Consider the following 72,089-nt stretch of genomic DNA (forward strand, 5'->3'; position numbering starts at 1 on the left):
GCAAGCAAGCAAGCAAGCAAGCAAGCAAGCAAGCGTCTGAGTCTCCATTGTCGACACTTGTAGCATGCTGCTTAAGCACATAGGCGTAACAACTGTGACAGTTGTTAGTTCACGCTTGCCCTGTGCATGCCTGTGCGTTAATTTAGGGCGTCCTTCTTTGTGCTTCAGCGGCACCCTGCAAATATCGAGCTGCTTCTGTTTCTTCGTGTGACATTTCGATTTCATACTACCGCATTCATTGCTTCGCCCTTGCGGCGAAACTGTGACTGGCGTTCGAGTATGTGGTTTCAAGACGTGGCGGCCAAAGCGTGCTTCCAGCTATCGAAAAGGATTGAGAACGTGCATTACACATAGACTGAACTTTAATTAAATGAATGGCTCACTTGCCTAATCAGGGACAAGGGTCAATGGTGGAGAAGGTAAGATAAATTTATAGAAAAAACTACACGTTTATAGACTTCCAATCAAGTAGGTCTCGCGCACAAAAACAAAAGAAAAACCCTTTGGGTAAGTCGCTGGGGCTCAGGAAAAACTCTTGCATGGGGCTTAGTTGTGCAGGCCCCCTATTGCTGAATTCGTCTATAAGCCGTATAATTAAAAGGGAACAGGACAATCGAAAACGGTCCGCACCTAGGGCGCTCTGCACTGATTTACATTAAAAATCGCATATCCGACGAACTGCTTCTTGTTTCTTGGTATTAGGTATGAACTGCGACACAGAAATTTTGACTGGTCGGACTTGGTCATCACGGCAGAAATTATTGCGAAATTAAGTACAGCTTATGCTTCAATCCAAGCGGCCGCGATCATTGAGCACACCCATGCCGTGTTCTTTATTGTCGTTATCTAGCCCTTTCAAGAAAAGTCATGCGAGGTGCGTGAAGAGAATGTCATTTTTTCAACATCACAAGAGACGTTGCCATTTCGCACGAAATGATTTCGAAAGTGAAAAATATATGCTTTAATCTCAGCAATTTGGATACTGAATGGCTTGTGCTCTGCTTATTTACCTTTCCACCGAAAGGCTTTTGCATTTAGTAGCTAAAATTAAAACCTCGAAGTTGTTTGCAAACACGCGCTGCTACTTTTGGCTACTTTTGCTATTCATGGCTCAGGTTGGCTACTTTTTGGCTACTTTTTCCAATTTTGTGGATATTTTTCGTGTTTTTGACATGCAACCCTGGGTGTAGTCTTTACTAATTCGTAACGACATTGCGAGAAGATCGACACTGTGAAGGCTGAGATGACATCGCTGGTAAAACAACAGGCCGATGACAGCAAACTATTGATCGCCAATTTAGAGGTACGTTTCGAGCGTGAAATGAACGCTTACAAGAGAGAGTGTGAGGCTTTCAGGGTTGCACTCAAGGAGAAGAGGGAGGAAAAGGAGGGGAGCACCACAGAGTGCGAAGCGCTAAAGCGGGCGCTACACGAGGAACAAAAGCAGTGCGAAATCCTACGAGATGAGATCGCCGCTTTAAGACTGGCTTTTGAGGAGATGACTGCATGCCGATCGGCGGCGGTCCCCTCCGGTAAATCGGTGGCGCCTCAGGGAGACGGCACGGCCTTATACGAGGATGGAGCAGCGAATGTGTCGAGTTCAGGTGGGACTGTAAAGGCGGCAGGGGAACCTGAGAAAACCCCACCCACACACCGGGGTGGGACGGGCAATGTGCAGATCAAAACAAAGACGAGAGCGAAACGCCGCCCAGGAGCAAACGGCGCGCGGGCTCAGACTGCGAAGTCCGACGTAGTTCGTGGGGGACATGTGGGAACCTCTCTCCAGGGCGGGGAAGAACAAGGCCTGGCAGGACCTAAGGATCAGGTAACGCCCGAGGCTGTTCCCAAGCGACACCTGGAGAAGCTAGGCGCCTCGGCACAACAGAATAGACGTGCCTTCGTATATGGGGACGGGAACGCCGCCAGGCTAAAACGGGCAGCGCTTAAAGCTGTAGGCTGGAACAAAAGGGTGATATTCCGTGTGAAGGAATAAGGTGCCACTCTGCAAGAGCTGTGCTCAGCGGTGGACCTGGCAGAGGACATATGGCGAACCCCAGCAGTCGCAGTAGTGCTCCACGCTGGCTCTTTGGAAATATCAAGTGGCAGTTGAACCCCAGACAGCTCAACATCTCAGCTCCGAGCCCTATTGACCAAGTGGCTGCAGAAGGCCCAGGGGCATCGGTTTGTGGTGTGTACGCTAACGAGGAGGGCATCTGGCAGCGAGACCCATAGTACTCATTGTAGGGAGTAGAATGTGGCTGTGCGGAAAATGTGCGAGAAACTGGGGCAGCGAGTAGAATTCGTGGGCGCTAGTTGGCGACTAGGGCATGGGCAGCAGGACCCGTCCTACCGGGCTGACACAGCAGATGAGCTGGGACAGCGCCTGGGAAGGACGTTGTGCGCTTTTTTTAGGCCTACGAATGCCCACCAGGCACTGGGGGCCACCCAGCCAATCGCACCAATCGCACCCAGTCGCGCGAACGTTGGTGACAGCTCTGGGACAGGCCATCATACAGATGGCGGAGGGATAGCACCCCCACGAGAACGGGCGGAGGCGCTCCCAGGGGGGCCCCCAGAGGTGGTAGATATAGGGAGCCCCTCTGGGCGGGCCTGCCACAAGGGGCATACCCGCAAGAGGAGGCGCTGCAGGCGTTAGTGGAAACAGGATATGGGTTTCTACCTTGACCTGCAAGGAGGGCGAAAGGGGGCGAAGTGGGATGAATTATTCCTCCTACTACAGAAAGAGGATGTTACGGTGGCCTGCCTGGCTGAAACTCACCTACGGGACGAGGAGACACCTCCTCCAAACAGACAGTTTGTGTACTCAGGCCTAAACCACACTAAGGGAGAAAGAAAGGGGGGGGCCTTGGTTTTCTCACCCAGGGGCGATAGACACCCAATGGGACAGAGTCCAAAGAGACTGTGAGCAGCACATGTGGCTCACAGGAGAGATTGGGGGAGTTGAGATTGCCCTGGGGCTGGTGTGTTAAGGGTGTAATGGATTGTCACCAGATGGTGCTACGTACCCGCAAGTTCCCCGCTGCCGTTATTTTTTTACCTCTCTGACGTAATAAAGAAATGGCGTTTGTCAGCGTTGTGTTGCGTCCGTGATCGTGAGTGAAAAAATCCACTCAATCAGCGTTTTTATGAGTTCGGTCGCGCTGCGTTTGCAACAAAAACCAAGAAGTTATGGGCCAAGGACGACGCATGGACCGTTATTTTGAAGAAACGTGAGTGGATTGCGTGGAAGAGACGCGACTACGTTGAAGGATAAAGTGTGAAGCTGCACCGTCATCGCCACGATATGACCATATCTTCGGAAGGTTAGACCGGCGTATAAGTACTGCTAAACTGTCAGGAAGAAGTGACTGACAAGTGTTGTACGTCTGTGACGAAAGTGAGAGGTGCGTTTCGTCTTTTTCATCGCCAAGAAGATGCGCCAAGAACGCGTCGGGCGTGTGTGCGGCAAAACTTTCGGGAAGAAGTGACTGAAATCTGTGCTAGAAGTGGTGTGTTCGCCGTTAGAAGCGCGAGACATAGTACATCTGCGATTGTCGGAAAGAAGTGACTGGAAAATTGTTTCTCGTGTCAACGCTGCTCGTGCGTTCTAGTGACAGAAGTGTTGTGAAGAAGTGCGACTGACGTACCGGTCTCGGTGGACGTTAGCGACGAACTCGTCAGGTGAGATGTGACTGACAAATTTTTGTGTGTGCGCGCTAGTTGAAAAGCAGCTGGGAGTGCGTTCGAGCATGTCGGCGTCAGACGAGTTCAGACTGCCCAAGTTGTCGTCCGACAATTACCACACATGGTCGATAAGGACAAGAGCAGCTCTCGTACAGAAAGGATGCTGGGAGGCCATCGACCCTGGTTTCTCGGTGGGAGCTGTGAAGGAGCGAGAGAAGGCGATCGACAACAAGGCACCGACTTTTCTTTTCCTTGTCGTGGAAGACAACTACTTGGACGACATCGGGACATGTACGACTGCCAGAGACGCTTGGAATACGCTACAGGACATGCACACCAACTTTGGACTCTTGCATATACTCCAGCTGATGCGTGATTTTTTCAACGTGAAAATGAAGAGAGACGAGTCAATGCAAGATTACCTCGGAAGATTGATTGATCTACACGGCAAGTTGTCAAGTGCAGGCTATGCATTTACAGACAGAGAAGTTGCCTTAGTGATGTTGATTGGACTTCCTGAGACGTACGAGCAACTCATTCTGAATTTAGAGCAAGATGAAGAAACGCTCACGACCAGAACAGTGAAGACAAGATTGCTGATCGAGGAGAAGAGAAGGCTGCAGAGTAGCGAAGAGTGTACGAGCGATGAAGAAAGTCGGACAATGGCCCTAATCTCAAAAGCTCGGTCAAAGATTGAGAGTAAGCAGCACAACGAGAAAGTGCATCCACCCAACGTCAAAAAGGATGAGAAGAAAAATCGTCAGTGTACTTGAAGTACACAGAAGAAGAAAGTACGGCAAAATTGGTCATATAGCGAAAGACTGTGACCAATTTTCAGACGAAGGGGATGATCGATTGAAGAGAAACCCGCCACAGGCAAGAATTGCTACTCAGGTAGCTTTGTGTGCCAAAAATTTTGCAACAGCACATCCTTACGTGTGGAATCTGGATAGCGGTGCGGCAGGCCACATGACGTCGCACAGGACAGAAGTCGAAGACTTCAAGCCATGTGAGTCAGCAGTGGAGACTGCAAACAGAGAATCGACGAGTGTGATGGGGACAGGAAAAGCTGAAATTCAGTTGTCTGAAGAGTGCGGTGGAAGATACGTCACACTTGAAGATGTCCTTTATGTGCCCGATTTGAATGGAAACCTACTGTCAGTTCGAAGAATTGAAGAGCGGGGGTTCAATGTGAAGTTCGCTGAGGGCAAAGCCGAAGTCACAAAGGACACTAGTGAGCTGATCCTTGCCGCAACTCGAGAAGGACGACTGTATTCTGTAAAAAAAGCAACAAAGTCGACGCTGATGGCACAGACCAAAAACACAGCCTTATGGCACAGACGACTGGGACACCTTCACTATGATGCTGTTCGTCGCCTCTGTGGAGCCAGTAAAAATCTTATGAAGGACAAGTGTGACACATGTTGTCTAGGAAAGTTAAGACAACACAGTTTCCCGAAGGGTGAGGCAACACGGGCCAAGGTTCCACTGGAGATTGTCCATTCAGATGTTGTTGGAGAAATCACACCAACATCCAGAGGGGGCTCCTGTTACTTTGTAACCTTTATAGATGACTACTCAAGATACACAGCGGTGTATCCCATGAAGGCTAAAAATGAAGTGCTTCAGAACTTTGACAAGTACAGAGGCATGGTGGAAAACATCCACAACACGAAGGCGAATACGTTGCGTAGTGACAATGGAGGCAAGTACACAAGCAAAGAGTTCAACAATTACCTGGCTAACCACGGCATAAAACACCAGCAAACCATTGCTGGTACACGTGAACAAAATGGAGTTGCTGAAAGAATGAACCAAACACTGCTAGACATGACGAGGTGCCTCCTCATCGAATCTGGTGTCACCAAGCAACTTTGGGCTGATGCCATTGTCATTGCAAGCTATATTAGAAACAAGTGCCCGTCAAAGGCAGTAGGAGGAGAGTCGCCAGAAGCTCTGTGGACAGGGGGAGAAGTGAAACTGGACCACTTAAGAGTGTTCGGGTGCATTGCATGGAGCGTGCGAAACAGACTGCGCAAGGGAGACAAGCTAGACCCGAAAGCGGAGGAATGCATATTGGTTGGCTACCCAGATGGAGTAAAGGGGTACAAGTTGTGGAACCGAAAAGAAGATCGCTTTTTTGCGAGTCGGGATGTCGTTTTTGAAGACGACTCCTTTCCATGCAAACTTGCAAAATCTGCAAGTGGAAATATTGAAGCAGATAACAACATTAGTAGCACAATCTTGTTTCAAGTTGAAGACAGCTTGAGCTGGCCACATGATGTTTTCGATTCAAATCATGATGATACTGAGAACAACAATCCTGAAAGAGGTTGGCTCATCTGCTGCTGAAGATGAGACAGCGACACAGGATGAAAGAGCTGTACAACACCTGTCCAGCGCTCCAGACCAAGGCGCACATGCATTAAGGCGGTCAGAATGACTGACAAATAAGAGACGACCTCAAGGTCGTCTCTTAGCTATACAGCAGCCTAGGCTGCTGCATAGCTAAGCAAACCAACCAGGCTGACCCAGAGACGCTTCATGAAGCTTTATCTGCACCAGACAAGGAGGAATGGAACGCAGCTATACAGAGTGAACTGGATAGCCTCGAAGCTTCTAACACGTGGGAATTGGTGCCACGACCAAAGGACAGAAATGTCATTAAATGCAAGTGGGTGTTCCGCAAGAAGTACGACGAAAATTGTCACCTACAGCGTTAGAAGGCTCGGCTGGTTGCATGCGGGTACTCTCAAGTGGAAGGTACCGACTACGAAGAAACTTTCTCTCCTGTGGTGCAATTAAAATCTATCAGAACACTTTAGCCATAGCGGTTGAGAGAAATTGGAAGATTCACCAGGTTGACATCACGGCAGCGTACTTAAACGGTACGCTTAAAGAGACTATATACATAGAACAACCGTCACCTTTCGGTGACTATAAGAAGAAGGAAGTTTGCCTTCTGAAAAGGAGCCTCTATGGGCTACGGCAGTCTGGGAGAGAGTGGAACTTCACTTTAGACAAACTGCTGAAGTCGGAGGGGATGACAAGATCAAAAGCAGACCCCTGCGTTTATATCAGTAAGAAGAAGCTCATTGTAGGCATCTACGTGGATGACTTGATGATCATCGCAGAAGATGAAAAGGAGATTGCCAATTTCAAGAGCCGCTTGGGTGAAAAGTTTGATGCAAAGGACTTAGGTGAAGCCAGACACATACTTTCTATACGACTGAAAAAGGACAGAGACGGAAGGCTGACGCTTGACCAGACAGCCTATGCTGGGCATATACTGGAGACATTTGGCATGGCAGACGCAAAAACAGCGTCATCTCCTTTAGATCCTGGACACAAGTACCAGATGTGCAACGATGATAATCCAACAAGAGAGGACCTCCCAAGGAATTACAGAAAGGCAATCGGCGCATTGCTTTACCTCGTTGGAGCTACAAGGCCCGACTTGGCCTTTGCACTACCTACATGAGCCAGTTCAATGAGCACCCCACAGAACAACATTGGAGTGGCGTGAAGCATATTCTCTGCTATGTAAAGCAGACGAAGAGTTACGCACTCACTTACAAAAGAACCGGGAAGTGTGTGCAGGCATATTGTGACGAAGACTGGGCCAGTGACAAAAATGACAGCAAGTCATTCAGCGGGTACGTATTCACACTGGCTGGTGCGGCGATTTCTTGGGGCAGCAAGAAGCAGCAAAGTACCGCATTCTCGACTGTCGAAGCAGAGTATATAGCCATGTGCCACGCTGCTAAAGAAGCACTGTGGCTCCAAAATTTCATGAAAGAGCTGCACGCGCAGGAATTTATGCACGAGCCACAGGTCTTGCTGGTGGACAACCAGGGTGCCGTTGCGCTAGCGAAAAATCAGATCACATCTGACAGAAGCAAGCACACTGATCTCAAACATAATTTCCTTCGAGAGAACGTTGAAGAGGCAAAGCTGCAATTTCGGTATGTTGAGTCGTCAAGCAACTCCGCCGACCTCTTCACCAAGCCCTTGAGTGGAAAAATGACTTTGAAGCACTGGGAGAGCGTGTTAAATGTCGACAAAATGGCAGTTCATTAAGGGGGAGTGTTAAGGGTGTAATGGATTGTCACCAGATGGTGGTATATACCCGGAAGTTCTCCGCTGCAGTTCTTTTCTTTTATCTCTCTCTGATGTAATAAAGAAATGGCGCTTCTCAGCGTTGGGTCGCGTCCGTGATCGTGAGTGGAAAAATCCACTCAATCAGCGTTTTTATGAGTTCGGTCCGGTCGCGCTGCGTTTGCGACAAAAACCAACACACCTCTAGACGGACACAGAAGTGCACCAAAAGAACAAAGAGACCCTGGCCTGTCTGGAGAATGACGTTGCACATATAAACAGGCCAGTGGTAGTAGTGGGGGACTTCAATGGCCACATAGAAGCATTGGATGGTACCACCGACAGGGCGGGCAGGCTGCTGCTTGAATGGACTGAGCGGCTGGGCCTAACCTTGGTCAACTCAACTGAAAAAGTGTACGGGAAGGATAACATGGGCGGTACGCGGCATGTCCTCCTGCATTTACACCTGCTTCCTGTCCCCTATCCTTCTCCCAAAGCTAGCATCGATAGCACTGGTGAACGAAGCCTGGTGAGTGACCACCACGGCATCTTTCTGTGTTTTGGGACTAACTCCGTAGAAACGAAACGCGATGCCCATGCAAGTAGCCGGAGGCCTCTGTCTGACGAGGCCTTGGAAAATGTGGTGGATCAACTCGAGGAAGATGCACCTCGTATGTAAGGGCAGGGATACGAGGAGCTGCAACAGTTGATTAAGCGGACAATACAAGATGAAGCGGGGGCCGGACGAGTGACGAAGGGGTGGAACCAACGGAAGGCCTGGTGGGACAGAGATGTTGCGGAGGCTCTGGCTCACCGCAAATAATGCTGCAGACGACACCGGCATGCTTTGGGGCGTGGAGCAGATGAAGCCGAACGTTCTGCGCTGTGGTCGTTACACCTAGAAGCAAAGAATGAAATGGCTTCGATGGTACAACGTAAAATGAGCACGGTAAACAAGAAGCTGCTGCGTACCATAAAGGAAGAGGGAAGTGACTCAAGCAGAAAGTTGTGGCAGCACGTAAAGGCCCAACAGACGAACTCCGATCTCCCTAGCCATCAGCTGAGGGGTCCGGAATCAGGGAGGGTAATGGAGGACAAGGAGTGCCTGCACCTGATACGAAGGGGCATGGCCTCCAAGCTTCAATCTACGGTGGGGCGCCGGGAGGACGACGAGCTGGCATCGGCACCGCCCCGTTGCGACAGCATCACCCAGCGGGAGCTGGACAGAGCAATGGGTCGACTGGCTTGCAGTTCGGGGGCTGGCCCAGACGGGATTCCCCCTGGGCTGCTAAAGCGCACCCAAAGGCAGACTCGGGAGGTCCTTTTGGAAGCACTGAATGGAGCACTAACATTAGGAAAAAACCGCAGGCCTGGAGATGTATGCGGTAACGCTTGATATGAAAGCGGGGAACAGATAGGGCGCTGCTAGACAAGTACAGGAGCATCACCATGACATCAGCTATGTATAGGCCGTTTCGACACGTTATCAAGGCGAGACTACAGCGGTGGGCGGAGGAGCATGGCCTAGGGGAACTGCAAAATGGGTTCAGGCCTGGCCGTTGCCTGGAAGACAACTTCTGTTTTGTGACCCAGGTGACGAAAATTGCAGTAAAGGAAGAGCGCTCCCTCCTGTTTGCTTTCCTCGACATATCTCAGGCTTACGACGGCATTGAGCAGGACAGGCTATGGCAAATCTTGTTATATACCAGAGGAGTGGCGCAACCTGCTGCAGCGCCTTTATGCAGACGCCAAGGCAGTGGTTCAGTGGGGTAACTTGACCACTTCCCGGATTCAGGTGTCTAGGGGACTCAGGCAGGGCTGTCCGATGTCACCACTGCCCTTTATGCTGTACGTAGCCGGAATGGAGAGGAAGCTTTCAGAGTCTGGGCTGAGGTTCAATTTCAACTACCTAGAGGAGGGTTTTCAGAGGGTACGAAGGCTGCCTGCCCTCTTCTACGCAGATGACATTGTCCTGCTGGCGGACAATGCTGCCGAGATGCAGGCTCTGCTTGACATCTGTGCACAGACAGAGATGGGTGGAGCCGGGATGAGCGATGAGGGCCCTGGCCTTGTATCAGGAAGGAAATATGGATATTGCTAAGGAGGCTTTTCATGACAACTCCAGGGGCAGCGGGCTACTGTGCGAGGCGCGAAGAGGTGTACTTGGGACACACTCGCTGCGCGCCAGGTACACTGCCGAGCTTGACACGATGTGCCCCTTGTGCCAGGACGCAGAAGAGACAATCCGGCACATTGTGCAAGAGTGTGCTGGCCTAAGGCCTGCGATACATGATACGCAGAACTCTGGCACCTCGGAACAAAACGCGATGGGCGCGACAAACGACAACAGCGCGTTGTCAACGGCTCTCGATTTTCGCTCATCCGGCGAGCCACCAAGCTGGGAAGCGGTGGAGGCTACGAAGCGACGGCTCGCATACTGGTGAAAAAAACAGGTCGAGCAAACGCGCGCGGCGCGGCGTTAGCGCCGGCTATGATGCGCCGAGGGTGCATCGGACTTGACCAATCTTTTTCTTTCCCTTTCTGCTTGCGCTTTTTTAAATTTCTTCTAAATTTAACCTTCGCTGTGTTTTTTCCTTTTCCTTTTGCCCGATCCGGCTTAGCCCGTTGGTCTTCCGCTCCAAAGGGAAGATGCAGCAGACATCATCATCATCATCCGTCCTCCTCTAGGAACTTGTCGAGGATTCTGACTGTGTGTATGACCTGGGTAACAATCCATTCGCGGTGGTGTTAGAGATATCGGGAAAGCTTTCTTTTTTGCACCGATTGTGGGTCGGTATAGCAGCAGCAACACGAATACAGACAGCGTAAGCGGGACCGTGAAAAGAAGAGAACGCGTCGAAAGGTCGTGATTCCAAGGAAGAACTCCGCCGTCAGGAGTCGCTCACGCCGGAGAAACGAGCGGAAAGGCGTGTATAGCAGCAACACAAGTACACCTTCACTTGTAAGCCTTCCCCATATGTGTGTTGCGGGCTCACGAATTTTTCGCTACCTTATTTATGTTATTTTTGACGTAAAGGAAATCGCTAGGCGTTTTGCGGCGACTGCTTTTCTGCATACAGTGTTAAAAGAGCCCTGCAGCCAACATTACGCGCGTTTATTGTCAGTTTGCTTACACCCTTTCTACTTTAGATTAAGGACTCGCCACGATATACAACCAACAACATGCGCCGTTATGCTGATGACTGTCGCCGAAGCATTAGAAAAAAGAACTAATAATACTAAAAAATCGGCAGATCCCACGTACCGTGGGAATCAATGTTATGCGAAGCATGCGCGGGAAAGTGACTGTGGTGTATTTTTTCAAATTTTTTGCCTCAATCTATGCACCAATGAAAACACGCGTACAGCTGCACTCACATCTTGCATTAGGGAGTATCGTAATCGTCGGAAATTTTTTTAAGAATCAAAACATCCATATCATCGGGGCCTGCAATGTCGAAACTCCGTTATCATTGAAAAAAAAAAAAAACATGTCGCAGTTTCGTAGCAAGAATGAAGCAATGAATGCAAAAGCGACAAACTCGAATTTTATATGAAGTGGGACTAGCAAGTAGATCTTTTAGATCCAACCGCGCGTAACCCTGCAAAAGGCAGGGGTAAGGGAATATGGCCGCTAACGAAGCGGTTTTCGTGCTGTCTGTCGTCTCAACGCAAAGCGAACGGTGAGGGCACAGCACGTTATAAGGGTATGCGAGCTGTCTACTGATGTCTGTCGATATAGCGCTCGGGGCTGCGTCCTTCTGATAAAAGTAGGATACTCTACTGCCACGCAGCGGGCCCAGATTGAAATCCCATTCGATCTTAGAATTTTTTTATCATAATTGCGCGATAGCTGTTACGTACTTTGGCGGCGGCGGAAAACTACGGCGCCAAAAACGGTTGTCGTTCGTGATCTCATAACAGCTTTCACTGTAAAAACTTGAGGGCCCATGACAGGCCCGTAGCCAGGAATCTTTTTCGGGGGGGCACTTGCTCAGTACCTTGACAATTTGAGACAAACACCTATATTTATTATTTCTTTTTGGTAAAAACACATACTTAACAGAAATTTGGGGGGGGGGGGGGGAGGGCTGGCTACACTCTTAATCAAGTCCTGGCTAACGCATGCCCTCTAGGCGGGACGCTTCAAACTCAGGAAAACTCCCGGCTATAGTAGGGATTCGAAAAGGAGTTAGCCGTGACAAGTGTATATAAAAAACGTGCACCCTTCACCGCCGCCTTATAGACGGCCTGCAGTATTAGTGGGCGCGTCGGTGTTGGCCGCGTAAGTGAGAATCCTGGCTACAGCTCATCGTATGCTCCGCGTGTTATACTTGTCGGCGCAAGCGTCGGTGTAACGCATGCGCCGACCAGCGTCAGCCGCAAGGCGAGCTATGCTGCGAGGAGGTATATACGCATGGAGCTAACTACGCACCCTCTCTTGCGTGCGTGAGAGAGAATAGGGCTGCTACGCTCTCCGTTGCACACTCCGCTTCTGCTGTTTTTGCGGGAAGGAGGTAAAAACGAGAGTTCGCAGATATTGTGCGATGGGAAGGGGTTGCGTTTTTGGCGCGAGTGGTTAGTTTTAGCCAGAGCCGTAGTTTTAGCGCATTCTACGAAAGCGGCGGATGTTTGATAGGTTGGTGTGGTTCGTTGAGCGTGCCGCGTGAGCCGGTACTCGGCCGTCATGGAAAAATTCTCTTATCTCAACATTAAGGGGGTGTTGCGAGGACATAGCGACATCCCTTGCACGTGAAATGGCTACACGCAAGCAGTTGCAGGATTACACGACGCTTTCCTCGCGCCATTTCTGTCTCGCTGGTGCGCTCACTGCGGACACAGCCCGGCGCATCGTACCCGCCTGGGTGAGTACTGTTCTTTCACACATATGCTCGTGCTGTTAGCGTTCACATTGTTGCATGCTTGCGCTGATATATATGAATGACGGTATGAGCTGCCACAATATTCTTTTGATGGCTTTTGAAATAACTATACGAGTATGCGTACGAGTAACTATACGAGTATACGAGTACTTATCTTTGTTGTAATCGTCATCCGTCTCTATAGTCACGCACGTGGTGTCGTGCTGGTCGCATTTATTGTGAACTCTCATTACAGTCAGAGGGCTTTCGTCGCTCTTGACAGGTGTCACTGAGAAAATCACTTCGTGTTGCTTAACAAGCTGTGTAATTTTAGCTCTCGCATGACCTTCTTATTATTCGGCTAGCAACTGTCCTCTGCATTTATGGTTAATGATACAATGCGGCAATCAAAGGAAGCATATTTTTTGCTAGCAGTTGAATGATGTTAGGACATCCTTTCATGGTAGGCCGTTATACTTCGCATTTACATTTCTTTGATTACCTTTGGGAAGCGGAAAAGTTTTTCCGCAATCAAAAAGTAATAAAACTGCACTTACGAGCACCGAAGATGTTAGTACCGTTTCATTGGATCAGGCGCTCATAGATACTAGCGGCATCTCTTGTTTTTAGCAGGAAAAATCAGCAATTTGGCTTTCTGAATAGCGACGGTCTTTAAAACGCATTTTGCTGCCTAATTCCTAAAAAGTTTTAAAGCCAGCCTCATTCATGCTCGTGAATACACTTGCGCATTTATTGTGCCCCTTCAATGACTTCTGTGGTTTCGGGTCACATTTGCCCATTGGTCTTATGCAGTGCCAAGTCAACTGTGGACAAGTACATCAGTGCATCATGCACCAGCTGTGGTGCCTGTGAAAACTGATGATCTCGATGAAGGTAAAGTAATGCGTCGTATGTAATTAGACGTTAGCTAGTTGATGGCATTTTCGTTCTCTCATCCATCATTTCATGCAATGCAACAGCGATATATAACCGTGGTTGTATAAAAGTACTGTTGCTTTTGTTGGCAGCTTATTATTTATGTTGGATTGCTCATTGTTAATGTTACTACAGAGAAGTGAAGTGCATACAGCAGTCGTAGTAAGGGATATAATTATTGTTCATCCTCGTGATAGTACACAGAGAATTTGAATACCTTTGCAGGTGACAAAACCTTCTGACACAAGAGCCAGGCGCAATTTTATCGAGCAACTGGCAAGGAGCGCACACCTTGCAGGTTTTCCAGCAGTAGCAGCAGCAACACCGGCCGTGGCGTTGTTTACAATGCCGTAACTGAGCATACGATCTTTCTTTTTGTGTTTTTTATTCAATTTCTTTTTTTTTTTGCTTTTCACTCCCATCTAAATATCGCTGCCGAGCACTGACCTGCAGCAGCGAATTAATTTTTAATCATGCATTGGCTGCTACCATTCAAATATTCGCCGTGACTGTCATTCACCTGGTATGGAAGAAAATTCGTTTGCGATATTGTGCTGTTGCAATATTGTGCAACCAAATTTTAAGCCAAGTTTGCCTGCCACTTTATTTAATTAACGAATGAATCGTGAGTCTGTTGTAAAACTGTTTTCCTTGTACGTGATTCTCATCAAATTGCGACTGTGCTGTAGTTTTTACTTGCAGCCGGCATTCGAAACAGAGCTTCACTTTTAAGAAAAACTGGAAGTTTCATGGAGAAGTGCAACGAGGTCAAAGTCATACTCGGTCAGATGTGCAATGCCCGCATGTATTTCGTGGAGATCGATGAGTATTTCTGAGGAAATCATGCTAAGCTTTTTCTCATAACTGTAGTAAGTTTATGGTAAAAACACTATTAGAAAGCTTCATTAGCAACTTCTGAAAACACTTTCATATTTGTAACTTCTGTGACGCTGTCTACACAAAATTCGTCAAGGTGTATAACAGATTGAAAACGTCCGTGTTACAGTTTTTGTGTGATGGGCAAAACACCAGGTGATCTAAGAACACAACGTCGCATGTATCCTCTGCTTTTCTTTTTTTTTTCGTCAGGATGATATGACATCAGCCCGCCCATCGCCTGACCGCAGAATTTGGAGGGAGTACTACAAACAAGGCGTTCCTACTGCGATCAAGTGCAAGGGAATGTGAAACTTTCGGCTGGCACACTTCTAGAGAAAGCCCTTATTGGTGCTTGACGATGTACTATATTAAGGACCTCACATATCCAACTGTGTATTCTCAATACTTCGTCTTGTCCTGAGTATAATGAACCCAGTTATTTCCCAGGTGTTTTAACGGCAGGAAGCTGCTGAAGACATTGACAAGATCAAAGGTATTCGTTAAGCACCAGAATATATTTGTCCGAAAAAAACATCGGATGGCACGTTTGTCGTTTCCTTCAGCGCTGAGCATTGCTTTAGCGCTGTTTGTATTTTTTTACAATAAATACTTATTTTACACGTGAGCAGTACCTGTTTTCTCGCATGCTTATGCACGCTAGACACAGCAGGTACTGTTGAACTGTGAAGCTTGTATGGTCCGTCAAGTGATTCTCAAATGATTCCGCTGAACGGTACATTTATGGGGAACGCAGTGCGCCCATGCTTTAACCACCGCTACTAAAAAAAAATGATGCGAATTTTTATACGCATGTCTAAACACACTGCATGCTTATAGTTTCCAAGCTGACTGTTAATGGTCAATCTAGGTACCTATCAAGGGGTAAATGAGCGCAAAAACGCTCCTATGTGATGTAATCGGTTCACGTTAAAAAATCCACGTGGTTAAAATTAGGCAGTATTAGCATACGCTACCCAGAGCTTCGTGTGCACAGTTTCTTGTGTTTGTTGCCACTGCATATCTGTCAAAGACTAGACGCTTGTGTACGCACGTTACTTTCCGAATACAGTATAGCGTACGTGCCCAGCCATCGCAACGTCTGCGCACACAATTCTAAAACTCTGTTAGCCAACAATCAACCACTACACGGCGTGCCACTTGACGTCAAGGGAGTACGCATTACGGATACCGCAACCTCTGCTTTCTTCGTTCTTGTGCATGCCACAAACACACAAAAAATAATAATGAATACGCTGGATAGGATCAATGGGGGATTAGTGAAGAGACCTTCGTACTCATTTGACATAAAACAGGCTGGTAATGATGAAAAACAAAATGTTTCCTTGGACAAATGCTCGAATCGTTTGCCGTGAAATGTATATATCTAATTTATTGCTCTATTATTAGTAACCGCATACTGTCGAAATCAAATGCAGGCAGTAGAGCTTCCACGAGGTGTTCTAGATTTCGCAATACCATTCACTCTTTTCTCCTAAATCCGCGGTAGGCAATGTCTAAGTCTGGAAAACAATATTTGCATAATTAAATTACCATCCTCTGGAACGTACATATGTGCCAGCGCGAAGTGCGCACGCCTGTGGGTGTACCTCGTAATAACACCGCCGCATTGGCTAAAAAAGTTCAGAATTCGTTAAACACCCTCATGTTCGACAAATGGCCACTCTACGTTAACTTTCTTACGATAATATGTCATAATTTAGCAGTTTCAGTTCCTCGCAACGACTGCCACACTGAGGTGCAACCGCTTTCTATGTGCGCAATAAAAAAATCCGCGCAAACTCTGCAACACTAGAACCTATTACTCGATGGTGTCAAATTTATTTCCCATTAATGCACCACTCTACTATGTTCTGGATTTCTGCTGTACGCAACGCCTCTCAGTAATCCGCACATAAAAATTAAGTGCGTGTATACGTAAAACACTCCAAAAGGCTATCCCATGCAGTCTAGCACAACAAACTAACATTCCCCAGGCGCGTGCGCTTGCAAATGCAGCTGTGTGGATGTAGCTCGTAAATGTTTGCGTGTTCAGCCGTATTAATCACGGCGAGATTTGTCAAACATTGCTCAAAAGGTCAGACTTGTACACAGTTAGGCACTGCATGCCCATGAAAGTGCCGGTCGCCCCAATACTATACTTAGTACATTGCATGGACTCGGGCTTCCAGAAAATGTTTCAGTCAATTATGTGAAAAATATAGCATCATCCAGTGTCATTTTAGCGCGATCTCAGCTTTGAGACGAGTATGAGGTGATTTAAATAGCGCGGCGGGACCGCTATATCAGCGTGAATCTAGAAGTTCTCAAAAATATAGCCACTGATGGAGACGTAACAGAACGCCACAAATATTTCTGCGATAAGTGCTGCCGCATATAAGATCCAGTCCATGTTAGCATCATATTCCTGCCTGCGCACTGCCAACACCACCTACACTGTTGGCACTGCGCGCCTGAGAACGGCAAACGGCGAGCCGCGTCTCCAGCGTGCAAAGCACAATTCACCAGTTACGTACGTCGCGCGAGTGGCGTCCAAAATAAACGGCATTTCCTCCGGGGCGCAGTCCGCCGAGCGACCGCGTAGCTGCATGCATTCAGCGCCAGCTCCTCGCTTCCATGGTCGACGCAAGTGTCGGCCACATTATTCATTGAAGCTAAAATAATGTCTACTGGAATAGTGTCATTCATTTGAGGGGAAGCGACGTGCACTATCCAACGTTTAGAGCCAAGAGGAGTTCCTTTGCAAGTGAAGTTCATCTGCAGTGCGTGCACGGCGCACCGCACCTGCTCGGGCGTGTTCGAATACTGTATATATTGCCACGCCCGCTTCTGCTTTTATTTTGATGTGTTCGAGTTTGACCAGCAAGGACTGTTATCAACGCTCGACGCTGGCCCCGAAGCAGTGTTCGAGAAGCTTCACGATTCTAGTAGATCGTTTTGTTAAGATTGCGCGCCGCACGCGAATGTTCCAGCGTTGTCGAGAGATAACGCCGCCACCAGCGATATTGCTGGAAAGTTCCACAGCACCTGTATAAAAGCCGACGCGCTTGACCGCTTGTCAGTTGATCGACGGACGACGCCCTGTTCGCCGCTATCATTGTACAGCGTGTATTGCTGTAGTTCTATTCTGATTTTCCGGCCACAAGTTCGGCCAAATAAACAGTTTCATCCTGCAAACGCCGACTGCTGTCTTCGTCGACGTTACGACCACGTGACATCTGGTGGAGGTGCTGCTTCATGATCCGGACGCCACCGCGGAGCGCTGACCCAAGCCCAAGCCGCGACGAGGACGACGGCAAGGAAATCCCGGATCGTCGAACAAGCCGCAGGCAGAAGGGACTGCAGCCAGAGCACGGGCTCCTTCCCGAAAAACCCAGGCAGCCGCAGATCTCAACATCGACCACAGCGACGATGACCGACCACGTGCAGCCTGCGCCAATCCTTTTTCGCCAGCCCAAGGAGCCACCCACCTTCCGCGGATCGTCGTTCGAAGACCCGGAAAGCTGGCTGGAAGCCTACGACCGAGTCGCCCTTTTCAATTCCTGGACCAATGAAGACAAGCTACAGCATGTCTTCTTCGCCTTGGAAGGACGCAGCTAGAACATGGTTCGAGAACCAAGAGCGAACCCTGACAACATGGGACATTTTTCGCAGCAGGTTCCTGGCAACATTCACCAGCGTTGTCCGCAAGGAGAGGGCCGAGGCTCTGCTCGAAACCCGCGTGCAGCTGCCAAACGAAAACGTGGCACTCTTCACAGAAGAAATGACGAGACTGTTCCGCCACGCAGACCCTGAGATGCCCGAGGAGAAGAAAGTTCGCTTCCTCATGCGAGGAATCAAGCAGGAGCTGTTCGCGGGACTAATCAGAAACCCACCCAAGACCATCCAAGAATTCCTCGCGGAGGCAACAACAATCGAGAAGACGCTCGAGATGCGCACTCGACAATACAATCGCCGCGCATTCCAAGACAGCGCAGCAGTTCACGCCCTCGGCTCCGACGACTTGCGCGAAACGATACGAGCCATCGTGCGAGAGGAGCTGCGAAAGCTCGCACCTTTTACACAGCCCGAAGTGACGTCGATTGCGGACGTTGTACGCGAGGAAATCCAACAATCACTGGGTGTTCCTCAACCGGCACCGCCGCAGCTGCAAGCAATGAGCTATGCTGCTGCAGCCCGACGCAACGCCCCCCCTCCTCGCCCACGTCAAGACGCCGCGCCGCCCCAGCAGTTCCGCCGCCAGGCGCCACCGCCGCCACCACCGACGTCATACCGCCCGCCAGCCGGTCAGCGATACGCGCCGAGGAAGACCGACGTTTGGCGCGCCCCCGACCATCGTCCACTCTGCTACCACTGCGGAGAAGCCGGCCACACCTACCGCCGCTGCCATTATCGACAGATGGGACTGCGTGGGTTCGCCGTCGACGCGCCGCGTCCACAGCAGGGGGAACGACCACGTGACATCGCCGACTACCTGGCAGGAGCGCAGGGGACCCCCCGAGGACCTTCCCGATCGCCGTCGCCAGGCCGCTACGCCTCTCCCCAACGCCGACCATACACTGGCCCAACCCGGGGCCGGTCACCTAGCCCGCATCCGGAAAACTAAGGGCAGCAACCGATGGAGGTGCGGTTGCTGTACGACGAAATACCGAAGACCCTCCGCCGCCGACGCCGCCGCCACGACGAAGGCTTCAGGACACGACGCGAAGCCCTGACGACGAAACCTCGCGGACCGAAGTAGACCTGACGACGCAACGTGGAAGCAGCGGAACAAACCGACGTAGCCGTGACCCGACGCCACGACCTAACTGCAACGCAAGACGACGAACTAGCGACCTCGACGTTCTTATCGACGGCCACAGCATCACAGCCCTCGTCGACACCGGAGCCGACTATTCTGTCATCAGTGGACCGTTCGCCACGAAGCTGAAGAAAGTTAGGACAGCCTGGGAAGGCCCCGAAATCCGGACAGCTGGAGGTCACCTCGTAACCCCGGAGGGAATCTGCACAGCGAGACTCACCATTAACAACCGGATTTATCCCGCGAACTTCGTAATCCTGCCGCTTTGCTCGAGAGATGTCATCCTTGGTATGGACTTCTTAGGCCTTCATGGTGCAATCATCGACCTGAGGTCTAAGTCAATAACACTGTCCACGGAAAAGGCACTGCCGCCGCACACCCCGACAAGAAAGCACGCCTTGAATGTGCTGGAAGACCAGGTCACCATTCCCCCTCGCTCCAGCGTCATCATTTCCGTCGGCACTCAGAAAGCAGCAGACCTGGAAGGCGTTGTTGAAGGCGACCAGCACCACTTGATTAACCGCAAGATTTGCGTCGCAAGAGGAGTAGCAGAGCTGCGGGCAGGGAAAGCAACAGTTATGCTCACGAATTTCAGCAACGAGTACAAGCACGTGAGCAAAGGCACGACGGTCGCCTACATCGAAGAAATCGTAGAAGCCAGCAATGCTTTCGGCCTCACCGATTCTCCCGAGCCTACTCCGACGAATAAAGCACCGCAACCAGCTTTCGACATCAATCCCAGCCTTCAGAAGCACAAACAAGAACAGCTCAAAACCCTGCTCTTGCAATACAAGGACTGCTTTTCGTCGTCGTCAAGAATTCGGCAGACTCCCGTGGCAAAACATCGCATCATAATAGAGGAAAGCGCCAGACCACTCCGTCAGAGCCCGTACAGAGTTTCGACGCGAGAACGCGAGGCCGTGAAGAAACAGGTCGACGAAATGCTACGCGACGACATCATCCAGCCGTCGAAGAGTCCGTGGGCATCCCCGGTGGTGCTAGTGAAGAAGAAGGATGGGACTCTACGTTTTTGCGTCGATTATCGTCGCCTGAACAAAGTCACGAAGAAGGACGTGTATCCCCTTCCCCGGATAGACGACACCCTGGATCGATTACACAACGCAAAGTACTTTTCGTCGATGGACCTCAAGACCGGTTACTGGCAAATAGAAGTCGACGAGAGAGACCGAGAAAAGACTGCTTTTATAACACCAGACGGCCTGTTCGAGTTCAAGGTCATGCCCTTTGGTCTTTGCTCGGCACCTGCGACTTTTCAAAGGGTTATGGATACAGTACTGGCCGGCTTGAAGTGGCAGACGTGTCTCGTGTACTTGGACGACGTCGTTGTGTTTTCCTCAAACTTCGACGAACACCTGCGGCGCCTTGAAGTTGTACTTCAAGCAATCAAGACCTCCGGACTCACCTTGAAGCCTGAAAAGTGCCGCTTCGCGTACGAGGAGCTCTTGTTCTTGGGTCACGTAATCAGTAAGGATGGTGTTCGCCCGGACCCGCGGAAAACAGCTGCCATCGCTGACTTTCCGACGCCCACCGACAAGAAGGCCGTACGCCGTTTTCTCGGCTTGTGCGCCTATTACAGACGTTTCGTCAAGGAATTTTCACGGATCGCCGAGCCACTGACGCAACTCACGAAGGCCGACGTCGAATTCAGGTGGGAAACGTCGCAAGTTCAAGCATTTCAAGAACTGAAACGACGCCTGCAAACGCCTCCCATACTTGCGCATTTCGACGAATACGCCGATACGGAAATCCACACCGACGCAAGCAGCGTAGGACTCGGCGCCGTCCTTGTGCAAAAGACCGACGGATTCGAAAGGGTCATCAGTTATGCTAGCCGGTCGCTATCAAAGGCAGAAATCAACTACTCCACAACAGAAAAGGAGTGCCTGGCCATCGTCTGGGCTACATCGAAGTTTCGCCCCTACCTCTACGGCCGGCCCTTCAAAGTTGTGAGCGACCACCACGCCTTGTGTTGGCTAGCTAACTTGAAGGACCCTTCAGGTCGCCTCGCACGGTGGAGCCTACGACTTCAAGAATCTGACATAACCGTAGTTTACAAGTCCGGAAGAAAACACTCCGACGCTGACTGCCTGTCCCGCGCCCCCGTCGACCCACCGCCGCAGGACGACACGGAGGATGACTGCTTCTTGGGAACCATAAGTGCCGAATACTTCGCCGAACGACAGCGAGCGGACCCAGAACTCAGGGGCCTTGTGGAATACCTCGAGGGCAGGACCACCGTTGTTCCCAAGGTATTCACGCGAGGACTGACGTCGTTTTTCTTGCGCAACGGTGTTCTTCTTAAGAAGAACTTCTCGCCGCTTCGAGCCGATTCCCTTCTCGTAGTGCCCTCGACATTGCGATCAGAGGTCCTCCAGGCTCTGCATGACGACCCGACGTCTGGACACCTGGGTGTTTCTCGCACGCTCGCAAGAATACAGGAAAAGTACTACTGGCCGCGCCTTGTCGCCGACGTAACTCGCTACGTCAAGACCTGCCGGGGACTGTCAGCGACGCAAGACACCGCCGAATAGGCCAGCCGGACTTCTGCAGCCTATCGAACCACCTCGACGGCCGTTCCAGCAAATTGGGATGGACTTACTGGGGCCGTTCCCGACGTCCAATACCGGAAACAAATGGATCGTCGTAGCTACCGACTACCTCACCCGCTACGCCGAGACAAGGGCCCTACCTAGAGGCAGTGCCGTCGAGGTAGCGAAGTTCTTCGTTGAGAACATCCTCCTGCGTCATGGCGCCCCAGAGGTCCTCATCACCGACAGAGGTACGGCGTTTACTGCTGACCTAACTCAGGCAATACTGAGATACAGCCAAACAAGCCACCGCCGGACCACAGCGTACCACCCACAGACCAATGGCCTCACCGAGCGGCTAAACAAGACCATCGCCGATATGCTGGCCATGTATGTCGACGTCGAACACAAGACGTGGGATGCCATCCTTCCGTATGTGACCTTCGCATACAACACGGCCATGCAAGAAACGACGCAAATGACGCCGTACAAGCTGGTCTACGGAAGGAGCCCGGCAACGACGCTCGACGCAATGCTACCAACCGCCACCGACGAAGACGACCTCGACGTAGCCGCCTATTTGCAACGCGCCGAAGAAGCTCGACAGCTCGCCCGCCTGCGCATCAAGAACCAGCAGAGGGTCGACAGCCGTCACTATAATCTTCGACGACGCCACATGGAGTACCAACCCGGTGACCGTGTGTGGGTCTGGACGCCGATACGCCGACGTGGGCTCAGTGAAAAACTTCTTCGGCGATACTTCGGGCCATACAAGGTGCTTCGACGTCACGGCGCTCTTGACTACGAGGTCGTCCCGGACGGCATTACGAACTCCCAGCGACGCCGCGCACGACCTGAAGTCGTCCATGTCGTGCGCCTTAAGCCGTTTTTTTGCGCGTGAGCGACCCTGGAGACTCTACTTCTTCCTTTGTTATTGTATGCACTTGTTTTTTCCCTTTCCATGTTCTGTTGCAAGCATCGGGACGATGCTTTTTCAGAGGGGGGCAATGCCACGCCCGCTTCTGCTTTTATTTTGATGTGTTCGAGTTTGACCAGCAAGGACTGTTATCAACGCTCGACGCTGGCCCCGAAGCAGTGTTCGAGAAGCTTCACGATTCTAGTAGATCGTTTTGTTAAGATTGCGCGCCGCACGCGAATGTTCCAGCGTTGTCGAGAGATAACGCCGCCACCAGCGATATTGCTGGAAAGTTCCACAGCACCTGTATAAAAGCCGACGCGCTTGACCGCTTGTCAGTTGATCGACGGACGACGCCCTGTTCGCCGCTATCATTGTACAGCGTGTATTGCTGTAGTTCTATTCTGATTTTCCGGCCACAAGTTCGGCCAAATAAACAGTTTCATCCTGCAAACGCCGACTGCTGTCTTCGTCGACGTTACGACCACGTGACAATATGGCTGACAATACCACGATTATCAGCGCATGTTCATCTCAGTGTGTAATTATTGCGGGGAGAGGGTCGAGCCAACGACGGTAACAGGTAAAACATCCTGGCATATGAGCGTGAGCGGTTTGTTCTGAAGCACGGTCGACTACGGCTTCAAAATAAACTGAATAGGCTTAGTGACGATATCGGCTCGGCCTGGTAACCATCGGCGGTGAAGCGGCCAGCGACGTTACTGAGAACACGGTGATTCTCCGTCGGTAATCGGCTACGTCGGTGTGCGGTTGCGTGGATGGATTCCGAGCACACGTTCCACAGCAAGCGAATCTTGACGTTGAAAACTCGTTCAGTCCACGAAAGGCAACAGGCTGACGGCAAACATGAATAGAACTCGGATATTATGCACGCCAAAACTCTTTAAATGTCACTGAAGCGCCAGTGCCAAATGTATGCGGAACAGTTTTATCTTCTTTACCAAGCACGCAAATTCGCTTGAAGCATGCTCCCAGCAATAACTTGAGTGACGCCGTATATAGTTTCACGAATGTCATTTAAAAAAGTGTCTCCTTACGTATCAGTGAACGCTACACGCATAATAACGACCTCCACTGCACTAATACGCCAGAGCGTGTAGCGACACATTGGGTGCATATAAACCTCCGTACTTTTATCACTGTGGCCGCGGCGTGACGTGGTGTTGTGGTTAGCGTACGCGCTTGCAGATCGAGTGTTCGCGAGTTCGAATCCGCGTGTGTTCATTGTGAATTTTTCTGTGGTTTACTTCTGATTGTAATATGTGTGTATGGATTATGTTTGTCATAAAACATGTGTGTAAGTCACCAAATACCCCGAATACAGCTTAAAAGGTGACCTAAAATCTAATTTTTTTTCGCCGCTTCGTGCACCGCCTATAGCTAGGACGCGCCGCAGCTGGGACGCACCGTAGGTAGGACTCCCCGTAGCCAGGACATCTGGTCACGTGGAACGAGGAGATGTCTATAGGCGGCCTTCAACTAGCCGGGATTCGAGACGAAAAATCTCCGGCCTATATCGAGTCCCGCCTATGAGATGAGCCGCTGAGAAAGCTATTACGCCGAGGGACGGCTACGGGTGGCACCGCCTACAGGTTGTGCCGGCTAAACAGACAGTCTATAGGCGTTAGATTTTTCGTCTCGTTTCCGGGCTATAGACTGCCACTTTAAGCAGGACTTGATTAAGAGTGTACAGGCCTGGCTCTTGAGCTTCGCCTTCAAGAGTAGAACGCAATAGCGTGATCGGAACCCAATCGCAGTGTCTTCTCCTTCGCTTGCCAGTCTTCGCTTCTCAGTGGACAGCTCTACTGTGCCGTCTAACAGTGGCCGTTTAAAAGTCTCTTAGAATGCATGTCTACTGCAGGTGCGGTTGGGAAGTGTCCACTGCGCCATAATTCATCATATTGCGAATCAGCGAGGTACCCACTACGCGTCCGAAAGGCAATACGCGCCGCTGCAGACTTTGTTGATGCTGTTGTTGATTAATTATGTCTCAGCACTTTATAATGGGGTGGCCTCTAAACCACCCCCTCGTTGCGAAATTGAGATAGTGATACGTCGGGTGCAGTTCTACCCTTCCGCAAAGCAATATTACACGCGTGAAAGGTGCTCCGCGTACTACACAATGGTTGCCTCGCGGTTTTTCTGAAACAGTTCTAAGCGTTGACATCGTTCTTTGGTAAAACACCTGACTGCCACGCAGACGGCCTGGGTTCTATTCTTATTCATTTGCATCTGTCTCGATTTTTCGCTCGCAACCAACGAAACGGGCTCTTTAACGCTATTGCGTCAGAAGATGCGGGCTTTTGTCCGCCTTACTTCAATGTCTCATTAGTATTGCTATGAGCACAGAGTTTATAGGCGGCAAAACGAACAGCTACGTTAGCTGAATTTAGCGTGTCCGCTGTATAGCTTACGTACGTCGAATAGCTTTATCCACGCCGCGATGACGTCCTGCGTGAATTGTTCGGGACAGCGCGTCTGCATGGTCTCCAGAATCACGTGCAGTAGGTGCTCGAAGTGCTCGGGCTTCAAGCCCGGTTTGGCCGCGTGGTTGACTGCAGTCTTGCGCACCAGTTCAGTCATCACGTCCAGGTCATCAAGCGTGTCCAGCACAGCCGCAATCTGGTGGCCCACGGCGTAACCGTGCGCCCGGAACCTGCGAGTGGGCTGACCTGTAGGCACCTTCGTTTAAAATAAGTTTTGTTGGAGACACTAATTTTTGTTGGAGAGAGCAGATCGAAGCGAGTGGGCTGACCTGTAGGCACCTTAGTTTAAAATAAGTTTTGTTGGAGACATTAATTTTTGTTGGAGAGAGCAGATCGAAGCTGAAATCAACGAGCAGCTACAGGGAGTTCAGTTATGGTTTAAACGAAATCACCTAAATATTAATACAGACAAAACTAAATACATGGTCTTGCACTCCAGGAAAATACAGCCTGGTTTTGGTAGCTCTAATTTAGATTTAGAGTCGGCACTGTTGCAGCGAGAAACGACGTTTATATATTTAGGTCTCATGTTTGATTCAAATATGAACGTGTGACAGCCATGCGAAGTTATCGCATGGCTGCCGCACGGTACTAAACTACCGAGTGTGTTTAAGCGCAGCCATTTGCGTACCCTATATTTCGCATTTGTGCATAACTATCGGAGCTACTGCATAGCATCGTGGGGCGCCACATGTAAAACATAATTGAAACCTCTTATGCTTATGATGCGCTGCAGGTAGGCACGGACCAGAAAAAACGAGGAAACAGCGAGCGTGTCCTCTACAGCCGTAAACGTTTCCTCATTTTTTCTGGTCCGTCTCTACCTGCAGCGCATCATAAGCATGAAGACGTACCAGCTAGCCCCTATTGCCGCCTTATTAGCATAGAACCTCTCAGCCACTTGCAAAAGAGGGAAATAAGAATTCCTACATTTTCAAATCGGACGGATTCCAGTAAACCGCTGTTCCAACACATGCGCGTACTTCCGCTTGACTCTGTTCGCGTATTAAGCACTGCGGATATAATATACAGAATAGTAAAACATGACGCCCCGCTACCACTAAGCGCTTTTCAGTTACCGGTGCTCAGCACAACAGCTGCGACAAACAATTGCTTTAATTTACCGGTTGCTAAAAATGTCTACATTCGGCGGCTAATAGAATTTCATGGCGCTCTTACTTGAAATGCTATACCGGCCGATGTGAAAGCAGCACACAACTTTTCGGGGGCCATGCAGCGTTTTATGTTAGCTTATAGTGGTGTAGTTTGATAAATAATCTATGCGCTTTTATTTGTCCCTAAGAGGGAACTGTGTAATCTAGTATATGTATTTATTCCTCTTCCGTTTGTCCGTGTTGGTACCGTTTGCTCAGTTATGCGCTCTGTATAACCATTCGTCCTGAGACTAGCCAGTCAGGCTATGGGACAAAAATTGGGGGACGCTTAAGCTTCGCCTTTAAGAGTTGAACGCGATAGCGATATCCTGTCCCTAGTGCGCACTTCGAACACTACGACTGTCTAACAGAATGCGCGCACTAAGGTGTGTGCCTTATGTAATGGGTAGCATGCTTTAAACCAGGAGCAATTATGCGCGAGAAACTTTTTCGAAGTTGCGATGCACCCACTACGTCGTCTTAAGGGAATACGCGCAGTAATTTGTGTACCTTTTGTAATGGGTGGCTGTCTTTAAACCACCAAGTCGTTATGATATTGACGTGGTGTAACGCCCGATGGCAATGTACGCTTGTACCACGCAATATTACTGCGATATTACATCTCGTACTGTGACACCCGTATACAGGACGCGTATTTTTGGGAAGCATGAAACTGACTTTCAGTGCAGATCCAAGCAGAGGCGTGGCTGTGTGGTAAAACACCTGCTTGCCACGCAGACGGCCTGGGTTCGATTCTCACTCGAACCGAACATTTTTATTATTTATTTTATTTGCACGGTCAAGATGATGATTTTTCGCTCACAACCAACGGTGCCGACGCCGACGGCGGAATTTCTGCGATACGAGCTCTTTAACGCTATCGCGTGAAAAAACTTTTTAAATGCGAAGCATTTCTTAGCGAACCTTTGGCACTTTGAGCGTTTCTATCTATCAGCCTAGGTCTGGGGCCTCTCATGATTGCCTCCTTACCATGGTCTAGATCAAATTTCGCCTGGGAGGGTAAGAGGATTTGACGAATATTACCGTCGGGTCATGACATCAACAACGTGAAAATCCTGTCGCGTACGTCGTCGAACCCTTTCGTCCAGACACGTGTGGCACATACCCGTTTACCACGGGCCGCTGTGTACGGGTATGCGCCACAGGTGATTGACAGTTTCTTTTACCCAGTAACGCCGAGAAGAGATATTGCTAACTGAAATTCGAGAGCGTTAAGAAAAATCGACATCTGCGGTGTTGACCCGACGAATGGAAAGAATAAACATTAGGATCCCAGCAGGAATCGAACCCAGGCATTCTGCGTGGCAATCAGGTATTCTACCACAGAGCCACGCCAGGTCTATAGACTGGTTTGTAAAAACAGCGTACGCAGGCTTAATGTCGGTGCAACGTCACTTGTGGTTGTGGTGCTGGCTATCTAATTTTACAAGAAAGCAATAAACACTACGTACGTACGACTACGATACAGGCGTCATATCAGATTAACGTCCGTGGTTCCAGTGTTGGATCCGCTTTTATAGCAGTGTAATAAACATTACATTGGTATTCCAATGACTCAGCAAGCTATTTTGAATCATTGCTCGACCCCTGAGGAATGCATTAACAAAACTTACGTATGACATTCACATGATTGTACCATAATGTGCACTTAGTGTCGATGATACTGCCGTATGTACTCTCCCAGGCAGCACACAACGTCGGGCCGATATTGGTTTTACGGCGGCTGTGCGCGGCCCCACCTCGGGCCAGCGTTGCCAGCCTTGCGCCGATATCGGCGGAGTCGTTGACTTTTGCCGGCAAAATTGGGCCGATTTTGCCGCCTTTCAGCCGATGTTGGTCTTTCACCGGCAACATTGGGCCGAGTTACCCGGCCCTCCGCCGTCTTCCCGCCGATATCGGCTTAGCCGATTTCTTTCACCGGCAACATTGGGCCGAGTTTGCCGGTGTTTTGCTGTTCTTCAGCCGATATCGGCTTAGCCGATTTCTCTCACCGGCAACATTGGGCCGAGTTTGCCGGTGTTTTGCTGTTCTTTCCGCCGATATCGGCTTAGCCGATGGCTTTCACCGGCAACATTGGGCCGAGTTAGCCGCCGTTTTGCCGTACTTTCGCCGACATCGGCCGAGACGATTGTTTCAACCGGCAACATTGGGCCGAGCATGCCGTCATTCTGCCGTGCTTCAGCTGACATCGGCGGAGCCGATGGCTTATCGACGATGTTGGAACTTTCTTGTCTCCCTTCAGACAGTTATACATGCCCTGTTGAGAACGTCCTCCTGCGTCGCGGCGCTCCAAAAGTCCTCGTCACCGACAGAGGTACGGCTTTTACGGCAGAGCTAACGCAAACCATCATGAAATAGAGCCACACAAGTCACCGACGGACATCACCCGCAAGCGAATGGCCTCACCGAGCGGGTAAATGAAACCCTCGCCGATATGCTGGCAATGTACTATACGTCGAACACATGACATGGGACGCCATAATATCTTCCGCACATAACCTGAAGTTAACACGGCAGTGTAAGAAACGGCGCACATATGACGTCGTTCAAACTAGTTCACGGAAGCCCCTCAACGACGCTGGACGCCGTGTTGCCGGCCGTCAGTGACGAGAATAACCTGGACGTTGCGCTCTACCTTTAGCCCGCCGAAGAAGCCCGGCAGCTCGCCCGCCTAGGATACAATCGTAATGCAATAGAGCATTAGGCGCTTGAATATTTGTAGCTTAAGCTGTAGAATACCGCTACATGGATTGCTGTACTAGCACAAATAACAAAGTTCAAATATTGTACCGTGCTAATGCCGCACGTACGACTCGGGGCGCGAAGTATCGCCGACTGAACAGCTTGCATTCTCTTATTCGTTTCTGCTATGACAATGACTAACAACTATCACTAGCACAGTCACTTTTCTACCAAAAAAAAGGTGGTCTTTAGAAGAATAACTGACTGAAATTAGATGGCCACTTCGTTGACCAGTTGTTCAACGCTATCAAAAATGTTGAAACGTTATAACACATACCATTAACTTGATGGGCCAAATTCGAAGTACTTCTGTTTCGTAAATGTTTTTGCCACTGGTCGGCCGACTTCGCTAACGTATCCAGCATCAAAATTCACCCAAACATTCCCGCAGGAATTCTTTTAGCGGAAGAAGTTTTATGTGAATACTAATTCTGTGCATAAATCGAGCCCGTGATCATATTTATAGCGCTATATCCTTTCAGCCACTGAATCTCTGTGTTTACACATATTTACTCACGCGCGTGTTTGGGTGAAGCGTAACAAGCGCATTTGCTTCAGTGATGTCACATAATTTTACTTTATGAAAATAGTAAAAGCTCAGCAAGGCGTGTTGCTGAGCTAGTTGGTTCATTACTTGAGAAAAATAGGTATGGTGCAAAAAAGACCGGGCGAAGTGAAGACACGTTTTGTCGTTTGAATGTTTACAAATCAACTAGCCCACTGACCATCTTTAACGAACTGACAAACACGTGTTTGCCACGTGTTTGTCAGTTCGCATTTGCACTTCGTTGCCGTCCATTTTGCGACATACATATCTTTTTCAAGTAAAAATCTCGCTCAACAATTGCTTCCCACGTGCTTTCAGAAACAGTCGCATGAAATTATTATTATGGCACGTGAAATACGATGAAAAATGCGGCTCCAACGTGGTGTACGCAAAGTTTTCATGCAGCGACATGTGGCAACAAGTGATGCATTGAAAATTCGACGAACGCCTTTCTCAAACGGCATGCCCATAGACATGCTGGGGGGGATCGCACACCATTGTGGTAGGCTGAGCCGTGCTTTCAAGAAGGGAGAATTCGCATTTTTTTTTCGTCTTCTTCAACCTCTACCCCCCCCCCCCCCAACCCTCACTTCCCCTCGTTCAGCGTCATTGTCGCGAAACTCGCTTGACCAGGCAGGGTAGGGTAGCCGTCCAGACGGAGGGACAATCGTAGCTGCGGGAGCAGGTTTTTTTTTCACTCCGACCAGCAGAATTCTTCAAGAAGTGCGGTGTGTGGACATGTGTGGTGGAAAGTCAAAATCGTGCACGAGACGGATACGCGGCAGGATTCCGGCATTGTTTTCGGCAGAGATCACCGCAGCAAAAAACCAGTGGCCCCCTGCTTCCATGCTCACCTCATATAAGGCCGCGTGTTCACTGCTGTTACGTGTCATCAGATTTTTGTTCTCTTCTTATCGCGTATTCTCTATTGACCATCGTGTTTTGTGTATTCTGATATGGTGCGCTTGCATTTTTTTATTCGCTCGTGTTTTTAGCGATCCAACGGGCACACGTGAGTGGTTTTTATGCATGATTCTTTTCTGTTACAATCTTACCTTTAGATTAGGAATGCGTGCGTGTCTATCTTGTTTAGATGTAGAGTTCATGGGATCTTGTGGTACCGCTCGCAATGTTTCTCGCGTTGCGTGCAGCAGTTTATCCATCTTTTTGGCCCTTAAGATATCACTGAAAAAATTGCAATTCCCGCTTAAAGGATAACGCTAATTTAATTGCCAGTCATGCGTTGCGAATGCCTACCGTTCCTTGGTGAACTTAATAAACGTGGGGAGGGGGCGGGGGTGCTTCTCTTCTCGTAATTAGCTCACGCGTATACACAATCTTCTAGTCTAGTTGCCACTCTTAATCTCGCTTTTTCGGCAAGCCGCCTAACATTATCTTTCTTTTCTTCGGGTCCGTCTTTAATCCTACTTTAATGCTGCCTTCGTTTACATCTCCAGAATTTTTTTTCGTGATTCGGCACCGTCGTTACTGAAAAGCGCGATATCGTCCGCGAAACGCAAGTAGCTAAGATATTCTTCGTTAATCCTTATTCCTATTTTTGCCCGTTCTAGTTCTTTCAATATTAATAGTGAATGTGCCGCGCATAACCCTGAAGAGATTGTAACTCTTTGCATAGGCGTGCGCACAGTGGGGCAGGGGGGCGGCCGGCCCCCGTGGTCACCTAAGAAGAGGTGGGCGCAAGGTCTGCCAAACACATTGACTTAATAGGGAGGGGAGGCGCCGCGATGAACCTTCCCCCCCCCCCCCCCCACACACCCTCTGAAGGGGAACCCTGCTCACGCCTATGATTTTGCGCCTGATCCCATTCTCGATTAGGATTGTCCTGCTTTTTTTGAGGAATACGGTGGCTGTGGGGTTGTTTTAGATGTTGGCTACGGTATCTATAGATGTTTAGATATTCCTTTATGGCATAATTATTCCGGAACTGCTGGCGTGTGTTCATATCTGTGAATAAATTTGTGTTTATCACCTTGCAAATGTGTTGCTCCCTAATTTCTCAGACGCATGCGTAGTTGGTGCAGCAGGCCTTTCATCAATTTAGTTTTGTTTGAGACAATATTGACTTTCGTTCTCGGCCTTGCACGGTTCGACAGAATTGTGGGTCTTAATCGCACACTAAGCCATCAGTGGAGCAGTCGTTCTAATTAGGAAGCATTTTTCGAATATGGCACCAACGGCAGTCGATGAATGTCGTTGGGCCACGAACAGTATATTTTAACGCTGCTGACTTACAGTACAGTAACCACAGTAATACCGAACTGCCGTGGTCGGCACGCAGCCATTTTACTTTATAACACATGTATCAGCCTGCCTGATCAGGCTACTTTACGCATCGAGCAACTACCGCCGGTGTCTCCATATAAACTAGCTACGTGCCGACCACGACGGTACAGTACTACCGTACTTAACGCACGGTAAGCCACTATTGCTAAAACATAATAACGGGTGTAAACGGTCACGCCGGCGGCTACCCGACGTCGGCGGGGCCGACGCCGCGCCAGCATCGGCTAGCATACATAGGCCCAATGACGGCTTGCCATCATCGGCTGAATAACAGCAGGCCCGTCTCGGACCGACGCTGGCTAGCCCACGTCGGCCCGAAGCCGGCAAGCCCGCATCGGCCCGAAGGCGGCTAGCCGACGTCGGGCCGATGCGGGTGAAAGTAGCGCGAGCGTGATTTGCCGACGTGGGGCCAGTATTGCTGCCGTCATTTGCCGACGTTGGGCCGAGATCGGTCCAATGGCGGCGTGCTGCCTGGGTCTAACGTGAGGGCTGACGTTTCGTCGCGCCATAAGTTACCCTTTAAACGCCAGTGTTGTCGACGTGCCTAGTAAGCCCACGATGTGCACACAGCTACTAAACTTAGCAAAAACACGTCGATCGACCTCGTAACACTTGGCTCAAAGACATAAAATACAGCATAGGAAGTACTCACTGATTGCTTCGCATGAAACCGATTCCCACAATGCGTGGGATCTGCCGAATTTTTTTTCGAAATTTTTGTATAACTTGTTGAAAGTGACAACGAAAAAAAAATGCTGTGACAGCACGAATAAAAAATGCGATGTCGTGCCAACTGTTGTCATTAAAAGGGGGTATCGTGTATTGCGTTAGTTTCTGCAGTGAAAGGACGACGACAGTTATGCAGGTGTGCAAGGAACCTGTTCGCCTTTGTGGCATAGTGTTCAGCGCGTCCGGCAACTGTGCTAGGTGTTCGATTGCCCGGTCGCATAACTTAGTACCTCCTTTTGAATTTCTTCGGAAGCACCCGCCGTTTGCATTTATTGGCGTCACTTCCCTGACGGAAACGATGCTCGCCAATTATTGGTCGATCCCGGCGACTAATACTTTTGTGTTCATAGGTCAAATTGTCGTGTGATTGCCGCATGGAAGCCGAGAGGCATCTTTTACATTTAGCGTTCTGTTATATAAATTGCAATGGTGGCGGCGGCCATCCTGCAAGGCACTATTACGCGAAAGGTGTGTACGTGTATTACAGTTCTCTTTGACAGTGCTAGCCAGCTCAACTAGCGGCAGTGGAGCGTCAAGCATTACGCTAACCTTAAACTTCAACTCTCAATCACATTACATTAATCGCTACCGCACCGTGGGCATGGTGACCTAGATATTAATTTGGCAGGCGAAACGCGAGGCATTCAGATCTTTGCCCAACCGTGTTTATATCAGTTAGGAATAGTGGGCATTTTATTGCACAAAATGCAACAAAATGGTGGTGCCTACCGTATTCAAATTTCTTTTCTGTGATCTTGGCTCGCTACCGCACGTCGTCGTGCGGTGCTCACCTGTGATTGCAGACGAGATCCTTGAGCGGCAGGTCTCCGAAGGGCGGGAACAGCGGCAGATACGAAGGGTACCGCTGGAAGAACTCGACGAAGATCAGCACCCCGTAGTCTTGATTGGCTTGACAGAATGCCTGCCAAGTTTGACGCACATACTTCCGCTCCCGGTTCGTGAGGTTTGCACTGCCAGACGTTGTGGCCTTGCGGAGGCTGTTACCCATTTTCTTCTTTGTCCAAGCCTCGTGCGTCGCGTGCAAGCAGCACATCAGGTGTGGTTTTCCCCCTCTACACTTGTAACATCTACCTTCCTAGAGAGATCAACGACGAATTAAATGATTTGCACTCAATTAATGTATCACAAAAAAAGAAAAAAAAAGCCTTACTGGTTGTTATATCGCGGAGATCTTAGTCAAGCGGTCTTTTAAAACGAGGGACTAAATTTCGTATTTCCTTGTTTCGGAAGGTAGACGAGGGGAATCAAGGATGATGCTGTTCGTCGCGTTGCCAACATTTCAGTGGCCCAGGGACGAATAAAGAAAGAACAGCAGCACGGGTACATTCATGATGAGGTTAAGCCCGCTTACAGAAACTTCGAGGAACCTTTTTTTCCCCACAAGAAAGCAGGAAGCTTCTTCAGCAGGCGTTTGGTGTCTGAGATATTAGAGACTCAAGAATGCGTGGCTTGGACCATTCAATGCTGAACTGTGCGTACCTTTTCCGCGTACACTGAAAATGGGATCTTAATGTTCAAACCAATGTCGTGTGTTTGGACCTTCGAGGCCAGAGGCGACACTGTTTTTTTACCTTTGCTTCACGTAGCTCCACCGTCTCACTTCTGGTCTGACCCGGCCGCATAAACCAGAAGTTTCCGCCGCAATTATTGTCGCCTTTCTGTCTTCCTTTATTCTTTCCTGTCAGCTTATTTCTTCTGTTTACCTCCATAGCTTTCCAATAGCAAGGATTCTCCATCGCGGGTAACCTCTTATGTTTAAACCGTAATTGATAACAGCACCGACGACATGCAATGGCAAAGAGTTTCGTTTAGGTTTTCGTTAAGGTACTGCGAAAACGGCTGCGTTCCGGTTCAAGTCCGAAGTGCGAAAATATCGGTTCCAATCAGCACATATTCGTGTGCAGAACAATTGCAATTTGGGAAGGTAACTTCTTTTTTCTGTGCGCCACAAAAGACGAGCGTTTCTATTTTAGAAGGTCGCCATATTAGTACCTCACTTAATATGCTTTGTACGCAATGCTCCACGAAAGTAATCATCCCACAAGTTCGACCAACAATTCAGAGCCCTTCCACTACTGTGAAAAAGGAAGCCAGCCGCTGCGGCTGCACGTTCTCCCGCAGGTGCTTGACGGTCGTTTCCGCGCCCACCAGCACTTCTGTGCATGGTGGCACTCCTTCAATTGTCGTTGTTCTTCCTCCGAGCTATAATGACACGTGTCCGTCCCATAGTCAGTCGAAAGGGCAACTGCTGATAATAGTGTCACGGGTATGGAAAGGTGACTCAGGCACGGGCGCTGTAATGACACCGAATGGAAGAAGACGGCTACGTTGTTATAGTGGGTTGGGGTCTGGAGCTAGAGTGAGCCCGGCTAAGCAGAATTTTGGTGAACATGAGTCTCAGTTGTTATCTGGCTAACACAATAGACGAACCTGTCACTTCAACGAGGCCGATGTTTCAGATAGGTATGGAGATAGGTACGGGTATGGAAAGGTGACTCAGTCACGGGCGCTGAAATGACAATAGCGCTAGCGTGATCTCTACGTCACGAGACAAAGCGGCACAACGATTGGTGGGAAGTGCCGCCGCCGAATATCGCGACACTTGTGAAAGAGCCGTCGGCAGTGGCGAGGGGCGCCACAAATTGTTGTTCTACGCGTCTTTTGCCTACAGACCCAGTCAGCCAGAACACAGCCATGTACACCTTCGCTGCTAAACATGGTAACAGTCCAAAAATTAAGCTGCGAAACTGGTTGTTCAAAACAGTGTGACAACAGACCTCGGTCAGTAACTGCGATTACATACATTCATGGTGCGCATCACCGCTTCAGAGATTCAATGGTCGGTTTCTTTCACTTTCGTCGTCGTGTGCGCGCGCTCTTTTACGATGGAGGTCTACCAACTCGCTCAACTGGCTACTTTGCTTAAGGTAGACAGTTGCAGCCTTGAACAATACAAGTCCGCTTGTCGAAAAGTTGGCTCCAGCTACATCCCGTCTTGCAAAGAATTTTCACCGCTTCAAGATTCCCCGGAACTTCTGCCTGTTTCTGCTGTAGGCGCCTTTCCGCTGGTTCCCCCGTCGTGAGCACGCTGCGCCATCTCACCATCTACGGTCTCTTGCCCTTTTATACGTCATGCAATGACAGCGCCGACACGCTACACATCGGCAAGCGCCGCCGCCACGCTCTTTCCCATTCTTTACTACCAGTCTCCATTCGTGCAGACGTCAAGGCCGATACGAACGCGAGTCACCCAGAGTGCACCCCCTGCAAAAGCATGGGCTAGATGTAAACAACTTCGCTGTAAAATTCACTTCCATTTCCATTTTGTTTGGCTTTGCATCTTAAGCTGTTAATCGCTTTACTGTTCATTAGCACTAGTTATATTTAGTATTTAGCCAAGTAAATATGACATATAAAAGCTTCAAGCAGTCGTGTTTTTTACCTCTATCCCACTCTCCATGCATATAACTAGAGCCCGGTTTTTACTCATTTGTTTGGAAAGTGGAATTGTATGAACTATATATGACTACATATGAGCATAAACTGTTTCAGACGTTTTAATGTGCCCGCGAACAATGTCGGTTATTCCACAAAAAATCTCTCGTTCATTGGGATTCGTCTATTCATGGCTTAAGTAGTGAATTTGTGGCCATATGGCGGTGCCCTTCTCTGGTGACATGATTACTCCGCGCGTCAGTAAAAAGCTTTTAATGGAGCTAACGTCCTGCATCGGGTTCACATTTGCGTGCATTTATACTGTTTCTTTTGCACTGTTTTGCCTTGCAGTACGTCGCCCCAGCTTGTCGATACATAGCTACTACTCCACCGAACAATAATGAGAACATCGCCAGACTGACAAGGCAGCCCCGACAGCATACATGCTTGAAAGATTGAAGTGCACTTGTCGATGTGTTAGCACACATATATGGAAGATTCAAGCGCACTTGTCGATGTGTTGATGTAACTTTTGTGTAAATCTAAAAAAAAACGGCAGGAAGTGGAAGATGGAAGTTTGCGATGAAAAAATCCGTAAACAGGGGGTGGGTGCTCGAGCCAACGTTTCGACAAGCGGACTTGTCGAAACGTTGGCTCGAGCACCCACCCCCTATTTACGGATTTTTTCATGTGTAAATCTAACATTGATACCGTGAAAACCATTATCTGTAGCATGTTCTAACGTAGATATGCCGAGTGAAAACATATTTCCATGGAGAAGCAATGAATTTATTAGTAGTCACCCTCTCCATCAGGGCAGAGGTCTCTGCTGTGTTCAGGTACCACGACGCCGCAGGTGTCAACGAAGTGGTCGATGCAGTTCTGTGGCACGTTGTCTTTTACTGGTCTCTGTGCCCATAGTATGCATTCTAAAAAGATAAATACCATTGGTAGAGATTATCAGGTTACATAGTGACTTCGAAGAAAAGCTTCCCACAGCAATGAAGACATTTGATGTGTAAATTGGACATATAATTTACGCCAAGTCAGCTTTGCGAGAGCTCTCAATTCAGAGAAATATTTTTCATAATACGCAAGACATCTCATCGCCTCCAATAATTGCTACCCATTCCAAAGTGTCATTGAGATTAAAACATTGCTGCGCTGTGAAACGTTAACTCCAAGAAGAAAAACACCAAAGACTCAAATTCTTCCACCACATCTTCTATAAACCAACAGGTTTTTATAGCCGCGCCTACCTGTCGGAATCATCTCATGTCTCGACTCGGCACGACCACTCAAAGAAGGTGCGCGAATACAATTGCAATACGAACAGTTTTTCCAAATCTTTTTTTGCCACAAACTGTACAAGACTGATATTTTTTACTGGAACGATACATTTCTGTACCTGATAATCGTTATTTGTATTCCCAACTCAGTTTATAAGAATCTATTACTGTCCTAGTTTTGCTTGAATTTTCTGTTAATTTATTGTTAACCTTGTTTTACGTATTCGATTGCTTATTACTGTAAAAAAGTGTAATGCGTGGCGCTCAAGCTGTCTGCTCTGCCATAGTGCCTTCGCGCCAACGCAGGTATTCTGCAACTAAATAAAGAAATAAAGCCCAATTGTAGCTCAGCGCTACAGTCTGGTAGATGGCAATCCTACTCTTTAGAATACACTAATTTATTGAGAATGAAAACGTCGTCATCACTTTCAAAATACCAGATCTAACAACGTAATCCTCCTGATAGGTTCGACCAGTGACTGTATGAAGAGATAATATCAAATGTGATTTTCTTGTTAGTCCTTAAAGAGGAAGGAAGCTTCGGTGCATCTTAGTAAGAATGTCAGTGCTATTATCACCTAAAATATTTGTTATTCGCGGAGCAGCACCTGGTGGTGTTGCACTGGTGGCGCAACGCGAAAATGCTGCCTTTTTATTATGATTTTCTGGACCATACAAATAATCCGAATTCCCATCATGCTCACTTATACTATACGCAAGTTACTTACGATGACCACGGAACTCAATGTCCACTACGTCGCAGTTGACATAATCGCTGTAATAAAATATGCCATCGCGTGGAGTAGGGTCTGGAAAAAAATGTTCGATTAAGATATTTAAGCTGTGACTATTTCCTGCAGCTTGCATTTAATGCTGCGCCTTATTTCGTGTGCATAAATAACTAAAATATTACAGCACTGCCAGAAAAACATTACCAAATTCAATTAAGAATATCAGGTAATAAAGTCGGTATAGCAATTACGGTTTCAGGGAAATTACGGTTTCAGGGAATGTACGAAAAGGGTTCCAAATTTCGTCGCAGGTGGATGCCATCTTAGTTTCTTGGAGGTCTAGAGAAGGAGCATTGGAATTTGGACGTGCACAAAAAACAAACAAACAAACGACACAAGGCACATGCACACCATCACAAGCCGATGTGCATCCACTGCGAGACTAAAGCCTAACCGTGTCACTCACTGACAATCAATTTGGTGGAGGTGCTGCTTCACTCATGATCCGGACGCCCTCTGGAAGCTCTTACCCAAGCCCAAGCCGCGAAGACGACGACGCTGAAGGCATCCCGGATCGTCGAACTAGCCGCAGGCAGAACGGACTGCGCCACTGTACCGGCTCCTTCCTAAAAACTGCAGGGAACCCAAGACCCTGACATCGACCGCAGAGACGACGACAGCAGTAGCGTAGCCAGAAATTGATTTCGGGACCAGGAGCAAGGGGGTGGGGGGTGGGGGGGGGCTGGATGACAGCCCTTGTACGGCTTACATGGATCCTTATACGGCAACCTAGCGAGCTGCCAACCTTCCGTGGATCGTCATTCGAAGACACGGAAAGCTGGCTCGAAGCGTACGACCGCATCACCGTTTTCAATACTTGGAGCAGTGAAGACAAGCTACAGCATGTCTACTTCACCTTGGAAGACGCTGCCAGGACATCATTAGAGAACCAAGAGCCAACCCTTTTCGCACCAGGGTCCTGGCCACATTCGCGAGCGTCGTCCGCAACTAAAAGGTCGAAACACTGCTGGAATCCCGTGTGCTGCTCCCAAACGAAAACGTGGTGCTCTTCAAGGAAGAGATGACTACACTGTGCCGCTACGCAGACCCCGAAATGCCCGAACAGAAGAAAGTTCGCTTCCTCATGCATGATGCAAAGCAGCAGCTCTTCGCGGGACTGTCGCGGAGCCCACCGAACAGTGTCCAAGAATTTGTTTATGAAGCGACGTCCATTGCGAAGACCTTAGAAACGCGCACCTGGCAGTCAGTGGCGTGGACAGGGGGGTGGGGGGTGGCACCCCCCTCCCCCCGAAATTTCTTTTGCTATGGCATACAGAGCCAAAAATGACACTTGACAACATCTGCCTGCCCGGCCCCCACTTCAAATCAAAGAGGTCTTCCCCCCCCCCCCCCCGAAAATAATTGCTGCCTACGCCCCTGCCGGCAGTACAATCGCCGCTCGACAAAAGACAGTTTAGCTGTTCGTGCCCACGGCTCCAACCAACAAGTTCAATAAACGTCGGCTTCGATGGCTTGCGTGAAACAATCCGAGCCATCATGCGAGAGGAGCTGCGAAAGCTCTCACCTCCGCAGTCTGAAGTGACGTTCATTGCTGAAGTTGTTCGCGAGGAAATGCAGTGGTCACTGGGTATTTCTGATCCAGCGCAGCCTGAGTCACAAGCGATGAGCAACGCTGCTGCACTTTGCCGTACCGCTCCCCTTTCGCGCCCACGTCAAGACCACGCCGCCGACGCCGTTCCTCCCGCCTGTTGGCCAGCGCTAAGGAAAACTGACGTTTAGCGCGCCCCTGACCACCACTCAGTTGTCACGTGGTTGTGATGGCGAAGAAAGCAAATGGGAAGCGCCAATGATGAAATGCTTTATTGGACGAACTTGTGCCCCGTAAAAGTGCAGCGAAAGCGGCAAGCACTGACGTGGGCCGTTGGTAATCTGATCAGCCATACGGCGAGTCGGCATTTATACATGTGGCAACTAAGATTCCCTAGTTGTCGTTGTTGGCCGCGTTAGTTCCAAAACAAACCCTATCGTTCGCGTCGTGCGCACAACCTTATAGGCACATTCTAAAATAATCGGGAACGTTCCGAGACATTCCGGCGCAACCCGCGCAAGGCAGTGGTTGCACGTGTAACGGGTAGGTTGCGTAAATATAGAAAAAGAGGCGAGTGCGGCAATAATAACACAAGGTGGCTTCCAACACTGAAAGTTAATTGCAGTAATAATTGTTTGTCCCATAAAATCGCGTTGAGAGTAGTGCATATCAGTCGCAAGCGCAGGCGAGGCACAGGTATTCAGGCTCGACCTCAATCCTAGGCGGATCAGTTGGCGCCCTCTAGCTAAACCGCCTAGAAACGTTCCTTAGTAAGCAGAGTTAAGCATGAAATGCCTTCAGATCGGCGACCTTCGAACGTTCTTGAGCCAAAAGCGAGCGTCTCTATTCGGGTACTCGAACGAGGCGATCCGGGCTCCCGGACGAGAATAAAACGAAACAACCGGGCAAGTGGTGATAAGAGTTAGCGCGGCAGGGACATTGCCGCCGCGTCGAGAGATGGCCGCATGCTGCGTACGTCGCCAGAGTTAGTATGTATGGCTTCTCTTTGTGGCGCACCAGCGTCCGGCCTGCGGACGTTCAGAACTGCGTCGTCTCGTGGCTGCATCGGCATCCTACGCTACGCAAAGCTCAAAATTTATCCTATGGAATGGCGTTCATGTGGACCAGTGCACAGTATGTTGAGGTGGGCCATGCCCTTGCAAACATGCACCATATCCGTTTTACCATCGTGGCTGGTATCACCTCCAGGAAATCTGCTTAACCGGTAGCCATTTCATGTTTACGGGAGACGCAGCCATTTTTTATAGAGAAGCATGGCGTATTCAAAAAAATATTCAAAATAATGAAGCATTCTCCGCATTTTTGTAATAAGTTGAAACCCGCAATAACGAAATCGGCGGGGAAAGCACAAAATTTCGCTCTTGCGGGAATTTCGTTGGCGCGAGAATGCGGCACAAAAGACATGGAATTTACAAAAAACACATTTTATTTCCAAAAGTCAGTAAGTTTGCTTTGGTGGGCCTTACCACGCAGCAATTTCATGCCGCTCGATCGGGAATCATGTTTGCCACGGCACAAAGTTTGCCCCATGCACTGGTCAGTGATGGCGGCACTGCGCTGTCACCAGTACCGTCATCAAGTGCGCCTACAGGTGAACCTTCTTCCAGCTCCGCTGGATCAGCGCAGAATCGTGGACAGCAAGCTGCACGCAACGCTGAATTCTTCCGCGATGTCCAATTTTTGCCTGCCCTTTTCCACCTCACTGATGATTGCAGCCTTATCTTCCAGCGTACCAGACAAGACAAACCAGACAAGACGACGCTTGTCATCGCGGCAGAAAGACGCATGTTGCTCACACAGAAAACTTTAAAGAAGCATACCTTACATCCGAAAGGGACTTTCTGTACTTTTCATAAAAATTATGTGCCTTTCTGTACCTTCCATCAAAAATTACACATCATCTCCGCCTACGGGCAACCATGGTGGGATGCGAAAGCATCGCGGGGGGTGCGCATCGAGTTTCCGTTCTCCTGTGTGACTTATGAGACGGTGGTTGTCGAGGCGTTTGAATTACCGCTTGCCGACGTTGACGTTTACCTTCGGCTTCCCGAGCCTTCCTCTGGTCCGCGGGGGTGGCGCTGCCGCTGGAACTAACGCCGACGTTTACGTTGTTTTTGGCGTTCGCACACCGTTGCACAGAGAGAGGATGACGAAAGCACAGCGAGCGAGCGCTTCCGCAGCCTGACCGCTTCGAGATTCGCTTGCCGGCGTTGCCGTTTACGTTCAGCTTCGCGGGCGTCCTTAGCGCCGTTGCAAAGGAGAATACAACGCTTGCCGGCGTTGCCGTTTACGTTCATCTTCGCGAGCGTCCATAGCACCGTTGCGAAGGAGAGTGCAACGGGAGCGAGCGCACGCCGCATTCGCACAGCTGTGGCGGAGAGAGAAACGGGAGAGGATAAACGAAGCGGGGCAGCGCTCACGCCACCTCCTCCCCCACCTCCTCGCGCTCAAGCGAGGAGAGGGGACAGCATGCCAACTATGCCTCTCTCCTCGCGTGAGCGCGTGAGGGGGTGCGGACGCCGCAGAACGGACACTGCCCCCATCATAAGATGCTTTCGCATCTAAAATTCACTGTCAGCTATGTTCGGTGCGCTACACAGCTCCGCTGGTCATGCACATGCCCCCTTCAGCTTCACTAGTCAAACATCTACACGGAGTTTAATGGAGGTGATTATTGACATCATTCGTAACTTTGATACGACCTTAGTACATTGCCGAGTAAACTTGATCACTGTAGTGCTTCCAGTTTAATGCAATATGCAACCGTATTCGTCGAGACTGACATTTATTTAATCACTAACTACAATGCTCTTACTCTTAGGTATAGTCTATTAACATTAAAGTAAAGGCTATTACTTGAACATAGCCCAGTACACTATTCATAGAGTTAATACGTATTTTAGATAAAAAGGTGAGCCGGAAAGCGCCGACCCCAACGACGCCGCTATGGTCAAACTAAGGCAAAGCTTTGCAATGTTTCCTCCCCCATTATTTTCACGAAAGGCTGAAATTACGTCGTGTAAGGCTATAAATACTCGCGGCATAAACAAAGCACTTGCCCATATAGTCGAAACCCGCGATAACGAAATCCCGAGGGAACGAAATTCTCACCGCAACGAAATATATTCGGAGCACCGGCGAACGCCCATAGGAGTCAATGCATTTCGTTACTCGCGGCTACGAAAGATATTCGTACCGCAGTCCCTCATTAACGAAATTTTTGAAACACGAGTGCGCAAACAATCTACTCTCGCAACGTTAACTACATTCGAAAACTGCTGAAATGCATTCATGCTACACTTAAATTGTGCAAAACTATCGCTACAGCGCACTTGAGAAGCAGCCGCTATCATTGTTTAAAAAAAAACATAAAGCTGGCGACAATGGTGATGATGATGGCTTGCCGAAACACCTGCTCGTTATCGCGGACTACGTAGCCAAATCCACATTCCTCATGGAGTTTCGTTCGTTGACTTAGCTCAGTGCTTGTGTTTGTCGGCTTTGCGTGCACATGGTCGCGTGATTGGAGCCATTTGTGGAGCGTTTGCTTGGTCGCTTGGTGCAACGTGAACTGTGTGTTGCGATTGCTTTGTCCGATTTCGCTGCCTGCGAAAATGCCGCCTCCAACGAAAAAGCGCCTCGTTTGGCCGATATACCTCTTACCACATGAGAGTGGTATCGAGTAAACCACCCCCACTTCACACGGCACAAACCGAATTTTGTGCTTAGTTGAACAAACAGTGGGGCGTGATTTGAGGGGACTGACTGCTTTGCAAAGCCGCTGTAACTTATCAGGCGCCGAAAACACCACTTTCACGCTAACCTTCTCCCCTATCTTTTTTGGTAAGAGGTATATCGTGGTATAAGAGGTATATACGTATGTGGTATGAGGTATATCGGCCAAACGGGGCGCTGCCTTAATGAAAGGCTAAAAGAGTACCATTATAATGTTCACAAAGGAGTTCAGGGCCACATTGGAATTCACTGCCGCGATTGTGGATGCTCCCCTATGTTTGATCAATGTGAAGTACATAGAAAGCACCCGTCACAAATCACTCGAGAGACTATTGAAGCGCATTGTATAGCAAGAGCTGGCATCAGATGTATCAGCGCCCCTTCGTTGGCTTTATCTGAACATGAAGTGGCCTTCCTTAATCATGAAACCGTCTATGAATCTGTGGCGTGTGACGGTGCTATGGTGTGCCTAATCTTGGCGATGCGTTAGGGTGTTTTTTGTATGCTTGCGCAAGTCTACATATTTGATGCATTTTCACAATAAAGCTCAGTTGGAAGTTAGCGCTCTGTCCTCTTGTGTCGGTCTGCTCGGCCGTTTCTTCTTCCCCGTAATGCGCTATATCAGTTCAAGTACGACGAACCAACTCGCCCAATCTTCAACATTTGTGGACTACACAGAGTAGCATGCCAGCGGTATACTGACGCCGGCAAAAAAACATGGCTGATCCCTCCGACATAGGAATCGGTATAACACGAAAGTGAAACGCGTCTTCACAGAAGTAGTGCTTATTGTGTAGTGATATATGAGAGCTTGTACAATGTCTATTCGTGTTTGGCAGCTATAGCACCGTTTGACGTGGATGCACCCATGTTGACAGCATGTCTCTATCGCGACGACTAACGCCCATGATCGTGATTAAACCGTTGTGGTAGCTGACGGTGTGAACATAGGTTTGGACACAGCGAATCATGAATCCCGCGTAAGGATGTTATCAACAAGCTCATAATCAACACTGGTACCCGGTATGCACTTCTTCAAAGCGTCGTCAATTAAGGAGAGAAACGGCATGGCGTTCGCTTTCTAGTAATGGGTAGCCGACGCCTGTGCTCATGCATACATAACACACATTGCGCTTCAGCAACACGGGAGGTAGAGGTTCGTAGCCTGAGCCGCAAACGCGTGCGTCCCACTGGCCTCTATCTCGCAGGCGCTGGTCTCGCTCCACCAAGGCACGACATTCGCCCGTCGAAATCACGTCCTTTCTGCGACGCATATTGCAGCAGTTTTGTTAGTCGGTGCTCTCGCAGTTGAAGCAGTCGGCGGCGGAGAAATCCCGTTGGTGCACGTAGAAGCTGCACTACTCCGATGAGCCGACGCACGCTAACACGAAGCCAAAGGCAAAGAACGTAACTGCGTCAAGGGTGCCTCGGCGACGCCAGCGCGGCCAGTCTAGCTCTCTGGTATCGAGACGCTTTAACCATGACCTCCGATATCGCATGCAATCTTGGAGTAAGCGCTATTAAGTGTCGATCGTGAAGCATTACTTCTTTGCACATCTCACAGACGGCGGCACCGTCCCGCTCCGCCCGCCGCGAAAGAGAATGTGTGAAAGATATAAGGCGCGTTCGCGCCGTGTTTACCCTCTCCCGAGTTAGCTTAGTCGGTAGGGCGTCGGGCGCATGCCGTCGTGGCCGCAACGTCGTGGGTTCGATTCCCCACGGGGGTATCTTTTTCTTGGTTTTTTTCTTTCTCACCCGTTGGCGTCCATTTTATCAACGTCATATCCGTGACGGATGTACTTGGTGGACCCCGGCATAAAACACTTTCGTGTTAAAAAATCTGTATTTCTAATAAAGAGCATCTCTCTCTCTCTCTTGAGGAACCATTTGAGCAGCATGCTCATTTTAACCGCATTCTGCATTTGTTGACACTTTAGTGGACAAGTGGTGACTAGTGGGGTTTGCCTCATTTATGTGGCACATACGTGAAGGCCGCGGAAAATTCCATTTAAGGGAGCAGTGAGGGTGCGTAGTGAAGCTTGTCTAGTTTGTGTGACACATACCTGCGCTAGGCGTTTTCTACCGACCGAAATCCGTTTGGCCTCGGCATATACAGCCTCGCTGTACAAATGGTTTTGTTTAAAGGTAGTGTAATGAAACTTGTTGCTACACTATAATACAGGAAAGTTATAATACAGGAAAATGGCGCAACATGGAACAAAGACAAAGACGAGGGAACAAGTACAAGCGCACACTACCATTAGGAAGAGGACATCATCATCATCATCATCATCATCACTACCAAATGATTTATTTTCGAAAGAACACTCAATATAAGTAACAGCTGCGATACAAAGCAACGTTCGTGCGATGTAAAGCATGAGCCTCCTTTGGGGAGTGTTCCGTGGGTGTAGTGCACCAGATGCCGTTAAGTTGTGGTAACGTATACATCGGCCAAACAGGCCGATGTATTAATGTCCGCTTACAGGAGCACGCGCTGTCCATCAAAAATGGCACGGGTTCGCATCTGCCGTTTCATTGTAAGTCATGTACATGTGTAGCCATGTTTTCTTCCACAAATATCTTAGAGCGAAGTCGTGACGCTGTAGCAAGAGAGTTAGCTGAGGCTTATTTGATAAAATTGTTCGGCAGTAGGTGTGTCAGCGTACCATCAATCTTTTTGCACGACAGTGAATTTGTTCTTTTGCAGGATCGCTTTTGATGTTGGCCCTTTGCGCATGTGCGTACTGTTACTGATATTGAGTGTTCTTTTGAAAATAAATCAGTTGGTAGTGTGCGTTTCTACTTATTCCCTCGTCTTCGTCTTTCTCCCATGTTGTGCCATTTTCCTGCATACTATCGCTTAAAGGTGATGACGCGTTACTCCTACGGCCAAACACACCTTCATCCCTGGGTGGATTTCTGGCATTGTTGGCGCGACGTATTCAGTGTGATGTGCAGAAAGTACACGACGGGACGGGACACTAAAGAACACACACACAACGGCTAACTTTCAACGTACCTTCATCCACCGTAAATGTAAAATTTCCCGGGTTATCACCAACCGTCACGTGAAATGGAATTTCTTCCCTGGAAGTTTAAAATAATGAGAATATTAATAATATATGTATGCATCTTCTCGCACATTGTTTCATATTACAAGTGAATGGTACCATTTGTAGGAATTACAACATTCTACAGCACCAATAGAGTGCAGAAATGCATAATATTTCTTAAGTCGTATGTACGCGTGAATGTGGTACTTTAGTTAAGGGTCCTTGTTTTCCAACGTACTGAGTTCCCTTTTATGTTTTTATTTTCACCTGGTGTTATTTTCGTTAGTCTTCACAAAAGGCCGTCGATAGTCGGCAATAAAAGGTGGAGCTCACTCCGACTCACTCAAGAAATATATTTTGCGAATGGGGCTCACAGGGACATAGACTCACAGAAGTTTTCCTGAACCGGACTCACTCCGACTCAGACTCACTAAACTTTTCTTCAACCGGACTAACTCGGACTCAAGCTCAGCAAAATAATAATCACCCGAACTCACTCAGACTCAGATTCACGGCCCGATCTGAGTCGGAGCGAGTCGGCTCATGAGTGAGTTTGCCGACCTATGCTTGCAACTAACTTTATTCTGAGAAAAGCAGCGACATATACAGCCTTAGCAACCTTGCGCACGCACATCACCTCACACGCTCGTTAAAATACACCCGATAAAGAGAATGACAAGTACCATTTAATCTGGAAAGGATTGGAAGAAACTAGATTCACCACCGCGCAGAACAACAAGTGTGCCTCCACAAGTATCTCTCGTTTCTTTGAGGCAGTACGCTTCCATGATTTAACCCGCTAGGGTACCATTACTTACGCTAGGGTATCATTACACGATACCTTTTCATTACGCTAGGGTATCATTACACGGTACCTTTTCATTACGCTAGGGTATCATTACAAGGCACCTTTGGTGTTCTCGGCGCTTCGCAAGTTGGCTAGCCTGTGCCCACGAATTTCCAATGCACCGAGGCCCTCCCCTTGTGGGAAAAAGCCGCACGGCCGTATATCGCCTGATCGGTTTATTTATTTATTTATTTATTTATTTATTTATTTATTTATTTATTTATTTATGATACCCTCAGGTTCAACAGACATTACAGAGGGTAGTGATAAAACAAAAAACAAGATCGTAAGTATAAAGAGGCAATCCAACGTTTCTGCTTATGCAATAATAGCTAATGATAGACACAATATAGCATGAATTTACAGCAGAAATATACATATTAGGAAACATAACACTGTAATGTTTCTAAATATATAATAATAGATATTAAAACGCAAAACACAACAGGTAACTGCAAAATGTTGATACTTTTACAAATATGGCTATTAAGATGCGAAATGCAACAACGTATTACAAAAAACATGGCTGATCCCTCCGACATAGGAATCGGTATAACACGAAAGTGAAACGTGTCTTCACAGAAGTAGTGCTTATTGTGTAGTGATATATCAGAGCTTGTACAATGTCTATTCGTGTTTGGCAGCTATAGCACCGTTTGACGTGGATGCACCCATGTTGACAGCATGTCTCTATCGCGACTACTAACGCCCATGATCATGTTTAAACCGTTGTGGTAGCTGACGGTGTGAACATATGTTCGGACACAGCGAATCGTGAATCCCGCGTAAGGATGATATCAACAAGCTCATAATCAACACTGGTACCCGGTATGCACTTCTTCAAAGCGTCGTCAATTAAGGAGAGAAACGGCATGGCGTTCGCTTTCTAGTAATGGGTAGCCGACGCCTGTGCTCATGCATACATAACACACATTGCGCTTCAGCAACACGGGAGGTAGAGGTTCGTAGCCTGAGCCGCAAACGCGTGCGTCCCGCTGGCCTCTATCTCGCAGGCGCTGGTCTCGCTCCACCAAGGCACGACATTCGCCCGTCGAAATCGCGTCCTTTCTGCGACGCATATTGCAGCAGTTTTGTTAGTCGGTGCTCTCGCAGTTGAAGCAGTCGGCGGCGGAGAAATCCCGTTGGTGCACGTAGAAGCTGCACTACTCCGATGAGCCGACGCACGCTAACACGAAGCCAAAGGCAAAGAACGTAACTGCGTCAAGGGTGCCTCGGCGACGCCAGCGCGGCCAGTCTAGCTCTCTGGTATCGAGACGCTTTAATCATGACCTCCGATATCGCGTGCAATCTTGGAGTAAGCGCTATTAAGTGTCGATCGTGAAGCATTACTTCTTTGCACATCTCACAGACGGCGGCACCGTCCCGCTCCGCCCGCCGCGAAAGAGAATGTGTGAAAGATATAAGGCGCGTTCGCGCCGTGTTTACCATCTCCCGAGTTAGCTTAGTCGGTAGCGCATCGGGCGCATGCCGTCGTGGCCTCAACGTCGTGGGTTCGATTCCCAGCGGGGGTATCTTTTTCTTTCTCACCCGTTGGCGTCCATTTTATCAACGTCATATCCGTGACGGATGTACTTGGTGGACCCCGGCATAAAACACTTTCGTGTTAAAATTGGTTAATAAAGTCACGAATGTGTCATGGTCTGAAATTGTTACCAGCGATGCGGGAAGACAATTCCAATCATTTGATGTGCGCGGTATGTACGACTGTCGGAATGATTCAGTTTTAGACGACGGAATGCCAGCGTTATGAGCATGATACAAATGGCGTCACGCCTAATGAGGAGGAACTATTCGCAAATCACGTAGGTAGTAATGATGATAAAGTTAGTGAAAAAGTGTTGAGCGGAGCATTGTGCGACGAGAAGCAATAGTAGGTAGCTTAAGGTTAGTTTTCATTAGTGTGATGCTCGCGTTTCGATTGTAATCAGAAAGTATAAAGCTGACAGAGTTATTTTGTACTCTTTCAATAGTGAATGCACGAAGTTATTACGATACGGCTCCCAAAGCGATGCGGCATATTCAAATTTAGCATGAAGTTTGGCGTGGTGTACGAGGTCCCGCTGAGTTGCGGTAAGGTTTACATCGGCCAAACAGGCCTGTTTATAAATGGCAGGGTTGGGGACCACGAGCTTTTCATAAAAAAACAAACTTTGAGCACATTTGCCTGTGCGTTGCGGTTCCTTGAAGTGTGAGCCTGGGTTTTCCAGTGTGTCCGTTCTTGCTAAGTAATGATACCCTCCTTGCGCGTGAATTAATGGATGCATACTGCATCAAAAAGGAGATATGTGTGCAAGTGACACATCTGTTGTTCTGCGTGATTGTGAATTTAGTTTCCTCCAATATTTTCTAGATTAAATGGTTTTTGTCATTCTCTTTGCCGGGTGTATTTTGACGAGCGTGTGAGGCGATGTGCGTGCGCATGGTTGCTAAGGCTATATATAAGGCATGGTTGCTAAGGCTGCTTTCTGAAAGTGAAGTTAGTTGCGAGTGACGCCCTTTTCTGTTCTGTCTCGAGTTCTTCCTTGATGGTTGCGCGTATTTTTTGTATTTCAGTAAGCATGTACCAACTAGCCAAAGAAAAAGTTTTTTGCGAATAGTACAGGAGCGATGGAAAGGAACGCGAGCAGAGCGGCGCGCGCTTTCACCTTGGTGGCAACAAAAAGATGCTTGAGTGGTCCTTGCTTGTTTGATTGATGACTCTAGTAGCTCTTTAGTACCATTAGGCCTCAGCCGATTGAAAATAATTTCGAAACATCGCAGGTCACAGATGCCGTTCTGTTGGCGTTTCTTTCCATTGCCCGTGAACATATCTTCACAGTTATTTATCATCACAGCAAATTACTTAAGCTAATAATATTTCCGCGTATCGCTTATTGTTACGAATATTGTTTAAATATATATTTTACTCACGAATTGGTAAATATTGCTTTCATGAATTCTCACTGACAAGAAGGAAGCCTTGTAGTTGTTTTTGAGAACACCAATCAATTGAATATAATTGTTTTGGGATATAACCGAAGCTTTCCAAGGTATAAAATATCTTAATATTTGGACGTATTTGAAATATTTGAAATTACACACGCTGAATGTAATTTAAAAAGCATACTGTGTGTTTGGGAAAATGAAAATATAGGTGGCGGTCTTCTCCTCTGGGTCGAAGGCAGTCCGACTGGCTTGCAAGCACTCGAACACGGTGTCGATGTCGGCATCCGAGATAGACACAGCGAAACGGAAACTTTCGAAAATCTGCAGTAGAGAAGACGTTGAGCACACCTTTTGTCAGTCTTAAGCAAAAAAGAAGGAAATGTGTGCAGCCACAAACACTCGAGAGCAGAACCGGACAACACGAACGCCGACAACTACCTGACAGGGCGGCAAATATGTAGACACAGAACCTTTGCGCGCGTGCCCAGGAATTGCACCGCCACCCGTAAATAAGAAATTCGTGCGGGTTAACGCGAGAGACAGGAGTTTAGACCGCTCATTTTATTATGCGAGTTGCAAAGTTAATCGATCCCTAGCTCTTGCATGCGCGTCCTCTATTATTGTTACGGCAGGGTTCAACTGTTATGCGCGTTCCTCCGTTCATTTCTCCACAAAACTGCGCAGTTACAAAATTTCGGCGCGAATTTGAAATTGCGACAGGGCAACGGCAGATTGATGGCAATCATCTGGTTAACGACCTCTCTTGCTCAAATAATGTCGGCTTAACCCAAGGGCTCTGTCCTAAGTAAATATGGCGGTAGCTAAGGGCATACCACAGCAGCCTCTGCCTTTATTGGTGTTTAATAATACACAAATATCGGTCCAACTTTAGCCTTTTACCAGCTCATTATTTCTCTACATGGTGGCCCCATAGCTTATTGGAAGCCGTAAAAGGAACGTTGAAAGCGCATATACTTCACCACGAAAGAGGGTAACGCGTGCAAACACGTACACAAGAGAACAGAACCAGACAGCGCAGGCGCCGACTATCAAGTGAAAGGGCGCAGTCAAGAGAAAAGTATATTAGACAGAACCGGGTAAGTCTGTTGACAACTTTCATAAGTTGCTTAGATTTTACTGTTTCACTTTAGTGTCGTTAAATAAAGGCTGAAAAAAAAAAATGAAACAGGGCAGTTACCTTAAAGGGGCCCTCCAACACTCTTCAACACCCCATTTTTTTACTCGTGGGCTGCGTAGACTCAAGTGCGGACAGGTTAGTGCAGCAAGAACGGCAGTGATAGCGGCACGCAGTCCGAAGTTATTCGATCTAGAAAGTTCAAAATAAAAGAAAAAAAAATGCCTACTCTCAAATCGGTTTTTGCGGGGTCACGTGACTGCATTTCCCTCGCCATGTGACGTTTCACAGAGCCCCAATGAAATGAGCTGAATGCTCCTACGTAGGGGAAGCTTGTACGCCATTGTTGCTTGTCCTTTCCAACGTATTGTTGACGTCGTTGCCATAGTAACAAATGTTGTGCCTGACGCCTGACTTGTCAGAACTTGAGCGGGCGCTACTGCTTCGAAGCAAGGTTGGCGAGGCTTTGTCTGCTGTTCCTTACAACGACATGCCATGTCATTCCCTCCTCTCATTCTGAGAAGGGAATCTGTGGAGCGGCAAGGGCGGTGAAACACTGTCGCCCCTACGCGGGTTGGTCTGTAAGCAGCCTGACGAATTGCAAGGTCATTCAACGCAGAGGATTACTTGCACCGCTTCAACAACAATCAAGAGCCTACCGCACGTGCGGAAAGAGGCAGCTCGCAAACGCATAGACAAAAAAAAAAAGAAAAATTGACAGGGTATCTGTGTGCTTCGCTACAAATATCGTCGAAAGACGATAGTCTTCTGCCTCCCGTACTACATGAGTCCTCCTCCTCTATGAAGAATCGTTCCATCTGGCTCGTATCATCTTATTTTTAGCGCAGCCCAAGAAACACTAGGGTCTTTATAATTACGTATCTACGTATATTCTAGTAAAGGAACACACCAACTAATACTTACGTATTGATGTTGCGCCTCAGATATGCGTAATATATGCTTTTTGATCGACAATGTTCACAAGTATGAACGCCGCTATTAATTGAAGATGGCTGGGCGTTCAGCATGTGGTTAAACTTTGGCCGGGTAGCTGAATCCTGTGACAGACAGGCAGACAGACAGAAAGACCGACAGGCAGGCCAATACTTCTCCATTCAAGTATCCCAAAAAGACTATTGTCCTTAAAAAAATCACGGCATATCCACGGAGTGAATGATGATGAGTGGGCGAAGCTGCGGAGCTTCATCGGTACCGTGAATCTTCCGTGAATTCTGCCCAGTACATCATCACCGACGTGAGATCGGGCGCGTTTATACTAAAGGTTCTATGAGTTATGACGACTTGCAGCTCACTTTAATTTTACACGTACGCTGTGAATTTTCATTGTTTAGAAAACCATTGCTTTAGAAAACATCTGGCGTCTTTCGTTAAGCAGCTGGCGTCTTTTCGTTTTGCTTTAGAAACAACTGGCGTTCTTTCGTTTTGCTTTTAGAAAACATCTGGCGTCTTTCGTTGGTTTATTTCATCAATCAACGGCGTTTTGAACAAAATTTTTATTGTTTAATCACGCACAGGAGAAATCTCACCAGGCACTACCTTGGAGGTAAACAATGGCTGCTAATGGGAATGAGAGACAGAAGAAGTCGGCTTTTAGCTAACACTTACACTTCTACTAATGTTTCCTACTGGAACATGCCAATGGCTGCTAATGGGGAATGAGAGACAGAAGAATTCGGCTTTTAGTTAACGCGGACGCTGCGAATTTTTTATTGTTCAACAACGCACAGGAAAAATCTCCCACCGGCACCACCTTGGAGGTCAAGATCTGGTACTAGCATTACGACTGGTTACGCACTACTACGACTACGAGGGACGAACGGGTGCCGCCTTAAGGAGCTTTGCCCCTAAAAGAGGGAGAAGCGTTTCGTATGGACATCCGCCCGGCGCAGGCAAAAAAACCAGAGATGAAATGGCAGCCAGCGCCCCTGTCGTGCTTTGTTGGTGGAGTGCTCTTTTTTGTTGCGACGGCGTCTATTTGGAGTTCACTGAAAAAAGCACAAAAAAGAATAACGAAACGCAATAGTAATCTCAACTTTGATGCCACGCCACGATCACTTCTAAGTTCTAACGTTACGTTTATCCAATCATAAGCTGGCACGCATCGTCGTCATTTCCGCCCGCAACAGTTCTGGCGAGAGGCACACGCGCTGATGCGGTCAGTAGCGATGTAGCGAATTTATCGCGTGATTAAAATAGTACTAAATTATCGATATCGGTGCTTAGACGCATGCTAAAATTATCCTCAGTCATCAGCCTACGCAACCCGCCAGTAAAAAATGGGGGGTTGAATAGTGTTGGAGGTAGTGATGCAGAACTATCGATGGTACGATACTATCGATAGCTGAGTCACTATCGACCTATCGATGGTAAAACATAGTATCGATAGTGCTATCGATAGTAAAAAATTCGACGGTACTATCGATAGTGTAAGATCAACAGCACGAACTCGCTGCAGAATAAACTTGCTTCCCCGCGCGCGTGGTATATAGAGGAGATGGAGGACCAGGCTGAAGGTCAAGAAAGTTCACATGCTTGTGTTCTTTAACTGAGTGCTTTGCTGACACATGATCATAAAGTCAAACTTTTCAGCTGTAGCGGAAACTAAGGCTTCAAATTTATATTGCAATTTATTTCAAAATAAAGAAAATATAATGAATTAAGTTTGTGATTGTAAGGAGTAACCGGTTGCTTGTGGTTGTGAATTTATTGATGGACATATTCTGCCATTTTCACTGCGGAAATAATTCATTTCTTTCGCCAAGGATTGCCCATAAGCGAAGCCAATAGTAGGCTATCGCAAATGTTTTGGCAACATGGCCGGCCCGCAACCACATCATTATTCACACCACTATCAATAGCATTGTCACGTGGTTGTGACGGTGAAGAATGCTGCAGGAAGAGTGGGGAAATACGGAGCTCTTTATTTGGGCGAACTTGTGCCCAGAAAATCAAAACTCAAATTGTAAGCGCTACACGCTGCGCACTGATAGCGGCGAGAACATTCGTCGGCCGTCGAGTAATCTGATCATCCCTGGAACACGTCGTCTTTTATACATCAGTCATCGCATCTTCCAGCGTTATCGCTGGTGCTCGCGTAAGCTCTCGAACAAACTTCACTATTCGCCTCCGGCGCGTATTCTTAACGGAATGATCTCAAACAATCGTGAAGCTTCTCAATCATTACGGCGCGGTCTGCGTCAAACGTCGCTAACAATCTTTGTAGATGAAACCCACATACATCAAAACACAGCAATAAAAACGCGTAGGAGTAATATCGCTAGTAATATTAACCATGGTACTACCGATTGCACTATCGATAGTTTGTCGATAGTAGTACCATAGTCCCTCAACTTTTACTGGTCACGAAACTTCCCCGTCACTCTATGGGAGAGCTTTGTGTGCCGCCAACTTTCACCGCGGGGCGGCGCCACCATTGTTAGGGGGGCACCCGCGGCGTCGAAGCAGTCGGCGAGGCGACGGCGTGGTGCGTTTGCTTTTTTGTGTCGTGCTGTATCGCGTCTGTGCGGTGCTTTCTGTGCGTCTTATCGTATTCAAACGTGACGAATACTTAGCGGCAACGTGACGAACGATGCAGAAGACGTCCTGCGTGCCGCACAGTCGCTCCGGCGAACAAGGCGCTCGTCAAGGCCAGCGCGGCGACGGCGTGCTGTGTTCGCTTTGTTTGCGTCGTTTTATCGCGTGTGTGCGGTGCTGTGTGTGCCTGTGACCATTTTCGTATGCGACAAATAGTTAGCGGCAGCTTCACGAACGATGACGAAGACATGCTGTGTGCCGCACTGTCGCTCCGGCTATAGGAACCGCTGAAAAAGTATCGTTGTTTGTGTTCCCCAGCGGCCCCGAAAGCCGCGAGCAGTGGAGGCGGGCGATACCACGTAAAGAAACGGGCGCATTCTCGTTGAGTTCACCAAACGTTCGAGCATGCGAAAAACATTTCTATAACGAGGACATTATTCGCGAAGACGAATGCGTTATAGAAGAGGTTGCCGCGCGAAAGAGTGAAGCTGAGGGCCGGCGCTTTTCCTCGATTATTTGAATGTCTCCCGGCTTACTTGGCCAAAAAGAAGCCGGCACCTCGGCAGTTGCCTTACAGGCGGCCGGTTAAGCGTCATTGGGAGTCTTCGGAGGATTCCAGTGGGGAAAATGCTGTGCAGAGGATCCGCGTGGACGTCTCCGACGAATTGGATGCAGTAAATCATGGTAAATATCGCAGTTTTACGCGGCTTGCTCTTCCGTGTTCTTCGGCACGCTGATTATAACGCAAGTTGAGCAAACGTGATGGATTTCGTAAACCTTTGTGTTTTTTCCCATTGTTCTGCAGAAAGTATGCCGACGGTAAACACGGCTGAGGACAAAGCTTGCAAAAGAGAGGAGGCTGTGTGCAGCGCTTCGGAACAGTTGTTTGTGTTCTTCACTGTTTTTCACTGTTTAAGTTCTTCACTGTTTGCCTTCAGTTTCTGCCTTCAAAATAAAATGATTATAGCCAGCAATTTACTGTTTGTTATGAATATATAGAATAGATGAATCCCACTGGCTTTCACCTTTTAATAAGGTGCTAAAAGGATTGAATATTTCCTATAGATCAAACAGCTGCTCAAGACCCTTGTTCAACTTTCGTCCAAGTGAAAGAAGCTGCTGTAGAGCATGGCTGGGAAAATACATTATACAATCGCTTGGCACTTCGCAGAGTGCAAGGGTCCTTAGCCATTTTGCAAGAAAGAAAAAAAAAGAAACTACGCCATGTGGCTCTGCAATGTGCCTGTAAATCTAAGTACACGTGTTTTTGCGCCTCATCTCCCTGGTAGGGGAGCGCTTCAACAAGCATGTTTAGCAGCACACCTTAGCTGCTTAGCCACCGAGGCTGGTAAAAGAGCCTTATCAGAGTTTTCGCTCGTATTATTACAATATTGCTGTGATATTCACTTCAGAGTTTTGTACGTGCAGTCTGCCCGAGACAGAGCTTAGCGACGCATGGGCCGTCTACAATTTTTTTCTCTAACGTGGTATTTCGTACGCCGAGCGTCGGTGGCGCACGGAAATGTACCAGTAACGTTTAACTCGGTCATGTATATTCAGAAGAATTTAAGCTAAGTCTTTTTTCAAAGCATGGATAATTCGCCGGGAGAAAGTATCATCGCGTAAGTTGCGCGCGTCAGTACGTTTTTTGGTGAAGAGACGGGATTCACGCCCGTCGTACGTACGGCTGTGTTGGTCGCGGTTCTTCCGCTGACGTCGGCTACAGCCTCGCGTAAAAAAAAAAAGCGTCAAAAAGGCATGACCGAGCAGTCTTTGCTAAATCAGCGTGCAGGGCGTGGCTGCACGCCGATTTCGCCGCGATCGAAAGGAATAGAACACTGCCGCAACCGAACAGACATTTATGGCCGCTACGCGCAGTTACGAGTACGCTGCCTATACGCGATGGGTGATCAGTATATTAAAAGCCACGGAGATATGTCCGTGAAGCCACCAGAGCGAGTCGCCGCCACGGAAACCTCTTGACGCACCAAAAAGCTGTTTAAGCGGCCGCGATGAAAGCCCCCTTGTCTGCACTAACGCCCCTGGCGGGAGACTATGTCCCTATACCAAACTTGGCCCGAAGTTTCGTGACCATAAAAAAGTATTGAGGGACTATGGTAGTACTATCGATTGTTTGTCTACACTATCGATAGTTTAAAAAATACTATCGATACTATCGATAGTCAATTTACCGACAGTTCAGCATCACTAGTTGGAGGGCACCTTTAACAAAGATGAGAAAATCCGATGCTCCTCAACAAGCGCTGCCAACTTTTGTATTGAAGGCTTTAGGGGCGAAGCTCCTTATGCCGTGGGTCTGTCCATCCTCCGTTTAGTTGTAGCGTTGTAGTAGCCACCTCTAGCTCGTGAGAAGCGCGCGTTCTGGTATGCAGTAGAAGAAGAAGGCGGCGTTGACGAGTGAGACTCTCGTGCGTGTTCGCCTGTGTGGCGTTCTTTCTAATTTACTACGTCTCGTGTTTTCAACGACACCCGAAGACAACATTTCAGAAGTAACGCGCCATGAGGCTCCCTCTGTAGCTCGGAGTCGCCAGATGGAAGACAAGGCTGCGGAACGGAGGGCATGGAAGGCGGCGGCAGCGCGCGCTCGCAGACAGAATCCTGAGGTGAGAGCCCGTGAGGCCGAAGCTGCACGTCGACGCCGCGAAGCAGATTCCGCCGTTCGAGCCCGTGAAGCCGAAGCTGCTCGACAAGCTGCATGGCTGCGGGGCGAAGACCCCGCCGTTCGAGCCCGCGAGGCCGAAGCTGCTCGACAAGCTGCACGGCTGCGGCGCGAAGACCCCGCCGTTCGAGCCCGCGAGGCCGAAGCTGCATGGCTGCGGCGCGAATCGGATCTTCAAAATGTGAAGGACCGTGAAGCGGCGAGAAAGCGCGCGTACCGGCAGGCAGAGCCCGAGGCTGTGCGAGCACGTGAAGTGGCTGCAAAACGCATCAGGCGGGCTCTGCCCGAAGGCGCCGACGCGCGCTTCCAGCGGGACTTCCTTGATAACAGTTTCGGCCATAGTTGCGGTTTGTGCAACAGATTTTGGTTCTCAAACAATCTGATCACAATATCTTCCATCAAGAAGGACCACGCTCGCGCCAATGCCATCGCCGTGCTGCAGCGCGAGTTAGCTTCGCCCCACTCATCATCATTCACCACGTGGATATGCTGGGATTTTTTTATCTAGAGCTACAATTCGATATGTTCATTAAGCACTGTTTCTTAACTACCGGGCACGGCGGATTGTAAGAAAATAACATGACGTGCTCTACATGGCTCAGAACAATACTGCGCCAATTGGAGACGCGCAGCGCGTATGTTTTTGTTTTTTAAATACTTAGCCTAATTTAGCTAAAAGACCCTATACATGCATGCCCTATCGTTCCACCAAAGATACTAGACATTAAGTGCGCCTCCGCTTCCCCGTGTTGTCATTCATTTGCTCCACGGAAGACAGCAACAGTTATGTGTAGTAGTGTAATGTGTTCGGAAAGTTCTACAATATTTCTCGCTTTCGCGGTGCAGATCGAAAAAAAAAAAACAAATCGGGATTGTATTTTCCGATCCTTAGCGGCTTTTCCTGTTTCTTTGACCTCTCATTTAACGAAAGCCTATATTTCCTAAGAACTAGCAGTGGCTATACACACTGCTTTGCAGTTTAGCACGCACCTGCCAAGTGTATGTCAGTGTTGCCGATTTAATTGTCATGTTAGTATCTTACAACAAATGGGGATTATGCGCATACACGACGCACTTTTTGCCCACGATGAAGAAGTTTCACATATGCGGGTGATGGAAAAGGGGAGGAAGCAGAAAAGAGTTGCGCCCATATCGCAACGTCTATCAACCGTCAGTGTCCCTCTTGCCTACTACATGTGACTGCGCGTGGCTTTTTTAGCGTTGCTTACACCAAAAAATAAGTCTATTTTTCTTCACACCTTTACTTTTTTACTGAAAGCTACATATACATACCCAGACTTTACTAAATGATATTTTGACCGATGCTGTCAAAGTCTCTTGCTTATTTCAAAAGCTCGACAGTTGCTGCTTCCATCTGCATTGTGTCCTAGTGCTTCTAAATCTGATCTTGCCCCCTCTTCAAATTTCCAGCCACATTGAAGCTGACACTGCCCGCCGAGTCACTTTAACGTTCGTATTTATCGTTATTATTGCGATAGCAATTATATGGACACTCTCGGCTGATTTTTGCCGTCGCCACCATGTCCCGAATATGTATATGTATGTATATATATATTGCCACGCGCTTAAAATGCCAGCGAGAAAGAGGCAGACGAAGACGCAGTAGCTCTCGCGCCGTGATGTTAGGAGGCCCTTGCGGTTCTGGAACCATGTACGAGCACCATCCAGAAGACTGAAGTAGACATTCCTGAGTTTCGCGTCTTCGTCCCACCCATTGAAATCCGCTACGTGCTCGAACTCAGCCAGCTAGTCTTCCACGTCTTCAAAAAGACCACCACGGAAGGGACTCGGCACGCGCGGTTTTTGCAGTGTGTAGTAAGCGGGTGCACCTGCAGCTGCAGCTGCAGCAGCAGGGATGGCAGCAGGGGTGAACGCAGTAGTATCCTCCATACCTGTCGACGTTGAAGTTGTACAGCGGGGCACAATCTCTGGGGCCAGTCCCCGAATTCTCTGGCTAGCACGGTGTACTGGCGTGAGTTCCGGTTTCTGGTTCGCGTTCCTGCTACTGGAAGGGGTCTGTTGCATAGGTGAGATTACCCAGCACCTCCACCAATAAAATATCACGTTTAATACAAAGGCGACGTGCACAAGGCGGCGATACAAGGCCCCAAGTCCCGAACGGGGTCGGCACAGCACAGCCAAAACAAAGGCACTGGCGCGAGAGCTACTGCGTCTTCGTCTGCCTCTTTCTCGCTGGCATATTAAGCGCGTGGCAATATAAAAAAGGCACAAAGACAAATAAAACAGAAGAAAAACAATCCGAAGCACCCGACCGGGGCTTCGAACCATCAACCCTTCGCTCCCCAGCCCGCTGCACTAGACAACTCTACTATTCCCCATGCGTGCGCTTGCGAAATACCGGCAAGCTATTTATATACACCATTTACCGCTGGTAGTAAGCAAATCTCGGAGGAGCTTGAGCGTGTTTTCTATGACGTTCCTAATTTTCTTTCAATTTGAAAACTGCCCTTGAGACGCGCACGGCAAAGTGGCCCTTTTGTGTACCCACTCGTGATGCGCAAGGAAGAAAAAATAACTAAGAACACTGGGCATACCTTGCATCGAATTGTCCAAGTATCCAATTAACATAGCAGCTTGTGCTCAAGACAAGAGAGATGTTGAAGCCCTAACAGAAATGAGCGAGTTTTAGGCGCGAAGCTCCTTATAGCATCACCTGGTCGGCCGTCGCTCCGTCCGTCGCTCCGTCCGGCGTTCCCCCGCCGTCGCGTCTCCCGTACAATTCAATAGATGGCGCTCTCCCATAGAGATGCATGCAAACTGCAGTTGGGTGACGATATAGTAGATGGCGCTGTTCCTTAGAGATGTGTGCAATATGGCGTTTGGGTGGGTGCTTGCTAGATGGCGTTATAGGTGCCGCTGCTCTCAGATTGGCTGCAGCGCCCGCTATCTCTCATTCTCCTTGATCGTCGCCGTACGTGGAGGAGTGCGCTTGCCGGATCGTGCTGCTTGGCGGACCATGGACGACGAGGAGCGCCGGGTGAGGAAGGCCGCTGCGTCTCGTGCTCGTCGGCAGGATCCCGAAGTTCGAGCTCTAGAGGCTGCCGCCTGGCGCCGCGCGCGCTTGGCGGCGGCTTCGCGGGCGCGCACTAAGGTCACTCTAACGGGAAAAGTACCGCGTTCCTTTTCTCTTCGCCGCCGCGCCCTTTCGGCGGCTTCGCCACTTAAATGGTCCAGCTCGCTCGCCTCGCTAGTGTCTCCCGGCCGCAGACGCACGGCGCTTTGGAGGGCGATTGTTTTTATAGGCTCAGGAAAGCGTGTAGGAACATTACGTCATCCCGTATTGTTTTGAGACTTCATCGAAAGCCAATCGAGGCATCGAAGAATGCGCGGGTGATGCGCTGTTGGGTGCAGCAACCGGCGGGAAACGGGCAAGGCCCTCTTTGCCATTCCCAGTGGGAAAAAGGATGCCAAGCGACGGGCTGTGTGGTTGCACAGAATAAGGCGGGAAAATTTTGTTCCCACGACTGATACCCGCCTTTGTGAGGTAAGCGCTTTATTGAGAATTCGCGAATGTTTCGGGGAATGTTTGCGCCTACCGTGCACTAGTGCAGCTTGTTTCGCGTGGTTGTCGCAGGAGGTTCATGTACAATAACAATGCCGGGCGGCTCTTTATTATGTTTGGCGTAAAATTGACGCCTTTGGGCTCACATATAATGATCAGCGCGCCATGAAAACTGACTGCTACAAATTGGTACTGCCTGACGTGACATTATGGCGAGCACAAATAACAGGTGGTAGCATGAAAATAATGGCTGATACTCTCGCGGTCGGTTCGCTTGCTTGATATGCACCAAAATCGGTATTGCGTGACGTGACTGTATGACGAACATAAATAATAACTTATTGTTGGGCGAGTTGGTGAGTACTTAACATCGTGGTTTAGCGCTAAAAAAGACACACATGTGAGAGACAGGACAGGCGCTACTAACAACTGGTTTATTGCAAGGGTTGCAGTGGAATAAATAGCACACTGGTGCGCAGACGTGACGAGCGCGTAACAAGGCGTCACCACTTATCAGGCTACAGGCATGTGGCATCAAAAAATCACAGCATAGTGATTGATGATGAGTGGATGATGATGCGTGGGCGGAGTGAATGATGATGAGTGGGCGTGAATGATGACGAGTGGGCGATGATGCGGAGGTTCATCGGTAAACCGTGAATCTTCCGTGAATTCTGCCCAGTACATCATCACCGACGTGAGATCGGGTGCGTTTATACTAAAGTTTCAATGAGTTATGACGACTTGCAGCTCACTTTAATTTTACATATACGCTGTGAATTTTCATTTTTTAGAAAACATCTGACGTCTTTCGTTAAGCAGCTGGAGTCTTTTCGTTTTGCTTTAGAAACATCTGGCGTTCTTTCGTTTTGCTTTTAGAAAACATCTGGCGTCTTTCGTTGGTTTATTTCATCAATCAACGGTGTTTTGAACAAAATTTTTACTGTTTATTCACGCACAGGAGAAATCTCACCAGGCACTACCTTGGAGGTAAACAATGGCTGCTAATGGGAATGAGAGACAGAAGAAGTCGGCTTTTAGCTAACACTTACACTTCTACTTCTACTAACGTTTCCTACTGGAACATGCCAATGGCTGCTAATGGGGAATGAGAGACAGAAGAATTCGGCTTTTAGTTGACGCGCACGCTGCGAATTTTTTATTGTTCAACAACGCACAGGAAAAATCTCCCACCGGCACCACCTTGGAGGTCAAGATCTGGTACTAGCGTTACGACTGGTTACGCGCTACTACCACTACGAGGGACGAACGGGTGCCACCTTAAGGAGCTTCGCCCCTAAAAACCTAATCTCGTTTCTATACAAGCAGATAGACGTATCGCTAACACAGTACCTTTTTTTATATGATACGCCTCCCAAAGTTCACGGGCTGATTTGTTACAGCTTCTTCCTACAATCTTGGCTTCTCGAAATATCGGCTCACACATGCATTTTCGGCAGTGGGACGAAACATAAATACCCTGTGGTAACATGAAAATAATGGTATGCATGTCATGTAAAGCCTGATTCACATGCCATGCTCATGATGCTCTCGCGGCCGGTTCGCTTGCTTGATATGCACCAAAATCGGTATTGCGTGACGTGACTGTATGACGAACATAAATACCCTGCGGTAACATGAAAATAATGGTACGCATGTCATGTAAGGCAGGATCTACATGCCATGCTCATGATGCTCTCGCGGCCGGTTCGCTTTTCTTGATATGCACCAAAATCGGTATTGCGTGACGTGACTGTAATGCGAACGTTAATAACAGGTGGTAACACGAAAATAATGGCACGCATGTCATGTATGGCATGATTTACATGCCATGCCCATGATGCTCTCGCGGCCGGTTCGCTTGTTTGATATGCACCAAAATCGGTATTGCGTGACGCGACTGTATGACCAACATAAGTACCGTCATGATTTTCACGTTACCACTTGTCATTCGTGTTCGTCATACAGTCACCTCACGCTATACCAATTTGGGTGCATTTCAAGCTAGCAAACCACCCGCCATCGCAGCATGAGTGTGGCAAGTAAGTCATGCCGTACATGACATGGAAGTCATGATTTTCATGTTACCACCTATCACTAACGTTAGTCATACAGAAATAGCTCGTCATAAAAATTTTGGTATATATGCATTTCATTAAACGACCGCGAGCGCCCCGAAACCATGTCATGTAAATCATGTTTTACATGGCATGTCTGTCATTATTTGCACGTTATAACCAGTCACTTATGTTCGTCATACACTTTTGTCACGCCATACTAATTTTGTTGTGTGTCAAGCTATCGAAGCGGTCGCGAGCGGACCATGAGCGTGGCATGTAAATCATGCCGTACATGGCATACATGTCATTATTTTCATGTTATCACCTTAATTTAAATTTGTCATACAGTCATGTTATGTCACACCAAATTTGGTGTACATCCCATTAACGAAGCGGCCAGGACAGCACAACGTCGGGGGCGGATAGATAGATAGATAGATAGATAGATAGATAGATAGATAGATAGATAGATAGATAGATAGATAGATAGATAGATACGTACAAAGTCACAGAAATTTGCTAAGAAATGCTTCGCATTTATTAAGTGCAGACAGCCGAGCGCGTAAATTCCGCGCTTCGCATTTAATAAGTGCAGACAGCCGAGCGCGTAAATGCCGCGCTTCGTATTTAATAAGTGCAGACAGCCGAGCGCGTAAATGCCGCGCAGTTCGCATTTCTTTATCGCGTTAGTACGCCTGCGTGCGCATGTAGGCAAGTGAAAACTGCCGCTATTTCTTTCCTAATCTGTTAGAGAACAACGGTATGCTTCATTCGGGGCTGCAAAAGCGCACGCAATGCGTAAAACTTTCGTTACTCCACGTGAAATCAACACCGCACCGCCGCAGCTTCGGCCGCGCTGGACCAAATATGGCGGCGCGCAAGACGGTCGCTGTGCTGTAATTTTTTTACAGCGAAAGCTGTTATGAGATCATTTCACCGGCCGTTTTTGGCGCCGTAGTTGTCCGCCGCCGCCGCCGCCGCCGCCGCCGTTGCCGCCGCCGCCGCCGGTGTCCGTAACCAGTATCGCTCGAAATAAGAAAAAAAAACTAAATAAGAAAAAAATTCCAGGATGGAACGAGGTTCCAACCTGGGCCCTCCGCGTGGGAGCCCAGTATTCAACCTCTGAGCCGTGCCGGTACTTGAAACTGCTTTGCAAAAAGGTCCTATACAGGCTTCATGTCGGGAAGGAACCACATTAGCATATGCAGTATAGCGTTGTAGAAGAGTAAAATAAGCACCAAGCGTCGCACAACGCGAATTCTGTAACCAGGCGTCACACAATGCGACTTGCGCAACGAGTAGGTTGTGAAATGCTTCCAACCCAATACAAAGGGCTCTGCCATAATTCTTCGTCGTCATCAGGCACAGCATCAACAAAGTGCGCATAATGCCTTACATGCGTTTAGCGGGTACCACGGCTCTCCGTAAAATGACGAAAAATGGCACAGTGCCTGCTGCCCTACTTCTCAAAAATTACAATTATTCAGAGCGTAGTGGGTTCCTCGCAGGTGCACTTGTATTGGTTGCCAAGGAAGCCCATAAGCGCATGATCCATTTCCTCGGGTATGGTATGGTATGGAAAAACTTTATTTAGGTCCGTCGGGGCGTGAACTAGCACGTAGCGGGCCGCTCCCACGTCGGGACAGATAGGCCTAACCTGTCCGCCACGTCGTGGGCCCGTTGGACTGCCCATAGCTGCGTCCTGAAATCCGTACTGCGTAGCGCAGCATCCCACTTTGACGATGTAACGTTTTGAACCCGTAACGCAGGGCACCGCCAGAGCATATGATCTAAGCTGGCAAAGTCTGAGCAAAGCGCGCACGTGTTTGACGTCTGAATTTCTGGGTAAATTTTGTGCAAGAGTGCGGGACTGGGATATGCCCCGACCTGCAGGAGTCTGAGCGTCAATGCCTGAGGCCTGTTCAGTTTACTGTGCGGTGGCGGATACTTTCGCCTCCTCAGATAAAAGTTCTTGCAAAGTTCATTGTACGTCGTTGGGGGATCTTTGTTGTCAACAACCTCATCGTCATGCCGTTCAGTAGCTACGCGGTCGACGACTCCTCGCGCAGCTCTATGGGCCTTCTCGTTGAGGTTGGACGGAGCGCCCTTGATCTGTCCCATGTGAGCTGGGAACCAGACGATTGTGTGTTGTTGTACCTCCTTATTTCGCAGGATCCGCAAGGCTGATTCTGAGATGGTGCCCCTACCGAATGCTCGAACTGCTGATCTCGAGTCACTGTATATTGTTGTTCTCCCGTCGTCTAGCAGGGCCAAGGCTATTGCGACCTGTTCGGCAACCTCAGCCGTTGTGGTCCGGACCGACGAGGAGTTTGTAATAATGCCATCTTGATCAACAGTGACTGCAACGAATGCTTTTCCGTTTGGGTACCGTGCAGCGTCAACGAAACAGCAACTCCGGGCATGTGCATGGGCACTCTCCAGGAGGGCTTTAGCCCTAGCCCGTCGTCTGCCTACATTGTATTCAGGGTGAACATTCCGAGGTATGGGTGCCACGGTAATACGCTCTCTTTGTTCTCGAGGAACGCTGCAGTAGCGGGTATCGATTTCTGTCGGGTGAACTCCAAGCTCTTTCAGGATGTTTCTCCCGGCACTGGTGGTAGAAAGTCTCGTGAACTGCGCCCTCTCTTGTGACTCAGCTATCTCTTCCAGCGTGTTGTGCACGCCGAGGTGAAGCAGCCTCTCCGAGCACGTATACATGGGAAGCCCGAGGGCTCTCTTCACCGCTTTTCTTATCAACGTGTTCAATTTGTCCCGCTCCGACCTCTGCCAGTTGTGCATTGCCGCTACGTAGGTGACGTGACACATCACGAAAGCATGCACCAACCTGATGAGGTTGTCCTCGCATAGTCCTTGCTGCCGGTTAGCAACCCTTCTTATCAACCTCAGGGCGTTGTCTGTTTTCCTTGTAAGCTTCAGTACAGTCTGGTTATTTGAACCGTTTGACTCAATCATCATACCCAGAACGCGGAGGGTGTCCACCCTGGGAATGATACCACCCTCACTTGTCCTTAGAGTGATGTCGATGTCCTCTACAGGCCTCCAACCTTTCGGTTTGGGGCCCCTGCGCTTGGGGCTGTAAAGTAGCAGCTCTGATTTCCGCGGTGAGCATCGGAGTCCAGTAGGTCTGAGGTAGCTTTCTGTGACCTCGATGGCATCTTGAAGCGCAGTTTCCAAATGGCCATCGCTGCCCCCGGTGCACCATATGGTGACGTCGTCTGCATATATAGTATGATTAATGCCGTCGACCTCCGAGAGTTTTTTGGACAGACCAATCATGGCGAGGTTAAAGAGGGTCGGGGATATGACCGACCCCTGTGGCGTACCTTTAGAACCAAGTTTAACGGAGTCTGAAACGAGGTCTCCCACTTTGAGGGTGGCTTCTCTGCCCGCCAAAAAGGATCTCGTGTAGTCATAAAAGTTCTTGCCCAGACCAAGGCTCGAGATCGTTCCCAAAACATAGGAGTGTAGGATGTTGTCGAAAGCCTTCTCCAAGTCAAGGCCAAGAATGGCTCTCGTGTCCCTCGTGTTGCGATCAATGATCTGATTCTTGATTAGCTTCATGGCATCTTGAGTAGAAAGCCCAGGTCTCAGTAAAATTGCAATGATTTATAGCGTAGTGGGTTCCTCGCAAGTGCACTTGCATTGGTTCTCTCTCCCGTCTCTCTGCCACGTCAACGTATGTTATACAGCATGACGGGAGAGGGAAATAGTGAGCGGGCGTCACCCAATGAAAAACATAACTGGTGGGCCGTTTAAAGCTTCCAACCCATTACAAAGAGCTGAGCCATAATTCTTCATCGTCATCAGTTGTCGCGTCAACAAAGTGCACATAATGCCTTACAGACGTGTAGCTGGTGCTTCGCTTCTCCGCAGAATGACGAATAATGGCTTAGTAGGTGCTTCCCAACTTCACAAAAATTGTGATTTATGGCGTAGTGGATATCTTCCAGCTTTCGCTGTGACTGTGCTGCGGTTTCAGCGCAGGCCTGGCGTTTTTTCTAATGTTGGCGACTACGTGCCTCTGGTTCGTCGCAGTAGTTTCACTAACGCGCTGGTGTTCGCACGTTTAAAACTAGCAAATTCAATAACTCGGTCTACGGTCCCTGAAAAGGAAGTCGCTAATTTTATTTGTAGAATTGGAGACAATGTCGCTGCTGGGATAGATGGGCTGAGCGCCGTCCTTAAGCATGTAGCTTCAATCATAGCCCGTCCGCTGACATTTTTAATTAATCAAATGCTACAAACCGGTATATTTCCCTCAGATCTGAAAGCGGCACGTGTAATCTCCGTGTACAAAGGTGGAGCTGTTAATGAGATATCGAACTACCCGTCGGTATCCGCTCTGCCTCCATAGTTAATGAGAATGTCATCAATGCACGGCTCGTTAACTTTTTAACTAAATACCCCGTAGTGAATGATTCACAATATGGCTTCCAGAAAGAGAAATCTACCGAAATGGCTTTACTGCTAATAAAAAATGAGATTCTCAGCTACATGGAAAATAAACTTTTTACTGTCGGCTTATTTATCAATTTAAGGAAAGCGTTTGATTGCGTGAACCACAGTATTCTACCCTCTCAACTGCATGATTATGGTATACGTGGCATCGCCCTTGATCTCGTGAAAAGCTATCTCTGTAAGAGGAAGCAGTGTGTGAAGGTCGGTGACTCGGCGTCTCCAACTACTATAGTAAAATTTGGAGTGCCTCAGGGGTCAATTCTAGGGCCTTTGTTGTTTATACTCTATGTCAAGATTTATGTGATGTGCCCGATTCACTGAAACTGGTGATGTATGCTGACGACAAAAACATAAAAAATTACATGAACAATGGCTGGACTTTAACAGATTAGCTCTAAATGTTAAGAAGACAAAATATAATACATTTATACCATTCAACAAGAAATATGACGCTGAACTCGTTCCTAATTTTCAAGGAATGGTCTTTCAGCGTGTTTCATCAGAAAAGTTTCTGGGTGTTTGGTTCGAAAATACAATGTCTTAGAACACGCATGTCAACAAGCTGACGATTGAATTTGGCAAAGCAGTCGGATATCTCTACAAACTGAGAGAATTAGTCCCTCCACGTCTAAAGAGTGTTATATATTATGCAAATTTTTATTCACGTCTTTGATATTGTACCTTAGTCTGGGGTACAACAACTACTACTAACTATAATAAACTAGAACAGCTGCAAAAGAAGGTGTTAGGAATCTGAGAATTTCAGTGGACACCCAAGCCTACTACCCACTGCTCCCCTATTCAATAAACATAATATACTAAAACTTTCCAAGCCTACATGACTATAAACTGTCTCTTTATATGTATAAAAACAAGCTTGGAAAAGACGAAGAACACACCCGTCTTGACTACAGCATACGTAACAGGCAAATACCCGTACCACATATATACTCGCACAAACTACGGTAGAGCCAGACTTGAATATTACATACCAGCACTTTACAACCCCTTAAATTGAATAATTATTTTAGTGCCCCATTCCGTGTGTTCAAATCAGATGTGCAGGATTATTTGATGAAGCCATCGATATATTTCTTTGCGCAAAAGAAAATATTATATTAACACGACAGTGTTTTATGCCGGGGTCCACCAAGACTTCAGTGACGTATTTCCATCACGGAAATGACGTCCAAAAAGTTTACACGATCAGATGACAAAGGAAAAAAAAGTTGCGTCAACGGGCATCAAACCCACGACCGCTCGGCCCGCAACAATAGATGTCGGGCACGCTATCCACTGCACCACGGTGACAGACTCGCGAGGCGTTACAAACGCGCCTTTTATATCTACCACTGTCCCGGTCGGCGGGGCGGTGTTGCCCTCTTGAAGCGGTAAAGTAATTCGTGATTACTGTGGCCTCCGCGATTAACACCTGCAACGCGTTACACGTCCGTCTCATTCGGCGCGTTTTCAATAGAAGTTCAATTTTGTCAATGCCTTAACACACCGCGAGGTGGCCATCTTTTCCCAAGCGCCGTAAAAGCGTCGGCCTCGCTTATAGCATCACGCTATTCCAAAGCAAAAATAGCTCTGGGACGTGCGCCTGCCTCACCTGTCTGTTACACGGCGTTCCCCGCTCACGCGCTCACCCCGAGAAAAATCACAGCATATCCACGGAGTGAATGATGATGAGTGGGCGAAGCTGCGGAGGTTCATCGGTAAACCGTGAATCTTCCGTGAATTCTGCCCAGTACATCATCACCGACGTGAGATCGGGCGCGTTTATACTGAAGGTTCGATGAGTTATGACGACTTGCAGCTCAGTTTAATTTTACATGTACGCTGTGAATTTTCGTTGTTTAAAAAACCATTGCTTTAGAAAACATCTGGCGTCTTTCGTTAAGCAGCTGGCGTCTTTTCGTTTTGCTTTAGAAACATCTGGCGTTCTTTCGTTTTGCTTTTAGAAAACATCTGGCGTCTTTCGTTCGTTTATTTCATCAATCAACGGCGTTTTGAACAAAATTTTGATTGTTTAATCACGCACAGGAGAAAACTCACCAGGCACTACATTGGAGGTAAACAATGGCTGCTAATGGGAATGAGAGACAGAAGAAGTCGGCTTTTACCTAACACTTACACTTCTACTTCTACTAACGTTTCCTACTGGGACATGCCAATGGCTGCTAATGGGGAATGAGAGAGAGAAGAATCGGCTTTTAGTTAACGTGCACGCTGCGAATTTTTTATTGTTCAACAACGCACAGGAAAAATCTCCCACCGGCACCACCGTGGAGGTCAAGATCTGGTACTAGCGTTACGACTGGTTACGCACTACGACTACGACAACTACGAGGGACGAATGGGTGCCGCTTTAAGGAGCTTCGCCCCTAAAATTGCTGCCGGGGGGCGGCACGACGCGCTTTGCGTTTCCCTCTAGTCCGGGCGTGGTGTTAATCACATTTTAACATGCCGCGGGATGGCGACGAAGTTCTGCGCCCAATATGCGATGCTCTTCTGGCTATCACACCTCGTTCTCCGATTGCGCTTTCAACGTTAACTACTACAGCTACCACAAGGTTTTGTGTAATCGTTTAACATGCACGTTAGTCGTCGGCATGGAGATGAACAACCAATCATCAAAGTGGGTGCATCCACGTTAAATGGTGCTATAGCTGCCAGACATCAATATACATTGTGCAAACTCTCTTATATCAATGTACAGTACACATTCAGTTATTTCTGTAAGGGCATGCTTTACTTTCGTGTTATTCCGATTCCTATGACGGAGGGATCAACCACCTTTTATGTTCTATGCGTTATACGGAAAGAGTGTTCTGATGCTCATTGTGTACATATATAGTGATTTGTATATTTTTGTTTGGGGCAGCGCTAAGGAACACACGGACAAAGACACATAGTAGACGCCACAGCGCCCGTGACGTCTACTATGTGTCTTTGTCCGTTTGTTCCTTAGCGCTGCCCCAAACAAGTTCGACGATGAACCAGCTCGCCCAAACCAAAGTTTTGCTTGTATATTTTGTTTGTATTATACTATTTGTTGTGCATACAAGTGTACATCTGTCTGAAATCCACTGCATGTGCTGGCCTATGTAGGCCCCCAGGTCTGTCAAGCTGTTTTGCACAGCTTTTAGGGGCGAAGCTCCTTAAAGCGGCACCCGTTCGTCCCTCGTAGTGCGTAACCAGTCGTAACGCTAGTACCAGATCTTGACCTCTAAGGTGGTGCCAGTGGGAGATTTCTCCCGTGCGTTGTTGAACAATAAAAAATTCGCAGCGTGCGCGTTAACTAAAAGCCGAATTCTTCTGTCTCTCATTCCCCATTAGCAGCCATTGGCATGTTCCAGTAGGAAACGTTAGTAGAAGTAGAAGTGTAAGTGTTAGCTAAAAGCCGACTTCTTCTGTATCTCATTCCCATTAGCAGCCATTGTTTACCTCCAAGGTAGTGCCTGGTGAGATTTCTCCTGTGCGTGATTAAACAATAAAAATTTCGTTCAAAACGCCGTTGATTGATGAAATAAACCAACGAAAGACGCCAGATGTTTTCTAAAAGCAAAACGAAAAGACGCCAGATGTTTCTAAAGCAAAACGAAAAGACGCCAGCTGCTTAACGAAAGACGCCAAATGTTTTCTAAAGCAATGGTTTTCTAAACAATGAAAATTCACAGCGTACATGCAAAATTAAAGTGAGCTGCAAGTCGTCATAACTCCCATCGAACCTTTAGTATAAACGCGCCCGATTTCACGTCGGTGATGATGTACTGGCAGAATTCACGGAAGATTCACGGTTTACCGATGAACCTCCGCAGCTTCGCCCAGTCATCATCATTCACTCCGTGGATATGCTGTGATTTTTTTTACCTGGGGGACCCCCAACAAGTGTGTTGGAAATAAACTGGATTCTGATTCTGATCAGACGCTCCCGTAAAGCAGGAGACGCAGGGGGCCACTCCATTCCCCGCAGTTTAAAAGAAAAAGAAATATCTAAGGGCGTCTGATTATCCATGCTAGACACTTGCAGACGCAACGCTTCTACTTTTCTTTAAATTTGAAAACTGCCCTTGTGATTCGCACGACAATGTGGCCCTTTTCTGTACCCACTAGTGATGTGGAAGGAAAAAAAAGTGACAGTTTTGCCGTAACGGCGAAGCAATGAATGCGATAGCAATAAATTGGAATGTAAC

The 72,089-nt window shown here is 48.4% G+C and overlaps 1 protein-coding gene and 2 long non-coding RNA genes across 3 annotated transcripts; 1 reads left to right on the top strand and 2 right to left on the bottom strand.

The window, feature by feature from the left end:
• Nucleotides 1-9,892: 9,892 nt before the first annotated feature.
• On the bottom strand, nucleotides 9,893-33,756 carry LOC125758825 (cytoglobin-2-like). Its single transcript, XM_049416467.1, has 3 exons — nucleotides 33,539-33,756; nucleotides 25,183-25,420; nucleotides 9,893-10,000 (listed from the first exon to the last, which is right to left on the bottom strand). The coding sequence occupies exons 1-3, from the start codon at nucleotides 33,754-33,756 to the stop codon at nucleotides 9,893-9,895; spliced, it is 564 nt and encodes a 187-aa protein (XP_049272424.1).
• Nucleotides 33,757-36,970: 3,214 nt separating this feature from the next.
• Nucleotides 36,971-38,303, bottom strand: LOC119395669 (uncharacterized). Its single transcript, XR_005184288.2, has 2 exons — nucleotides 38,221-38,303; nucleotides 36,971-37,132 (listed from the first exon to the last, which is right to left on the bottom strand). It is a non-coding gene; the product is annotated as an uncharacterized LOC119395669 (long non-coding RNA).
• Nucleotides 38,304-54,950: 16,647 nt separating this feature from the next.
• Nucleotides 54,951-56,101, top strand: LOC119395670 (uncharacterized). Its single transcript, XR_005184289.2, has 2 exons — nucleotides 54,951-55,811; nucleotides 55,933-56,101. It is a non-coding gene; the product is annotated as an uncharacterized LOC119395670 (long non-coding RNA).
• The last annotated feature ends 15,988 nt before the right edge of the window (nucleotides 56,102-72,089 follow it).

The sequence above is a fragment of the Rhipicephalus sanguineus genome, chromosome 6 (genome assembly GCF_013339695.2).
Source record: "Rhipicephalus sanguineus isolate Rsan-2018 chromosome 6, BIME_Rsan_1.4, whole genome shotgun sequence".
Lineage (NCBI taxonomy): Eukaryota > Metazoa > Arthropoda > Arachnida > Ixodida > Ixodidae > Rhipicephalus > Rhipicephalus sanguineus.

Excerpts from the sequence above, each read along its gene's own strand:
- LOC125758825 (XM_049416467.1), bottom strand. The coding sequence starts at position 33,756 with ATGGGTAACAGCCTCCGCAAGGCCACAACGTCTGGCAGTGCAAACCTC. Across the intron at positions 25,421-33,538 it reads GATCTCGTCTGCAATCACAG|GTTCCGGGCGCACGGTTACG; the intron begins GTGAGCACCGCA and ends GCCCACTCGCAG. Across the intron at positions 10,001-25,182 it reads CGTGGATAAAGCTATTCGAC|GGGCACATCGTGTCAAGCTC; the intron begins GTACGTAAGCTA and ends TCCTGGCACAAG.